Below are 71,531 nucleotides of genomic sequence, written 5' to 3'. Positions count from 1 at the left end.
TCGGAGCGCAGCCAACGCTACGGGCGGATGAAGCCACTGAAGCAGTGCCAAGAGCGCGAGGTCAAGCTGTTCGTTCTCTTTCTGTGCCTATGCGGTCGCGCTACTCTAAAACCACTAAATCAGCTACGCTTCGTACACATCTTGGTGCTTGAAATAATGGTTGTCAGTTATCTTATGCTTTTGAAATCACAGGAAACGCTTTTCCGTCCTCCACAAATGTTCAAACAGTTCACGACAAAGCAAAGCAGTATTAAGCAAGCTTGCTGACACCGAAACTAATGCTGAGGAAGTCGCACTTTTGAATCATGACGATCGGCAGTTGCGTTTGATTTGTTACTAACCACCAAGATGGCGGCGCCCACAATAATATCGCAGGAAAACGTGCCGATGCTCTAAGCGTAGCTCATTTGGTTTAGCTCACAGGCGGGGGATCGTTGCCAAGTGTGGCGGAGGATCGTTGGCCGAGCGTGTTGTGGCACCACAGATCAGAACACGTGGAGAAATGCTCGAGCGGGAGCTCCGTTCAAAGCACGGAGATTACGCTGCAAAACCTGTAGGGACTAAATCCCCTCGACGTGTTTTCGTTGATGTTTCAAATAACCTCAAAGGTGCCAGTGCACGAGGCCCGTGTCTCGAGTGGCCCTTGGAGGTAAATGGCGGCGCAGCACTAAAATGACTGGCCCTTGAAAGCGAATGGCGGCGGAGCACCCGCTCGTGGCACGTGTCTTGCGCGTTTCTACAACAATGATTGGCGTACTTGTAAAAAACGCATTTTTCAAGGGACTTTAGCAGGGACCCTCGGTTCAGTCGCCCACCTGCATCCTACCGTCGTGCGATCGCGTACCACCTGTACTGGGTAATGCACGTTAAAAACCCCGAGCTAACAGTTGTACTGCACTTTTTGTAACCTTCAACGGGTAACAATGTCGCCCTACGAAACTTCTGCTCTCCAAAAAACTAACGACTAATACCCCTGTCAGACGGACTAGTTTAGTGTCACTAAAAGCGAGTGCACTTCAACCCGTCAAAACACACTCCAAGTGTGTTGGTGCTACACGGGAAAACTTAGTGCCACTCCAAAATGATGGCAATGACGATGGGCAAGTAATGGGCACGCAAAATATTACAGCGCATACGCATTTTTTCATAAATAACTTCGTCGTCGTATTAGAAACACGTTACCACACATTGTTGCGCTAAGTCACGAGCTTTAATCCAAATTTAAATTCAACTTGATCATTACGATCAGCCATTACAAGCCAGTGATACACGTCCGCACGCCGGGACGACACCTTATGAGGTACCGCAGGAAGGGCTACAAGCGCGAGGTCCTTGCTCTAGGGCCCATCTCGGCGGCACAAGCTCTCGTGCGTTAAGAGTAGCTCCCGACGCTATGAGCTCGCGCTTCTAGCCTTGTCTGCGGTACAACATGAGGTGAAACGCAGTATAGATTGAAACGAGCAGCGGTAGGGATTGAACCCAGGATTCCTGGGTTCTGCAGCGCGAGCTTTCGCTTCGCGTGCTCCGAGCTGGTGTGCGCGAGCCCACTTGGCCACTCGCCACAACGAAACATCATGGATTGTGTGGAGGACGAGCTGGAGGGCGATATCCGCGATGTTGGACAGTGGAAGCGCGTGATTGGGGCAGTTTTCTCCGGGGAAGCCCAACGCCTTTCAGATGAGAGGCAGCTGGTCCTGGATGTCGACACACAGGCAAGAATTTCAAGTGACATCGATCAGCAGCTGCAGGCCAATGCCTTCACCATAGCCGCTCTCATGACCGACAACCTACCCGTGATCCGTCGAGAACGGTGGACTTTCCAGAGGAACGAACGGTGGTTCGAAGACTTGGGCGAGTTTCATTTCAAGCAAGCCTTTCGCGTCTCTCCTGCTACCTTCAGATTCCTGGTGGAGTCTTGCAGGTGCCTCCTGGCCATCGCTGGCCGTCGCGCAGGGGCCAAGGCTGGAAACTAGATTATCCGCTTGTTTTTCTACGATGCACTACTTTCCTGCCAACAGAAAACAAGTGCGCATCTAATAATACTCCTCTCAAAATAATACTAATTTTACGCAGTGTTAATTTCTTCTATTATTTTTACTCCTTGAACACTGCTATCGAGATTGCACGCTCGGTCTGCAGGAGCGAGCGTAGTGTGCTCCCCGAACTCACTTCATTGGAAGTGAGTTCTTCGGGCAGGGCTGGGGATTGAGCTCAAGATCACTGGGTTCTCCAGCGCAAGCTTTCTCTCCACGTACTCCAATCTGGTGGGCGCTAGCCCGCTCGGCCACGGATACCCCTTAATAAAGACACGTTAAAAAAATTAGACGTTTAGAATTCTCTGTAATGCCGAATTGGAGCGCAGCTCTTGAGAGGAGGGAGGAAGGGTACGAAGGGGAGGGTATGCCAGCTGCTCCCACTCCATACCCTCCCATCCTCTTCTCCTACTCCCATCCCACTTAGCGTAAAAATTTCGCTGAATTTCCCGCTAAATTTAGCCGGAAAATATTCTCGCCGAATTGACGTGTGACGTCACATGACACGTCATCAGACATTTTCAATGTGACGTCAAACGGATAAAATTTTCCCTCTAAATTTAGCGGAAAAATTTCCGCCAAACTTAGCAAAAACTTTTACCACAAAATTTAGCGGGAAGAGTTTACCTTCACGACGTCACACGTGACGACACACGTGACGTCCCGCATGACGTCATTTTGGGAAACAGCCCTTAATTCAACGCGCGGTTGCGCCGACTCCGCTTAACTCAGAAACGGGTGCCTAGGAGCTGTGCTCTAAAACAACGTTACATTAATGAACGATTTTTACGCCAATTGGATGATTCTGATCGATCATCGCAAGCCAATATAAAGAACGAAGCATATCGAACTTTGGCGTTCCGTTTCGTTCCACGAAAGTCTGCGAGGAGGCCCTGACAATGCCTAATCAGATCATACATATCGTGTTGTCTCGAATAATTACATGCTGAAACAAAAGTAGACTCTATCATTCTCTGCTACCAAGATAGTCATTAAGGCTGACTTTGTCGTCGTCTTCTATCAATTCACCGCTGCGCTAATCTTGATTCAGATAAGCCTAAACTCCAAGTCCACCCCACTACTTTTTTTGCAATGCCACTCTTCTACATGTCGTCTCTTTCACGAATTTCTTTTTCTTTATAAAATAAAACTTACGCAACGCTTTTGGTTTCTGTGTTGTTATGTTTTACTGTTGAAACACTCCTATTGATTCCACGCACTCGATCGAGCGAAGTAAGTTCGTCAAACCACGGTGGTCAAACCCCCTCCAAGCCAAGTGTGTTCCTCAGGAAGGAGCCGCGTGGCACACTACAGAAATGACACAAAGGGCGAAGTGCACTCGCTTGTAGTGACACTAAACTAGCCCGTCTGACAGGGGTATAATTTTGAATGTGCCGTTACATTGCATTTTCAATGTGTGTTCGCATGTTCGCGTTCTTTCTTTTTTTTTTTGTCTACATCTTTGATTATGCGGCTCTTACTTATGATGAAACAGACTATAGGTGTCGGACTTCTGGAAAAATATTATATAACTAAGAAAATGTCGCTTGTACGCAAAGACAAAAAAAAAAAAAAATAGGCGCACTTAATAAAAATAATTGAAATAATAGACTTGATTATAATTGTGTTTTCAAAGGTTTGAGCGTACCAAGAGCTGTAAAAACGAACTCGATGCTTTGGATGGTGCGCTTGTTCACTGGAAAAATAGCTCAGGGCAGTATGCTCGCACTTGTATGTTCCGCTTCGCTCGCAAGATAAAACCAAATACTTTACTGGTAATGTATTTAGTGAGACAAAGCTTACCTTCCGTATATGTGCAATGCCCTCAGATTTCGCGTGAATACGCGCTTGTTTATCATTATTGTTTTCGTTTCCCACTGCGATTCCGTTCGTGTTCTGTGGTGTGCTACATGCACTAGAGACCAAGGTAACCCAGGAGCATTCTATTTCGCGGATTGTAAAAGAAAAGACTATGCAACTTGCCACGTGTGTCACAATCATTAAAAAATATTCTAAGCTTCACATGTGACCACTTGCCTGAGCAAACATGTTTGTTTGTCAAGAACAATTACGATTGTATGAAGTCATGTGGGAAAAACTCGTTCTAAGCACGCGACCGTTGGCATGCAGTGGATACTCGTAATCGGCGCCGAGATGATTGGTAGCTGTCCGCAGGTGGAGTTTTTCTGTCAACCCAACGCTAGAATGCTTCCTTCTTTCTGTTGTAAGCAATCAGGAGAGAACTTACACTATATATTAGGGTAATAAAGTACTATGAGCATTCAAAATCGCCTGAGCAGTATATGTGTACATGCTTTAGCCTTTGATGGACCTTAACTACCAATACGCTCAACGCTAGTGTAAAATTTAGCGCTGTCTCAGTCTTAATCAGCGTACCATGTGCGTGCTTATACTATATGTTATGCAACGTCAAACTCCACCCGTTTGCACATTTTTCATTTTTGAACGCCACTACTTGCCCGCTTAAATCACCTAATTAAGAATAGTACAGAATGTCACAAAAAAAAAATTAAAGTTTTTTTTTTTTATCGCAAAAATAAACTACGCGCATAGTTTAACGCCCATTTTCCGCCAAAAGGTAGCGCTAGGTCACAACCACATGCCAAAGTTTCATTCAGAACGGACACCTTATTCAAAATTTATAAGTAATTTTCTGAAAATTTCGATGGGAAAATGAAGCCCATTTTTGCCCGTTTTCGGTTTCTGGTGCCATAGAGCCCCATGTATTCGAAAACTCCGTCGGCCGCCATTTTCCTACTAAACTTTTCAGAAAATCACTTATAACTTTTGAATAAGGTATCGTAGTGCCACTAAATAAGCTACGCTTCAGGGTAACAACACTTGGCCATATTGTGTCTTAAAATCAGGGTTGCCAATTATCTGAAGCTTTATCTGACATCACAGGAAACGCTTTTTCGCCCTCCATAAATGTTTAAACAGTTCGCGACAGAGCGAAGCAATAATACATGACCTTCCTAACACCAAATCTAACGCTGAGGAACTCGCACTTTTGAATCATGACGATTGGCAGTTGCGTCTGCTCTGCATACGAGCCAAAATGGCGGCACCCACAACAATGACGGGGAACGGAGTGCCGATACTCTAAGCGCAGCTCATTTAGTGGCTCTAAGGTATCGGATCGGGCTGAACTTTGACATCTGGTTGTGACCTCTAGCGCTGCCTTTGGGCGGAAAATTAGCGTTCGGCGAGGCCTAGTTTATTCTTGCCGTAGAAATTGACCCCGTATTTTTTTTTTATTTGGGGCGTCCTGTGCATTGCTTAAACTGTGGAAAAGCTATCCACAAACCAAGAATCGTTGCCTGACCAGTCATCGCATTTATCACTGAATTCGTATTAAAATTAATTATTATAATTTATTGCTGTGAGTTAATTTTTAACCTCGGCACTTTTTTAAATTATTATTATGACTCCCGCACCAGCCCTACTTTGGGTTTACCAAACTCAACATCTAAACCTGAGTGTCATATTTTCTGTTTTCCAGTCTTGTGGTTTTGGTCAAAATAAACACCCACCTACCTAAATGAGACAAATGACCGCCCAAAAAATAGTTTTTATTTATTTTTTTTTTTTTAGGTAGTTATTTCCTCCCTCAAGCTAGAATTTTGGAAACCCATGTCTATCCTGCCATCTCGTTTTCCTGGAAATCCACAAAGAGCCAATCACATGCATAACAAAAGGGCCAGCACGTCATATTGCCGAACGCAGAGCCGAGACAGACTTCTAGAAGATTCGCGTTTATTCTTGCACCAGACGTAACTTTCGCCCTGTTTTCTTGTTCTCGAAAGTGACAGTTCATCCTCGCCCCGAGCGCGTGACGCTCGAACCTTCTTTGCCGAACTTTCGAGATGGTGACGCATTGTAGATATGCAGCTGCCAGCGACCTTGTCGAGTTACTCTCGCTCTCGCTCTCTGTTATGCTGCCGAATCGCCGCCTGCTTTTCTGCTGCCTCGACGCTCTTTCCTTACTTTTTTTTTTTTGTTTGGCACAAGTTCGCCGATTAAACATTTATTTTTTAGTTCACTCTTCGTCCTCTCGTCACTTTCATTCGTGTCAATATAAATCTGATCACACTGAAATATGTGTAATTGGCCTCTGAAATCTCCGATAACGGCGTACATTCAATTTTATATTTTTCAACGCGTCGTTGGTTTGGTTGTGCATGTGTCTCGCCATTTGGCTCAGGACGATTTTCTCGTTTTGTTCTGACCACATTTGCTGGAGACGTGAGCTCAAAGCGCAGGCAACTGGCCCCCTTGCACGAGAGCTACGCAGCCGTGCGCGTTCCAAAGAAAGCTCGTGCAGAGAAAAACAAGCAAGGGACCAGGAATGTCAAATTCAGGATATAGAAAAATACCCCACTGTATCGAAGCGCCACCACATACGATTTTTCAGATTGATGTACAGGCCTGGAAGGCGATCCCACCGCCATCTGTTGGTTCAGAATCACACTAACCAAGGGTGGGGTTGCACCTTAAGCATAAATTCCTGTAGTCGGCGGTCACTATACTCTGTTTCACCTTGTGTTGTACCGCAGGAAAGGCTAAAAGCGCGAGCTCCTTGCTCTATGGCACATCTCAACGGCACAAGCTCTCGTGCACCAAAGGCAGCTGCCAACGCTATGAGCTCGCGCTCCTAGCCTTCGCTGCGGCACAACATAAGGTGAAACGGAGTATAGAATAACTAGAAAACAGTGTACGGCATATGCAAAGATGCGGAAAACAAAAATCAAGAATACAACGCCGAGTACGCGTTGGCTTCTTGATCTCTTAACGGAAGTAGACGCTGCTACTGAGCATGCGCACCACTACCTTCACCTGCAGAATTCCGGGAATCATTTCCGGTCGCCGCGAGCTAGCGGGATGGCGGGTGTGGTTGCAGCTTTCGCTGTTTTGGCAGCTTACAGGGGAACGAAGTGCACCGAAGTCCTTTCTATAAAGTACGATCTTTTATTTTTACAAGGATTACCGAAATGCGAGCGTACAAGGAATGGAAAGTAGGGCTGCACAACATTTTTGAAAACATCGAATTTGTTTCAATTGTTTTTTTCTATAAGTGCGGGAAAAGTACCGTGAAATTAATTGGTAACGTTACGAGCACAGTAATCCGTTACTTTTCAAAGAAAGTAATTTGTAGCGGTAATCAATTACATTTGAGGCTCGGTAATTTGTAATTGCAATCCATTACATCCTTTTCAAGTAACGGGCACAAGCCTGAGCGAGGGTAACTCAGCACAAGTTACCGTCGTTGCGGGTAACTCACAGGACCAACGAAGGTATGGCCGTACCCGGATGTAGACGTGCAGTGCGAGGTCGCACTTCATTGCTTCGGCGCTCGAAAGCGCATGGGCAGTGCCGGTGCGAAATAGCGGCTCGGCACACGCGCAGCGAACAGCTAGGTACTCCCGCTATCGCAATGGCTGCAGAGCGATCCATCGTACGGCCGTTCGTTATCCGGCCCGGAAGTGGAATGCTTGAAATGCTAAACATATTTGTTATGTGCAGCAGAAATTACACAGGCGAAGGTGGCACGAGCTAATTTTTTTTTGTCGGAGCTTTCACTTCTGCCATTATATACAATTAATCGACAGAAAAATAAGAAATGCTATACTTCGTTTCAACGTAAGTCCTTACGGAGGCGATGCTGCAAGCGCGAGCATGTGGCCCTGAGTTGTGCTGGCACTGCACGAGCGCGCGTGCTTGGCAGGGACGCTCAAAGCCCGGAGCTTGCGCTTGTGTCGTCAGCGACGTGTGGAGCCACAAAATGATTTTTTTTTGTTTTCATTAAATACTACTTAAAATCAGTGCTTTACGTTAATAACTGAATAAACTTGCCTAATTTTTTCTTTTCAAACAATAACAATCCCCCCCCCCAAAAAAAAAAAGAAAAAAGAAAAGAAATATGGGCATTATTTGTCCCATAAACCTGGAGACAGAACAAGCGGTCTGGTGTCATGGTGACTATCCCATGCCGCCAACGTTAATCATAGCCCGGCGCTAGGGTTGGCAAACTAGAAAACGCGTGCGTGCTGAACTCCAGGCATTGTTAGAGTTCGACTATTCTCATTACCGCAGTGGTTGGACACGAGTCACTACACGAGTGTCCACCGAGGCATTGATTGTTCCGAGCCGAAGTCGAGTTCTTACGCAGTTCTCGTGTCCAACCCACGAGCCACGCTCGACAGTTCTCAGGTGGGTGGTTTCGATCCCATGACTAAGTCATCAAGCATCGTAAAGGATAGACTAAAAGAAATAGTACCCTTTTATCCTCGCAATTTCACCGCGACACAGAAGCTTCTGAATCAGTGGCAGCCTGTGCGAGTATACTTGGGCCAGACTACGACCAGCACGCCTTTGCAAAGTCATGAACATTCCTAGCCGATATCGTTTTATGGCCCCTTTAAAAGGGTCATGAAACGATTTTTCAAATTTTTCATTGTTAGCTTTCCTCCTCAACTCACAAATCACGCATTGAAGCCAATAGTTCAGCAAGACGGAAAGGAGGGACTCCCCTCTTGCTCCGACCCTCGTTTATGTACCCGGGACACCGCCATTCTCCCCCTAGAAGATTAATTAGCCCGTCGCTCAAAACTCGGACAAAAGTTGCTTTCCCCAGCCCGTTTACCCCTAAGCTGACAGTGCTGTGGAATGAACGTGCTCGTTGGTCCAACCACACTTTTGCCGCGTGATCACGCTCACTCGCGCATACCCACGCGCAGGGTTGGGCAGGAATACTCAAAACTGTATGTGGAAATACAAATACTGTGATACATTAATATAGTAGCTAAAATACTGATACTAAAGTATACCTCTAAAAATGTATCGCGATATGTATTGACAACACATTTTAAATAGAGGCAAAAAGTCTTCGGAAATACAAATACAGGAGCAGATTTTAGAAAGGGCAGAAATACAAATACATAAATACTGATACTGCAATACAATTTTCAAATTTGTTTGAGACGCCAACTGAGATGAAGCTTGAAGTTTGAAGTGGCAGTTCTTGATCCCGAAATTACTTTCCCGTAGGCTTGGCACTTTGGCTTGAAGGTAGTGGTTTCGGACGACGAGGAGTCTTCAGTGGGCTCAAAACACTGTTCCATCAAGGACTGACCGTGGTCCTTTCCCTGACATCCTGTCTCTCTGACGAGAAATGCGAAAGACTTTCACCTTTAAATAAATGCTGTCACCCTAAATCCCATCAAAACGTCACCACGCCCCTGTCCAATAAGGACGCCCCTGTCAACATGATCATAACACGTCTCGGTGGAATGAACTGGTATTCTGTATTTATAGCTGTGGGCCTTGAACATGAAACTCTACCACGCTGTTGTATGAAAGGACAATACGTATTTTCGTAGTAGGTTACTTCGTTGAAGATGGTGCAGACAGTGTCATTTGGAATTTTTGAGAATAGTGGACCACCTGAAGCACCCTGAAACACATATCTGATCTTTTGTTGCGGTTGAAAAAACAATACGGTGGCATTCCTGTTATGAAGGTCCTTCCTGCCGACACGCCGCCACCGACGCATGAATTACGAAAATTGCGAAAATCCCAAAATCCCTTTGCGGAATCCCAAAAGCCCGCGCGCGCTGCGCGACGAAAAATTGGAGTCCTTGGTACGCCCCTCCTTCCGCTACCAGGTAGCATACGCGGGCAGGCGCAGGTTACCACGGCAACAACTTTTGAGCAGCCGAGTCGGGCGAGGGACGAGCCAACGGCTTCCCCTTCTCAATCCCCCTCCTTTGTACAGGCTCTGTCGTCTGCTGCTCCAACGCTTTGTCGAGCCTGGTCGAAACCTGCCACGGTTGCGGTGCAAACTAAATGGATTCGGTGAAAATTCAATACGTGAAGGTAAGTTACGATAAATAAGGTATTCAAATAAGTACAGCTGTCGCGATGCCTTTACACTGCCACAGATACGGTACGCCGCCAATGACGTACGACTCAGCGGATGGGCGGGATGGCGGATGGTTGCAACGGCTGCTGGCGGTTGCTGCCGGGACGAGCGCGCAGTCGCGGAGGCGCAACGAGAAAGCGGGTGATCTGTACCGAGGTTACCCAAAATTTCCTGCCGTCATGGCGCTGTACGTTTTGCAACAGGTCTATTGCAGTCCTCAAGTTTCGCCTAGCTAGCATCATCCAAACAGAGACCTCGTGGATTGCGACCTGATATTGCCGGTAAAGGTGCAAGTTCTCCGAGAAGCAGCGCGCTCGATACGAGTCGTAGATGTACAAAGTCTGGGTCGGCACAGCGAGGCCATGTCTGGCCTCCTTCCTTGGTTTCGGATCACTAGAGCAGCGGGTCACGTTCACGTCGGCTGATCACGTACCCTTGAGCCTTGCAATAATACGGGCGCAAGCGCAGACGCATTCGAATATGTGTTGAACTTCACTGCCTGAGTCATGCTACTATTTCAAGTCAACCACCACCATGCTCGTGCTGCAACGGACTGTGACTTAGCTTTGACGGCTGGGTATACTGTGTACGCTAAGGCAAGAGAGACGGTTAGCAGTGGGCATTGGATACCAGCAAACAATGACTCAAGAAATCCCCACCTAAGGACCCGCGGAAAAAGATGCTCCGGCTGCACTCCTGGCATGCCACCTGGTTCGAATCCCCGACTACGCAATACTTCTCAGAAGGGAAAAGAGGACTCATAGAAACACAGTTTGGAGAATAGGAAGGAACCTTGGTCAGCATAGTAACAATGCTCCAGAATCTCTGTGACCCTGCTGCCCTCAGAAGAAAAAAAAAAAGCATTTGGACATTCTTTTTTTTCTTTTTTTTCGGAGGGGGGGGGAGTATTTCTAAAGAAATGTGACGAAATACATTTCATATCCTGATTGCATCGCGATACAAAAAAATATTCCCAATGTATTTCAATACAAAAATACAGATACTGGTGGAGAGAGAGAGAATAAACTTTATAAAAGCTTCATAAGATCCAGAACGTGGGTTCCTTCTCCTACGGCCGGCGTGGTGCCTCCCCTGCAGAGTGGCCGGACGGACTGGGCCGGGCGGCGACTTGCTCGGCTCTTGTGACCGCAGCGAGTTGAATAACGCAGTCGGAGCTGAGCAGCAGGGTCGTCCACTGAGTGTCTGGTTGTGTCAAATGTCGTGTGAGGGAAGACGGTGGGGGATCGGCCGGGCAGGACCAGAATATATGTTCGATCGTGGCCTTGTTGTATTCGTCGGCGTCCTTTGTTGGATCATAGCACTTGGTGCATCGGGCCTTGTATAGATCCGGGAGGTAGTGTCTGAGTGTCGCAGGGTTAGGAAGAGTATTCTTCTGAAGTTGTCGCCATAATACTTGTTGGCGTCTGTTGAGTGACTTATGTGGTGGTGGGTATATCTGGCGCTGTAATCTGTAGTGTTGTGTAATGTCATGAAAACCACGAAGCGGTTCCTTATGCCATGGGATATCTCTCGGCTCGTTAGCAAAAATGTATAGCGATACAGAAATACAGATCCGAAATGTACTTCTGAAACACTATCGCGGATGCATTTCTATCGCGATACAGTCCAACCCTGCTCACGCGCAGAGAATGAGGGCAGGTACTGAAAGGGAGGCGGCTGATTGGTCTGGCAAGCGCGTAGCTTCCACCACAATGCCAGCTTAGGGGTAAAGGGAGTAAGTGAGGTCCGGTGTGGTGTGACGTGCGTTTGTGCCGGGTGACGTGCTTTGGGTACCGCGGATATATCACACTGAAAAGGCAGAAAGCTTTCGAAGGGAAGGAGGTACGAAATAGTCCGCTGTATTTTCAAATTTTCGCACCAAAAATCAGGCTCTTGACTTTTCACCTTCTTTCTTTTGGCCCACTAAAGGATGTGCTATTAATAAAAATCCAATCTAAATTTATTTATCCCAGCCCAAAGTTCATTTCATGACCCCTTTAAGCTAAAACAAAGGATAGCTAATCTTCGTTTTATACTTCTGCACAGGGGTGAGAGCAGCATCACGCGTGTCCTAAGCGTTTCTGTTGTTCCCAGATTTGAACCATGTGGTATTTGTCATAAACTCCATGAGCAGCCACAATGCCGACAAAGTCTTCGGGCAACTTGGGCTGGTTCTTGTCACGAAACTTGTCACTGTGCATTGGCCGCAGTCCAACCTTTCTTGCAACGATGCCCAGAAAGACGTCGTCTAGACGAAAATGTCGCGTGTACCGGGCCATATGGTAGAGCTCGGTAAGCGCAGGCATCGACATCACGATCGAACCACCTACCGGAAACGGAGGGTACCGGTTGAAGGGGTATTCGGACAAGGACACGTACCACTTGTTCAAGTAGGCCCTGTACGGCGCCGCTTCGTCGTAGACGTAGCCCACCAAGTGCCGATCTCTCGGGTTCATTGAGTCTTGGAGGAATTGGACGAGGTTCTTTGCGGACACATAATAGTCATCGTCAGCGAAAAATATCCACTGGACGTCAGTGCAGTGCTCCAGGACCCAGCGGAAGGAGAGCATCATCTTGATGGTGTTGTTGTAGTAGGTGTCGACGAAGTCCGCCTGTACGAGGTCACCGTGGTGGGCATGCTCGTCGTCCAAGGCGCTCTGTGCGGTTTCATCGTTGGCATTCACACCAACCATAAACACACGTCGGAGGTCTACGTCCTTGAAGCGGTACTCTTGTCCCCAGGTCTGGCGGATCGAGTCTCGAAGTGACTGGTGGGCTACGGCAGACTTGACGACGATCAGTATGGACGTCCGGTTTTGTGAAACGTGACACTTGAGTTCGTTGCTGATCTTGAAGACGTACCGCTCGTAGTGATTCTGAACTCTGTAGGCCGCGGGTTCTCTGCCCGTCTTGAGCGACCGCAGCAGGTATTTGAGATCGATTTCTGGAGGATAAGAGTAGTCAGAGTATGGCGTCTCTCGCAGACGTTCGAGGACACCTGATAAGCTCAAATAAAACAACAGGATGAAAGCTGCGAGCAGCAACAATGTCCTCGTCACCACCCGTCGGTGACGCCTGTAGGGCTTCAAGTAATGCAAGTGGAACAGCATGGGGCCAGGGATTCCGATGTTTTCACCCTGGATACTAAAAGAAGAAAAAGAAATAATAAGACTAAACATTTTTTAAAAAAATGTGCAGCATTCATTCGTGAACATTGTACAACTTGTGCCCTAGTCGCACTAGCACTACGGAACACTCAAATGCTCGTTTGGGTCACATAGCGACAACGTATGTTTCTTGGAAACCCTAGCAATATACCACAAGATAGTAATTTCACAAACATGCTCTTTCATAATCCGTCAGTTCTCATAGTCAGCAATAGGTTAAAGGTACCCTGAGGAAGTTTATGAGATCGCCTTACTATGGCGATAACTAACTGTGCTGGCTCTAAGTATCCTAGAGATCCTTGAATCACGACGATACGTGGCCCATTTCCATAATAAAAAAAGCAATCAAAAAGCGCAACACACCGAGTTCATCTCCGGCGATGCAAGGAGCATGTTCCAAAACCAGGACCCCTGTCAGCCAATAGCGAACGAAGTATCTTCGCTCCTCCGACCGGTGGAACCGCCGAGTGGCATTTCGAAGGCACGCGGCTCGTTGCTCATACAGCCCGGACTACGCTTAAACCCAGCGAGCGCGCACTCGAGAGCTGACAACCGGACACATCACTCCTGCTGGTAAAAGAAATCAGCAAAAACCATTGTGCGCTGTTTTTGACACGACTATTGCAGTATTATAAGTTCCCTCTCCGCAAAAAAAAAAGAAGAGATTTCTGAGCTACTGTTATTTGCTTTTTTTCATCAACGAAAGCGTACACAATTTGTAATAACAGCGTTTGCAATCTCAACGGAATGCCCCGTTTTCATTTGTCACGTGTCGTCCTGGCTGCCGGAACAATGCTCCTCCCAACACAGGAGATGACCTCGGTGGGTTCGATCTTTGATAGCTGTTTTAATAGAGATATCGGCCGCGCATCCTTATTATTTATGGATTTCTAGGATGCGTAGAGCCCGCAGATTGAGTATATTAAGGATATCTCAGAAACCTAATCAGGTGACACCTTTAAGAGTTCAGGGAAAGTTTAGTCCACCTCTTTCTACTTTGGCCGATCGTAGGTTGGAAAAGAGGCGACTTTCTTTCGAGCGTTCGCTTAGTTGAAAGAGTTGTGAGGGGCTTTCCTTGGACTACAACGAGCAGAGTAGCCAACCAAGACAATAACCTAGGTGAACATCTCTTGTTTTTCTTTTGGTTTTTCTTTTGTAATTACTGTTTTAGTCCTTTTCAGTTGGAGTCGCCTCAGGTATAAAAAAATCATACGCTTATTGCCCGGTTCTCCAAATGAGGGGGCGGCGGAAGCCGTGGCGTTTTCGAACGCATCATAAATTCGTATAAATTCGTGCTGTAAAACTCCTCACATCTGAAACACGGATAACTTAATTCTAGTACACTCAAGTAATTAGGGTGTCTGAAGTAACCAGGCTCGATCTAAAATGAACCGTAAAAATCGGCGCTTGCACGTAACAATTTAAAATTTTCGACTAATGCGTATTTCACAAGTCGTTTTCATCCTGTAAACTTAAAACGCGTAGCTGGAGTTTTCTAGAAAATAAGGCCAAAAAAATTGCCAGGGTCAATGGCGGATGGCGACGCAGACGACCGAGTCGAGTGGCGGGGCGGCGCGTTTGGCGCACCTGTTGATAGGTGGCGTCGGGAGTAACGTCAGAAGGTGGAGCCGACCAGCGAAAGAAAGCAGACGACACGCAGACGAAATCTGTCGGCAGCAAGAGCGCCGCCATTTCGCGACCGCGTTTTTTTACTAATTTTTTTTTTTTTACTTAAAATTTTGTTTTTGTTGTTCGCATTTATTTTTAAATTAAAGGTACAAGAAATACAAGAGTGTGCTCATTTTAATAGACCGCGGTCGTCGCGAGTAGTCTCATAAGAAGGCAGCGCCGCCTATCAATGCGTGCGTCAAACGCGCCCCGCCACTCGACTCGGTTGTCTCCGTCGCCGTCCGCCGGTGACCCAGGCAAGTCCTTTTGGTCCCCATTTTTAACAAAAAAAGGAGCTACGCTTTGCAATTTTACAGCATAAAACCGACCTGTGAATTCGGAACAAATTGTGAAAGAGCTGTGAGTGCCTGTTCCTCGTTCATTTCAGTTTTTTTTTTTAAATTCTTTTTGTGTGAGCTATAGTGACATACACGTTTGACGAAAAGTTTTGGTTGCAACATGCAGGCGCCGATTTTTAGCGGCCATTTTAGATTCTGCCTGATTCTTTCAGTCCTTCATAGGTTCCTCCTCTATATTTATCCACGCCGTCGATCGCGCAATATACGGTCGGCCAAGTAGGGCTGCCTTATTAAAAAAAAGAAAAAAAAAAGCTACTTGTGAACGAGGCACTTTCGAACGCGCGTCTGGTAACAGTGGTCGTTATCTTTTAGTTGATCGCTTTAACACACAAAAAAAACAGTATCGCCCAGGTTCGTATTTTAAGAGCTGCGTCAAGCGAGTCTAACAAGATATTGCCGTCGAGAAAAAAAAAAAAATACGACGCTTTGCGTAAGTTTTGTGTTTGATGAACTAACGAAAATATCTGATCCTAAGTACGCGAGCAATTATTTTGATTCACCCTTAAGAGGCGGGAATCAGTCACGTTGCGTAAAGGACCTTCCTTTTTGTTTATAGAGGTACTTTATGTTAAAACGTGCAAATATAAATATTAACATTAATTGAAAAAAAAAAACAAAAAAAAAACATAAACTCTTTTTCTGATTGGTCTTTCGGCGTCCTTGTTTTCTAATGCCTCAATCCCATTGACTGTCGAACGATGATGAGATGACAGTGAGATTCTCGCCACACCCCGCCTTCCTTAAGCTGTCCGCAGTCTTGTACGGTACTCATCACAAGTACTCAAATTACTCGCAATCTATTACTTTTTGGAGTAATTTTGTAATCGTTCGACCGCGTTTATTAGGATGTAATCGCGAGGGTAATCCGGTTACCTTCGTAAGTAATCATATTACTTAAAGAATAATTTTATTATTCTTTAATTGTTATCACTTACGTTGTAAGTGATAACAATAGATCGTAAGTATGTATTAAAATTGCTGATAAGTTTATTACATTTCTGGGCGGAAAACTGTATTTTGAAAATCTCAAGTAATCAGAATGGTAATTCTTGCATTTTCGAGTAACGCCCAATGCGAAGCACAAGTTCGTCTGCTTTTTTCACAGGAACTGCGACGATGTAAGAACGCCGAATTCTTATTGGCTGATAGAAAGAAAAAACATATAGTGGGTAGACCTCACGGCATCTATATAGCATCGAGGAATACCTGCTATCCTTTCAATCGAAACCAATCAGAGCTCGGCGTCATTGTGACGTCACTGCAACTCCTGCACAAGAAGCAGACGACTTGCTCTCTGCATTGCTTTCTGTCACGAGTAACCTAGTAATCTAAGTGAATACTTTTTGAGTGAGAGCAATGGTTATTGTAATTGATTACTTTCTTCGAGTAACGTGTACAAAAGTGCGATATAGAAATTCTGGCCTTCCGGTAATATGTGCGCTGGGCTGCTCGAGCCGATTTACTTGACTACATTTTTCCCCTGTAGACCTTGTTGCTGCCTTTCGGGGTCACGGTTGAAGAAGACCGAGGCCAGACAAGGCGGCAAAATTCCGTTCGGGCTTCGCGCGTCTTTCGATAGGGGCGCTCTGTTGGTTTGGCGGCCTTCGCGCAGGTGCGGCCGCGCGTCGCGCGACCTTTGATGATGTGACCGCGACAAAGGACGCTTCCTCGAGCCCCTTGTCATATTGTGCTCATCTCACGGTTCTCCACAAAGGAGAGCCAGCCTTCGACACGCATGTTTCGAGGCGATCGGGGCGGAGCCGTTCAGACACCTCTCTCGTCTTTCACCGTGGTCCGGGTATGGGAGTCACGGCACATTTGTTTGGTTTGTGTGTGTGGAAGGACGTCTTTTTTTATTGTGAACCTCGGGCAATGTTTGTTCCTTAAAGGAGCTGTGCAATGATTTCAGTGCTTTGCTTACATAATTTAGGAGTTGCTGTCTCGACTTTTTTAAAGTAAATAGCAAAACAAAAAAACACTTTTGCCTTCATGTCCTAGTTCTTATTTTAAAAATGGACAAAGATTGGGGTTTTTGGCACCTCTGATCTCCCTCACGATCTTCCGAGTCACGTGCGCTGTGATGTAAATGGGGGTCGCGCGGGGTCCTGGTGAAGCTATCTCTCTAGAGCCATCAGTGAGCAGCGAGAACTCATGCACTCGCGACCACGTGACCACGTGCTTGCGCAGCCCGATCAACATTGCGCCACTAAAACTCCGTATGATAAAAGTTTTGTCAATGATACCAGGTTTTTGACGCATTTATATTTATGTTGGAACGACAAGATTTATAAAAAAAAACTTACCTTTTATCGAGCAGGTATTCGCCCGAATTGCTATGTTTCTACAAGACTCCCATTGACGTCATGCCGCGTGGTTCTCATGGCCGCCGCTCGCGGCTGCGGGTCGGAAAATATTCTAATTTTTACCTCGCGATTACGCGGCGGAATCGCAAGATTTCGAAGAAAGGAGGCGTGTTTTCTGTCCTTTGTGACAAGATAAGCAACATGAAAAGTAGAAGATGCTAATTCTTTCAACGTTAAAATCGTTGCACATTTCCTTTGACGCATGTTGACAGGTTTGCATTTGCGGCTGTCCCCATTTTAATGATCTCATGACTTGTGGCGTGAGGTGCACCATGCAAGTCATCTATAGACAAGTATATTTCGGTGCGGGCAAGTAATAGCACATCAGCATAATTAAAATCACTCACATAGGTCCGGTCGACGAGCTATGGTTCAGAAAGCTGCTGCGTAGCTTTCTGAAATAATATCGCAATTGTAATTAATGACCTTCTGCGCGCTAGTAATTTAATTGTAATCAACTAACTTTGGTGATAAGTAGTGGCAATTGTAGCTAAATTACGTATCCCGAGTAATCTACCCAATCATGCTGCCGTCGAATAAACAAGAGGCATCTATGAGTACGCGCCTTCATTTTTCGGCATTTACACGAGCTTGTGCACGGATAAAATGCGGGCGAGCTGTCCATGTCACGTAACAGAGTGCACAAACTACAAAGCCTGATATTTGGAACCCGAGATAACACTAAAAAGTCACGGTATGTGCCCTCAAACCACGCCGAGTTTGGCTATTAGGGACGGGCGCGATGGAAGGCGTCGCTGTGGTCGACCTGCCACGATTGGCCGAATCATAGTAGGCAAAGGATTTTCCATTGACGGAAATAAGGGGAATGTAAGAACTTGAATTTTTGACGGTGTTGGCGGTGTCGCTTTGAGAGCGCGGTGATTTCAAACTTCCACCATGGTAATTACAAACACCATCAAACTTGTTGCTCGCAAGATAATGACGTCACGAGAGGGAGCCATAGAACGGCGCCACCAAAACATTTCGTCGCTAATAATTGTTCCCAAGTTTTGTGCATTGTTGTAGAACCCCAAAGGCTGCGCAAACAAAATGACGTGGCCGCGAGATTTCTACCTCTTGCTTCAAAATCGGCCAGCGAGAAGCAGAATCCGTATCGCGTTCGTGATGTCAAGGCCCTCCGCACGGCCAGGGGCATAGGGCTATTATAACGTACGCTAGAGGTTCAATTGGAGCTAGTGTCTATGCGACTTCCGGGGGGCAAATTGAAGCAGACAGCAACCAATCTACTTTTGTGGTGCTCCTGTGCATTCCTATGGGAAAACGCGCGTGGATTTTGTCTCTTCGCCGGAAAAAAAAAAAGAATAAATTTTGTTATTTCGGTTGTGCCGTATAGTATGTACCTTTATTAATATTGTGAAAGTCTAGTTGCTTTAGTTACAGCCTTATTCTTTACCACTGAACGACGTAAGACTTCGCTATATTTCAGGCCCAAACCTCTGTTTCATGGCGGGTATATAAAAACGAGCAACGATTTTAAGCAAACTAACGATCGAAAGGAAGGTCGAGTGTATTCAATATTCGCTGGCATTCCGGTGGCGCTTATATGCCCGTCCTGTAGCTGCATGCAAATGACTCCGTCGTGCATCTTTACGATCGGTTAAAAAAGATTCGAATGTTAAAAACAAAAGTACGTGGGCTACGAAAGGTGTGTCTTTTTTATTATTTCCTATTTCTTACAGTTTTTATCGGGCACCTGCTCTCTGACCGATCCCTATTTGCAAAGGTTTGGAGCGTGCGGGTGTTGATTTGAACCCACAACAAGCATCTCTGCACATATTCATGAAGAGAAATAATAAAACAGTACTTATTTATTGCAAATCTGACTATATTGCCTGACTTTCAATTTATTTTGATTGCCTTCATGCAAAAGGAGTTAGTTATCCCGTGTTACTGCGTAGTTTTCGCCGTTTCTTTTGGTTTTTCAGACGTACTTCGTTTGTATGGCACGTGTATCCCCATGCTGGAAAGCGCCGACGCCGTGTTCGCGCTAACAGTGTCCGAGAGTGCACATAAACACACGTACGAAGCGGTTTTAGCACTGTTGTTTATGCCACGAATTTCAAACTAAAAGGAAGTAACTGACCAATTATTTTATATGCGTGACTGAGAAATGTAGCAATGAGAAATACGGACGAATTACTCGTTATATTTGCTCTTAATAGTCGAGCGCAGAGAGAAAATAAACTCGCTTTTTCCCATAGAAATGCATTACCGGAAGTCAATTTCCGCTGGTTGCTGTCTGCTTCCATTTGCAGTAGCAAACTAGCGCCAGGTAAACCTCTGGCGTACATCCTAATAACTCTATGGCCAGGGGTACTGCAGTGGCGAGCGTTGCCGCTTTGTGGCGTCAACGCGTGACAGTCTCGCATAGTTGTAATATGCGAGGACTGTACGCCCGTTACGTCATTCTCGGCGCCATGCCCGTACTTTACGTGCCACGAGCGCTCGTTTCACCTCATTAATTTCACAACGTAGCTCGGGGAACGCTTGCGTAGAGTAGAGAGAACCGTGAGTACCCAGCAATTACGACACCTGCAGGCTATCACTGAGCGCCATACTTGTGGGTGCTGTTTAGAGCGCATGCTCAGGACGAGCCCACATTAATAGGCTGCTAAGACCGGCACTCTTGATGGTGCGGAATGCACGTTTCAAAAGAACTGTGGAAGCTCGCCATTAGCACGCGCTCAGCAGTCGCGCACACAGCTATGGCCGCCAGTGAATACTTCCTATACGGCATTCACTGTGTGCCGTTCTTGAGCGTGTGATTCACAGCTCATCCCGGGGAGGAGGGGGGAGTAGTGTGGTAGGCTTGGCAGAGGTTGCTTAAACCTGAGCAAAGCTTCTACCTATCGCCTGCTAAGAACAGCGATCTTGATGGTGTCGAATGAACGTTGCGGAATTACTGTGGAAGCTTTCACATATACAACTTAGTAAACGCGTTAGCGTTCCCTACCAAGTCGCATTCAGGACTAACCCCTCGAGCGAGTGATACCGCCACAAACCGGCACTGCTTCATAGAGGCCGATGACGTGGCGGCATTCTAACGGAGCTTCACAGACCACAATCAGGCGCAATCTTGAAATCTAGTCATTCGCTTTCAATTAGTTTTCTTTACTTTTTTTTTAATTTTGCCGGAAGCTCGGAAACACTAGTCTAGACTAGTGTTTTTGGGCTGCCGCCACAACGTAGACCACATCTAAGCAAAGAAATATTGCAAACATTTTTATTTCCGTACCCTTTTAAAAGGCATGGGCGTGAGCGCAGGGCTTTAAAAAAGTGCTTTTTTTGGTTAAGTGCTTGTGCCAACGCAGCTTCGCAATCGCACTTAAGCTTTTGAGCTCATTCCACACAACTTCTCGAGACAGAGTACAGTATTCCTCTGTCGTGTATGTTTTTATACTTGAACAAAAAAAATATTAGGTATTTCTTTTTTAGATTTTGCAAAAATAAATTAGGTAGGCTCACCTGTACAGGAAATTCCCTTGTATACACCTACCTAATAAGCCAGCTGGCACCTCATCTGCGGCGAAAACCGAGCTCAGGTGTTTGAATGATGTGGATGGTGTAGGTGCCACAGCCGGAGGGAGAGATGTGTTAGCTGTGCTCAAATTAGTCCTATTACCCGGTACAAATGTCAACAAGCACACCTGCGCTGATGGTGTCATATCCGGAAGGCTGGACCTGCTGTGTTGTCTACTCCAAGTCACAACGTGTCAAATGGCACTTGACCTTTTCAGCTATATCATTTTATAAAACTACGCAAATATAAACTAAATGTCACCGGTCAGAGGCGAATAAGCAGTCAAAATATTAAGAACGGCTAATCTGACGCAATATACAAATTGACTTAGGAAAACAACTAACCGTGAATGGTCTAAGAAATAGATGCATTGATATGTAGTGTTCAGTATAGCTTTGTACTTTTACGGAGATTTGTTTTCACAAATGCCACACGCAGAACAAACCCTATTTCAATTAATCCTTTTTCCAACCTTATTGACAAAAACGGCTTGCGAGGTTCTTATAATTCCTGCAATAATATGTCAGCACCTCTTTTGCACGTCCTTCTATACGCTCACGCGCGGTGAGATTATTTATCGACCCATTTTAACGCAGACTGTGTTTAAAGGGGGGGGGGGGTGCAATGATTTCCGGACTTCGGTCAAAAATTGTGGAAGTTGCCCTCTGACACTTCTGAACTAAAGAACAGAAAACTGAATTCGCCTGCGTGTCATAGTTGTCGTGTAAAAAAAAAAAAAAGATAAATATTGGCATTTCTGGCACCCCTCAACTCATTCCCAGTCTTCAGGGTCACACCTTGTCCCCCTTCTAGTGACGTCATTCGGAGTGTCGTGTAGCTTCCCGTGTGCTCTCTCGGAGGACGCTTCCTCTCCCTCTCTCTGCTGACATCAGCAGGTGTTATGCTGCAGCTTGGAGCCGAGCGAGGTCACGTAAGCTTCTCGCCGTAGTTCTTTCGGGTGCCACTTGCGGCCGGAGGTGGGGGAAAAGCTATACTTTTGTTTTGCGATTATGCAGCTTATTCGCGACATTTTTTTAATGAATGAGACGTTTTCTCTATCTTCGACACATGATAAATGACGTAAAGATGACGAGATGTAAATTCTCCCCCTCCTTTAAGAGTCGTATTTCCCACGAAAACCTTTAAGCTCCAGCGCAACGGAAAACTATTACAAGCAGGCCCACAAAACAACCATAGCCTATACACAGCAATACACGAGCTTATAGAAAGCATATTCCGTCATACCTTATTGAAAATTCGTCTGTGGTGCCGACCAGGATTTTTAAAAGGTCTTGACGTACCCTTAGAAAAATCTGAGAAGCTTCAGATGAGCATCAAAGTTTTATGAGGCCCTCTTCAGACAGGGCAATTTTCCCCAGCAACTTGACGTCGAAACACCAGCAACATGGGCCGCCCACGTTCAAGGCAGCAACTATTTGCTGCAATTTGCTGTCATCATCATTACGCTTTATTTTTCTTGCACTATTTAGACCCAGTTACGCGCTATAAATGTGTTTTTATACATTTAAACGGCGTTGAAAATACTAAGTCATCTTTCTAAAATTGAATTAAAAAAACGCTAAATTTTAAACCAGAATCAAGTCTTTTGTTGCCATGATCACCGGCACGGGGTATCACATGCAAATATCGCGTCCTGATTGGCTACTGCCGCTTCCATGGTTTTCGAATTGCTCCGAGTTACTCGCTTGTTTCGAGCCGGACCTGATCTCAGCAATTCATGTCCATCTAGAGAAAGCTAGGGAATTACCCGCCAGGGGGCAACCCCAAAATTGCTGAGGAAGTTGCTTTGTCTGAAGCGGGCCTAAGAGGTCTGACGTACCCTTCAAGAATTTCTTAAGGGTGCGAGGGGTCCGTGGTAGTTTTTGAAAGGCCTGTGGAGTCTTTGACAATCTTTTTCCGGGAAAGCACGCGACCCAACAAAATAGTTTTGAAGGCTCTGTGGGAGAGATCGCGTGACCCTTCAGGATATAGACCGACACACTATTTACAAACAAGCCCGCGTTTGCTCACACCAGGTGTGGGCACCGCGCAAGAGCAGAAACCACCTCTGCGGTAGCGCTGCGGTCGCCACGGCGCATGCGCCGTGGCGACCGCAGCGTTACCGCAGAGATGTGACGTCACAACCGCGTGTTGGTCTATATGCGACGGGGAAGCCGCTTGTTCATTCTGTATTGGGCGGCCGCAACGGACAGTAGCTCAGCGTCGGCTTCCCGTCTCACGCCTAAATTATCCCCTAAAGCAGTTCGCTGTACGGAAAAAGAGAAGATCTATCACTGCCCTGTTTCTTCCGCCCATCCGTCCGACCTGCTTCAAAAGCTCGTCCAGTGAACTAAGAAGACGCCGGGTATGCTACCGCGACGGCAAGCGACGGCACCTGCGACGGCACCGTAACCGTGCTCAGGATTTTGGCAATGATGGCGTATGTTGTTTTCGGCTTCGTAATTTTCGCTTAACGTGTGACTGACAGTGTATGCGCGTGTGTGTGTTGCGACCGCTCGGTTTTAAGTGTCGAACTACCATACATCTCAAGAATTTGCCCCGCGGTATTGTAAGTAGCTCGAAAGTTACCTTTGGCGACCAAGAGCTTGGTACTTTGACGCCGGAAAACCTATACCAGTTTTCACTTCAAGAAAAATGGCAGTTTTTCGCTCTGTTTATACTCGTCGCGAAGTAGTTCTTACTAGACTTCATTGTCAGAGGAAAAAAATCTATGTTTTTGGCGTTTGGAACGTGTACGTCTTGATAAGATAACATATATCGAATCTAAAATGCGCTTGCATATATCTTAATTCTCCACATAAAGCCGGAATTTAGCAATGCTCCGTAAGGAGACGGACTTTTTTTTACTTTGGTTCTTAAAGTGAAAACGGGTATAGTTCTTTAGATCAAAGCTTTAGACAGAAGCGACAAAGAAGGGGTCGCTTCTGTCTAAAGCTGCTTGCGCCAGGGTTTGAGTGCACGTTCTTTTTGGGATTGTCTTTCTGAGTGTCAACAAGCATATAAAACTAAATGTCTGAAATAAACCTCCAATGACGTTTGAAATAACAGAGTGTTTGATCTATAGTTCAGTCACTTGGGTATCTAAATAAAAAGTTGAAAGAAGAAGGGTGTCTAAAAGGCTGAAATGTCTGAAGGGTCTGAAGGGGTTTTTATGGGTGAGGGTCTTATAACACATCAGGGCTGAAGGCTCATTTTTTCGATAGCTTAACTAATCGTATTGAATTATAGCTGCCGTAATATTTCGAAAGATGCCCTACCCTCCAAACAATACCTACTCCTATTTTCGACATGATTTGCTATTCTTAGAACACAAAAAATAGTTCACTTCTATAAAAGAGACAGTGACACCCACAAAAAAAAAGTTCGTCTTTTTTTTTCGCCAGGCGATTGGTACAGTTGTCAGAAGACCACCAAATTAATATTTTGCTAGAGTCACGTATATTTTTAATAAAGCCAAAAAAACGCGACTGCTCAAAACCGAAACCAAAACCTGCGCATGGAGGTCAGAGAAAGATAAAGGGGAGAGTGCAAAAGTCACGTGGCTACACCTGACCGTGAGCCTTTTTTTCCGTTTTTGGCCGCGCGCAGCAGACGACTTGCGTTGCAGGGACCGTTTGCCGTACGATCGCTTTGCAGTTATGTTTGTTCCGCTCGCTGTTCTGCACTTCAAGATGAGTTGTTTTATACATTGAAGAGTTCGAAATGAGTAGTGAGTGCCCGTGCTGACTAGCCGTGACCAGCTCCGAAAATAATGTCCCCTGCATCCGAAAGTGGTATTGGGCGGCAGAGTCTGCACAAGTTTCCGAAAGATCAGCGGGATCGCGACCAATGGCTGGCTGAGATTCCCGCACACCAGTTACGGGCATCTCGGAAAGCGGACGCTATCCGATTTATATGCTTCTTGCATTTTGTGGAAAGTGACTACATTAAGTTCGCAGATGTCGAAGAGGGAATCCCATACCATTTAGTTCTGCGACGTTTCGTCCACAACATTTTTTTCAGCGCTAATTGTAAAAGAAGAAACGCGTAAATATCATAAAATGTTTGACAAAAAAAAACATCAGTATTGCTACACTCTGGATCAAACCTTTGTAAGCTGCGTGTGAAGCGGAGACCTTTCGACTGAGCTTCTGGGGAAAGAACTCTTCACTCGTAGTAATGCAGCCGGTGACAGTAAGTCGAAAAGTTTGGTGCCGAATTCCCTCCAGCAAAGGCACCATCCTGCTCGAAGTCGGGTAGCACCACCCATTAGCCACATTTCGCATCCAGTTAAGAAATCGGACGTGTACACATTCAACTCGAACTACGTACTTGTTTGGGTGAGCGATGTCTTCAGCCACGAAAAGGGGCGACAGTTCGGCGACGTCTTGGTGCAAAATCGGCTCGGTGGTACGGAGTGTCGTACGGAATGAATCCTAATTGTTTTGATCGCTTCAAAATTTCTCATTCGAAGGAAGACAGATTCGCCGGTACCGTGCCTGACAGTTCTGAAATAGGGGGCCCACGCCCGTAGCCGGCTGCCATCGCCGTCACCGCGAGTCCCACGATACTCGAAACGACGCCATGTTGAAAACTACGCAGTGACCCCACAAAACACTTCCGGTTCTCCGCGCAACTTTTTTTTTTTTTTTTTCAATCAACGTATTTGCAGCTTTCTAGAAACCACGAAAATGGGTTTCATACTTTTTTTCTATTTTTAATATTCAGTGTGTGCCTTGAATGACGCACGATTTCGATTAAATTTGGTGGTTGTGTCTAAACCTTAGAAAACGGCCCCTGACCACGGAAAAGAGAGTGAGCGAGACTCAAACCGGTCAGTTCTCGATCGGCGGTTTTTGGGACGAAAGGAATCGAAATTCGAGCCGCAAATTGTGTTCTCGGTAGTTCGGCTTTCGAATGTCATGTACAACTAAAAACCTCGGCAAGCATAAGTGTCCCTTTCATTGCAGTGCCCTTGCCGATGGTGACCTCGGCCGAAATGTATTGAGTTTGCTACGGCGGAAGGTAAGCAAACATTGCTGACCGGGTAGGTAAGTGGGCTATTCTCCTTTACCCCTGGGAACACAAGCTTGGCAGGTCACAGAATAAAAAAAAAAAGTATTTTCAAATTTGTTTTGTTTACGCAACGATTAGACCCACACCTCATTTTCACTCAATTTTCCCTCACTTTAGGGGGGCTATGTCTCGGCATATAACGGTCGACAAACGTTATCGCGATTAGCAAGATTCAAGCCGTAGTCACACAGCTCATACATTGCACAAAACACACGGGGTTTTTTCACAGACATGATGACATAAATATCCGCGGACACGCCTCACGCATGTTCGAAACATGTTTGCTTCGTGCATACGTATGCTTCGAACATGTTTGCAGACGGCTTTTTTTATGACCAGTGCGACAGAGGCGGCCTACCAGGCATTAAACCCATAAATTAAACTATACTGAGCCAGCGGGCTCTCTTGAACAATGCATTAGCACGTTGAACGCGTCGTTACCAAAAGGTGCAGCGGGAATCGAACCCGAGACCATGCGATCCGCAGCCCGACGTCTTTGTTCATGGCTACGAGGATTTTTTTTCTTTATTGCCACATATTGACACACATTTACAAACGTGACAGGTAAAAGAATAACGCCGGCCAGTCCCCAGCAGGCGTACGTGATCTAAAATTCTTTCATGACAACCAGCCTTTCCAGAACAGGCAGCCATTCAGGCTGTTCACTGAGCATTCCAAACAACTCTTTTAACTGAATGACACTTTCTATAAAATAGTCCCTGGCTTGGCGAGGGTTCACTTCAGCATTTCGTACATCCATTCTACTCCGCCATAGACTGTGGAGGCCCAACAGCATCAACATGTCGTAAGGCAGTCCCCCACACTGTCTATTGGAAGGAAGCGAATCCCGTACGCAGTTAATGACAGACCCTTTTTTAAAGTACGTTGTAGAATATCCCATAAAAAATAGCATCCCAACAGTCTAAGAACATATGTTTGACAGTTTCTGGTTGTCTGCACAATAGGCAGTGAACAGAACGATATACGAAAATGCCTTTCTCCTGAAGCCAGGGCTTTACTGGGAGCGTTCCGCTGTGTAGATGAAAAAAAAAAAAACGTTTTTACGGATGGCCGTACCGGCATTCTTTTAAATCTTTTAAGGGCATCCTTACCTGGACCCACACTATATAAGGAACGGTACAATGGTGTCGGCAACACCGTATCAACCAAATCTTTATAGACCAACTGAACTCTCTGACGTCACGCCGCTGCGGTGGCGCTGCTGTCGGCACTGGGCATGGGCAGCTGATTCCCCTAGGCCGAATCTGGTTTCTGCGCGCGCGCAGTGCCCTCGCCTGGTGGGCAGACGCGGGCTTGTTTGTAAACAATGTGTTGGTCGATACAGACGCTTCCCCGCGACAACGCTTAAATATTCCATAGAAAAACGCACTTTTAAAAAGTCAAATGCCTTAGCCACTTCATACAAAAACCCGCGTACTCTCCCACACTGCATGTTTCTAGTGGTAATGATAAATTCGGGTAAGGCATCACTCAGTCTGACTTGCAACACAGTCCGTAGGAAAACATTCTCCTGATTTCTAAGAAAAATAAATCGAGTAACAACCTGCCGAAGGAACAGATGAACCAGACCCAAATCACCACTTTGCACCGAACGAAATAAATTTGTGCGACTGGTGCGCTCCCATCCCGAACCCCACACAAAAACGGCAAACACCTTATGCAACTTCTGAACATTCACTCGCGACAGCACTTGAAGTAGGTATCATATTTTTGCCACCAAGAACAAATTACAAATTGTTGAACGTGCAAACATTGAAAATTCTCGGCCTCCCCATTTTGTAGTTTTAGCTCGCAATTGCTCTATTTCCCCCCTCCAATACTCGGTAGTGTCTCGGTATTGTTCAAGGGGCACGCCTAGATTCCTAGATACTTGGGCGGCGAAACATTGAACTGGATGTTTTGATAAAAGGTTTGTGTGGCTTCCCAGTTGCAGTGCCACAAGCCTACACATTTGCTCCAAATATAGCACTTCCCGCTAACTTACAAAACAAAGACGCATCACGGACAACCTCGTTAACACTTTCAGCGTCGTCGCAAAAAACAGCGATATCATCTGCGTACGAGAGAACCTTGACCTCACTTGTGGCCAGCCTAAAACCATGCACGTATTCTTTGACTATAAATAAGCTTTAAACAAAAGGGTTCGAGATAAATTGCAAACAACAAAGGGGATAATGGGCAACCTTGCCTGACCGAGGATTTTACTTCAAAACTTTCACTCACTTTCTTATTGATGATAAGGCTCGTGCAACAATTTGCGTACGACATTTTTACACCTTCAAAAATGACTGCACCAACATTCAAAGTGTTCCAAGGTAGAGAAAAGGATGTAGTGTTCCAAGGTAGAGAAAAGGATGTCATGAGCTACCCGATCAAATGCCTTTTCCAAATCGAGCTGTAGCATAGCCACATGACTTCCGAAAGCATCGCAGCACTCTAAAATACTTCTGGCCACGTGAATGTTGGTGAAGATTGTGCATCCTTTGATGCCGCATGTCTGGTGAGGCCAAACAATAGTTGTTATGACACTTTGCATTCTTCTTGCCAAAACTTTCATAAAATCTTGTAGTCTACATTGGCCAGGCTTATTGGGCGGTAAGACTTTACCGACAAAAGTTGTGCGGTATCGTCACTTTTAGGTATCAAAACGGTATGGGTTCTCCGAAAAGATAGCGGGGTTTCTTTTTACCTCGTACGCGGCCAATATCATTCGGTGCAGAGCTTCCGCCATACCGTCTTGGAAGGCCTTATAAAAAGCTGCTCCCAACCCGTCGGGTCCAGGAGACTTTCCTCAACTTAGGTCATCAATAGCTCTTTTAATTTCCTGCACAGTAATCGGTACTTCAAGGCTTGCCTTAACCTCGTCATCTAATTTAGGCATTAGTGTTAAAAACTCTGTATTAAAACCCTCCTCTACGCTTATCTTGCGTCCTAGAAGACCACGGTAATATTCAGTGAAGGCGCGTTCAATTATTTTTTCCTCTCGAGTAACTTCCTTGCCGTACTGGATGGCACTTATTTCATTTTGTGCAGCGTATCTTTTTTTCATCGTTAAGAGAACCCTTAGTCGGTGTTTCACCCGCCCACAATCGTTTGGCCCTTATCACCGCTCCACGGTAGTTATCTATGTCGATAAGTTCAAGTTGGCTCTTTACTTCGCGAATTTCTTTGGTATACTTTCCAGGCTGAGCGCTCTCTACAGCCAACAAAAGGTGAAGCTGACATTGTAAATCTTTTTCCTTTTGCCTTTTACGACTTTTCAAAATGCACTATCTTTCAATCGCACTGCTTTTAACTTCTTCCTTAAAACGGTCCCACCGTGAACCAATACTTCCGGATCCAGCCTCAAGCAGCCTACCTATTCTTTCTTTAACCCCATTCACGAATTAGAAGCTTGTCGTTAAATTTCCAAGTATCCCAGTTAAAGCGCGTTTTATTTTGTTTTCTTCCTAGCGTAAAATATACTATGCTGTGGTCGCTAAAAGATACATGCTGAACTTCAAAATTCTGACACAGTGGGACAAGCTCCCCTGAAACATAAACCCTATCTAACCTCGCGTGACTTCCTCGTTGGAAATGCGTAAACTGGGGCCCATTAGCGGTAGGCAGAAACCACCCTACATCCTCTAAATTACATTCTTGTACTAAATTATTCAAAAACAGCGCACTCTGGTCACGCACCGGCAGCTGGCTAACCCTGTCCTCTGCCGCGCACACACAATTGAAATCGCCCAACAAAATCACTAATTTCATTGAATTTAAATAGGACGCAACGCGCTCAAAGAACAGACGACGTTCGTTTTCCTTGTTTGGCGCGTAGACACAGATTACCCTCCATTCCCTTCCCGAAAAAGAAAAATCAGACACAATCAACCGGCCGGTCGTGCACACAACTACTGATTCTACTACAATTCCTAAGGAATTTCTCAAAAATAATACGCAGCCTCCGGATCTACCCGCAGAGCGGCATACGCCGACGTGATACCGGGCTCTGAAGGGCTGCACCATTCGGTCAGTTTGCTCTTCGCTTTCAACTTTTGTCTCTTGCACAGCCACTACGTCGAGGTCGTTCTGCTGAAAAAGGCGGCTAACCTGGTACTTTCTGCATCTGGCCGCCAGGCCCCGAACGTTCAGCGTAGCTACGCGTAGGGCTGTGTCAAGATTTACGACCCTCTCAGAGCAAGAGCAAGGGGGCCACACGGTGCTCACCTCGGATCTTCGAAAGACGCCACACGACCCACTGTCTCGAAACAACGCCGGACGGATTGACTGGCCGAGGTGTCCATATCGCCAGAGGTTGGCGCCATCTCGGCGGAGTCAGGTCGTGGTCCCTCTAAAACCCGCATGCCCTACAGAGCGCGGGCCTTCCCTACTGCGATGACGGCGTCGCCGGCGACCTCCAGTCTGGTGGAATGTTGGGCTTGGGTCTTACGCCACCCCTGCGCGACAGAGTCGCCTTTGGGGGCGGCTCGTCTGGAGGGGCGGCTCGTCTGGAGGGGCAGCTCCAGAGTCCTGGCCTTCGTTGTCGCTCGGTTGTCGGACTCGCTTGGGCACTAGAGGGGTGGTGCCTGCTATTTCCGCGGCCTTGGTGGTCGCCCCTCCAGCAGTCAGCGTCCCAAAAGGCGCTTCCTCGTCGACGGTCTTCGACTCCGGCTCGTCACCAGTTGGCGGCTCCTCAGGCAACGTGGCCTTGGCACCATCGCCGTGACCGCCGTCGCAGGCCCCCAATGGCTTGGGTATTGTTGCCTGAGTTGGTGGCTGGCTTTCTTCCCCGCTTGCGGCTTCCTCGGCGTCGACCACGTCCATGAGGTGCTCCAAGGTATCGTCGCCCCCCACGGGCCCTGCGACACTGGCGTACGTCCGGATACACTGACTCTCTCCGTGGCCGAACCGCTTGCAGAGCGTGCAGCGTGGCACTCTGCACTCTCTTCGGATGTGGCCTTTGCCCTTACACCGGAGGCACAGCGGCGCCATGCCGGGAACCACCGCTAGCACCGATTCGCCGGCGATGCGCAGCTGCTGAGGGAGGTCCTCCACTGTGACGTCGGGTCCGAGCTTAATGGAGACCGAACGCGTCGTCGAGCCCATGTCGGTGCAGCCCGGGACGCGCCACTCATCCCTGGTGACCCCCTTGACCCTCCCGTAGGGTGCCAAGGCCGCACGCACCTCATCGTCTTGGACGTGATGCAGCAGCCAGTGGAGCTTGAGCCGGGTCTCCTGGTTGCTGGGGTCCACCACAACGCAACGGCCGTCCTTGACTTTGAAGCCCTCCAGCTGCCTGCAACTTCCTCTTCCCCTCGGCGCTCTTGAAGGTCACGGCCCAGACGTGGTTATACTGGTATGCCCCCAAAGCGAGCACCTCGGGAAGAAGTGCCGCGAGGGCCAGGGCATCACGGAAATGCTCCAGACGATAGGGCCGGGTGCGCACGTCGGCGTGTAAAGAAAGTGTATTTTGGACAGAGGGGCCAGTAGGCAGCGTAGGCAAGATAACTTCGTACTCCTGCGATGCTGCGTCAGCATTCCTGTTCCCGCGGCCCTGCTGGGCCGCTGATACCGCTCCACCGGAACTCGACTTCCCTCGTCCGCTCACTTCGGTGGCCGGAAGTGGAATTCCATTGCTACGAGGTTGTCTTTTTTTTTATTGACTCATTGCCACGTGGAGGGGACGAACGAGTGCAAAAGCAGCTGAACTTTATAGTCGGTGAGAGGTCAAGAACAAAGCCACCTCTTTCCCCTTCAGCAGAGCGAACTTCGGGGAGGAATTGGCTTCCTCTCCAGCATTTGCTCCGCTAAATTAGCAAGAGGTGGGAGGAGCTTCCGCTTCGTTCTTGACCTCTCACCGACTATAGTTGCAAGTACCGCCAACCGTATATAGCTCTGGGAACGTGCGAGACACGTGTCGCGAGCGAATGCTCCACCGCCATTTGCTTCCAAGAGCCATTTATTTCAGTGCCTCACTACCATTTGTTTCCAAGGGCCGCACGAGGCACGGACCTTGCGCATTGGCGTAATTGACGCCACTTGCAAAACAAACAGGCACACATCAAGGGGCTTTAAAAATGAGGGGGCTTTAGGAGCCTCTAGTGACAATTCGAATCTGTCATGTGCCCACTGACTGAGGCTGACGAGCCTGAGGAGATGCCGCGAGGCCCACGACAAGAGCAGGTCAGGACCAGATAACGCCGCCGCACCTTGTGCACCTTCGATTGATGTGCAAATACCCTAGGAAACAAAACGACCTCTGTGTAGCGCTGCGAAATCATAGCGTGACGAAACGCAGCGGCCGAGGGCTGCATTACAAGGCGCGCGCTGGCACACTCTTCTGTGGGCAGGTCAGGATTATAGTAGGTCGTGGGCGAGGTGGAAGGAAGATCATGGGTAAGAGTACGCACGAATATTTTAGGAAAATGGAGTACAATCGATTTATAAACGTTATGTCAAACGCCGGGCATCGAACCCCGGACGGCCGCGTGGGAGCCGTGCGTTCCCTCTCGGCCACGCACGCGGAAATATTAAAAACGCTATAGTATATCTATAAAATATTTTTGACGTTGGGAGTGGTAGGTTTATATATACCGGGTGTTCCATTTTAATTCGAACAGATTTATTAGAAAACATTCGTAAATGATGCGCATATACGGTTTGTGCCGGTGAGTTACACGGCCAAGGGGACATTAAGTGGGTGGCTAATCTCTGCGGTAAGTCGGATGATAAATTAAACTTCCTTAATTAACTTCTTAATTACTAAAATTATCATATAGTTTCAATTAGACACAAGCTGAGCATAATCGAAAACCTTTTTATCCTTTTGAGAAAATGATAGCGCTTCAACACAGGGACGAGAGAAAGAACGAGACAACACAATGTGCTAACTTCAACTGTTTAATCGTCAGAAAAGCAATGGAATAAATATTGTACGTCATCGCGCAATTCAAACAATCCCATGCCACGCCAATGCTCTCAACAACTGTGTCTCCTTGTCGCCCAAATCGATCGACGCCACGCTGACACATCGATCCCTAGTTTTTTTTATCAGGTCTGCCTCTATGATTTCTCTTATCGTCTTATCTCTATGTTTCCTAATAACAGTGCACAACTTAAATTCAGGTTTGCACCCTCATTCATACCAGTGCATTGACAAATGACCGTCACGCTGTCCACTCACTTTTTAGTTGTGTTCGCGCAATCTATCATTTTGACATCTCCCCGTCTTTCCCACGTACTTTCTGACGCACGTCAGCGGGATCTGATGGACAACCCTTTCTGCACATTAAACAAACGGGCTGCTATGCTTTTTCATGCAGTCAACCGATGGTTTGCGGTAAGGCTCCGTCAGTTTGCACAACTTGGCACGTTTTTCCGGTGTAGAAAAAACCACATGAGCATTTACGCAGTTTGCCATCTTTTTGAGATTGTGTACGATTTCGTGCATGTAAGTCACTACCGCCACTCTCAGCTTCTTTTGGGCCATATCTCGATCTAAACTCGGTACTAATCGTAGCCTCTTTATATCCCTTTCTGCAACCGATACCAGGAGCGTCCCTGAAAAACCGGCAGCCGTCAAGCGTTCCGACTGCTTCTTCAGATCCGAAGGTATCTCATGATGACACGGCCTTCTGATGGCGTTCACAAAGCACAATTTTACAATTCCTCTCTTACCGCTCATTCACACTAGAAGCGAATCCGCGTTCGCAAAGCGGTTGCGAACGCGGTTGTATTCGCGACTCCAGCGACCTATAGGGGACGTCACTATAGGGAAAATATGGCGGTCGAATCCAGGTCGTCCCGTGCCATGTGCCAGCTCAACGCACAACGCTGAGGCACCAGCAAGTAAGCATTAGACTCGAAATAGTTCGCCCCGCTTTTCATCTTCCACGGTTCGAACCTGCGGCGATGTGTTGGGATAAACGAACTTCCAGAAGCTTGACTTTCTTCGAGGAAGCGATGAAGGGACTGTTGCCTGTCCTTCCACAGTGCTGATGAACGTTGAGAAACGCAGAATGTCTGGCTCACGCGGTTCCATAGGTTGCGTGCAGAGCCACTTGGGTCACAAGGCGATACTACGGTTACGACACAGTCACCGGTAGAACTGTTCTGTCACGCAAACCACCGACAACATGTAAACACGGGAGCCAGAAGAGACGAGCAGAAATCGCGAAGGGACCTGTTCCGGCCAGTTTAGTGTTTTCCCGCTAGGTACCGTTCGTTTCGCTGGAGAATAAAGATCCAGTACAATTGCACGCGCACTTGATGTCATCGAATGCGAGTGCAATTGTACTGGATCTTCATACAACCGCGTTCGCAACCACTTTGCGAACACGGGCCCGCTTCCAGTGTGAATGAGCGGTTAACGAGTTTCGAATGGGAGGAATTAAACGGCAACAGGGGCATATTTGCTCTCGGTTGGTATCTTGGAGGGAGTGGACATGCTACCCAAGAATAATACCAAACCCGCGAGGGGCCGAATTCCGGTTAAACGTGTAGTGTCTTTTTTGAAAGAGCGACGATTGTCTATCGTTCCCGCCGACAAGAAAGGAGGGTTTGTGGCGCTATCAGAAGTCGAATGGACCTCATGCAAAACTGACGCGCCCCATCGCGGCGCAATACCACGCAGTGCACTCTGGGAACTAGTTGGCCACTCAGTTTCGGTTTCGACTGAGCAGCTTCATCTCATGCTATCACGCCGCGACCGAACGCGCTGCTTGCGTTTTCAATTATCTGACTTTTCACGAACGTACAATACACTTATTCTCGAGCGATACAAAACGAAGACCGGGGCACTTTCCTTGGTTCCCGAAACACCGGATATTATGAGTGCGTGTGCAAACGTAGTAAGACGCGGCTTAGTCACCTCACCCCACGAGTGCATCTTTGAGTTCAATTTCAATGATCCTGTCTAGTACCAGTGAACTAGAACTGAAATTTGGTCATCTGGAGCCTTACACGTATTTTTTTTTGCCAAACGTCCACTTCTTGTTACTTCATTTAGCGAAAAGCAAGCCGCATCCTCACAGGAGAATCAAAGTTGAGCCCAGCGTTGACGCATGAACTTTTAAAGAAACGCAATAAATTCGACCTCACTACTCCACAAAAGTTACTTTGATGTCTTCCTCGTGTCATCATATATCTCCCACTCAAATTTTATGCTGATAGAAGATGAAGTTTTCGCAAACGCTGAGATCGGCTAGCTACGACGGAGGCCCTAACAAGCGTCCCCTACTCCTCGCTAAGCCTTTTTGGGCGAGCATTACTGACGCCCAAGATCTGTGCCTGAACGGTGTGTCCGAAATGATCTCGGCATACTCAGGTAGGAAGAAAGCAAACGCATAATAAATATTATGGCCATTAGCAACCGTCAACCGCGCTTTCAATAGTTTCGTCCGTTTGGTTCATGCCCGTCTGGCGCACTTCCGGCGAACGGTGCAACATTCTTCACACAAGTGCTCGACTTTTGCTTTCTTAAAACGGTCTGTATGTGCGAATGGGCCTATATGATTGCAGGCTAACTATATGCGCATACGCGATGTTGAATATTAGTGGAATGCAAGCGGGTGGGGACTTCACTTCGTGCAGTGCTGCGGGTCAGTATAGATAATAGATAAGAAGTTAGTTAAAATTGAGCTTTTCAATGGCGCCTCCGAGTTTTACCTCGCGTACTCGGGCGTATTAAGAAAAACTGTAATTGCAAAAAGTAATATTTCGTCTATGGACGCACGAAACAAACAAACTTCCTGAACAACAACACCAATGTAAAGGCGCGAGCTCGACGTATGCATACTTATTGGTTGCTACAGCTTGTTGATTCGTACACAAGCAAGATCCCCGAGCTTCGCAGCGTCGAAATTCCAAGCACTGGCTAGTCCACATACCTCGATTGGAACGCTAACGGAAAGGCTCAAGTACAAAAATACAACAAGCATGTGTTAAGACAAGCTATACGTCTCGGGCTTGTGCTAAAGCTTCGAGGTCTAGCCATTTAGGTTAGTTTAGAGGCCACAAATGACGCTCTCAAGACCAGAAAACATGAGATAACGACCGTTAATAGTCCACGCTCTGTGTATATAATCTCTTGTCGACGTGTCGATCGAAACCGAAACCATGCCACTCTCCTCCCTGGCCAACTAGTTCCCAGAGCGCAACGCGCGCCGTGTTGCATGCAGGGCTTTATATAAGTAGTCTATTCGGGAGTAAGGCCATTGAAGATATTTCGTCAGTTTTCAATCAGCGTCAGAAGGTGTCTTTAGCTAAGCTAAAGGCGGAAGGGAAAAATTGTACAAGAGGTGAATATTAGGGAGGTTGTCACAGAGTATTGACAAAAGCAAAGGAGAGTTCATACAGATGATGTTCAGCACTAAGACACGCAAAGTTGACTGTCTGCTCAGAGTGATAGTTTGGGAGAGTGGCTCAAAATTAACTGTTGGGCTAGTTGGCTACACATTGTATAAAAATTCAAAAGCGCAAACACCAAGGAAAAGAAGAGGGGACAGGACAGAGCGCTTACTCCAACTGGAAGTTTAATGCGTTCCCCGAGGAAGACATAAAAGAAGAATTAGGTATGTGAAGGTAAAAAAGAAGAAAAAAAACTATTGTTATGGTTAATAGACGCATTAAAAAAATTTTAAACTAAATCTTACCCCTTCACACTAGCGAAAAAATGTAATAAAAATTCAGAAAAATATAGGGCAAAGAGGTTAGAAAACACTAAAATGACCCGCGTTAAGGAAAAAGGTCGAGGTATCTCATCTCTTTCTCGGACAGCGCTATTGATGGTGCGCTTATGCAAGCTCCCCCGAGAGACAATATGGTTTTCGCTTCATAGAGTTCTCGGGATCTTTTCTATGGTAATGCTTGAGGATCTTAGTCTGTTGGAATATGGGTGTGCAGTGGCAGTCACGGACATGTATGGCGAGATGTCCCGATGGTGATGATTTCAGAGAAAGGTGATGCTCTCGAAGTCTCACGTTCACGCAGCGCCCAGATTGTCCGACGTAGACTTTTCCACATGTGAATGGAATTTCGTAGACTACGTTGATGTTGCAGTTGACGTACTTGTGCGTATGCTTGACGGTGCAGTTGTTGTTATTTTCGTTTTGCGAATTAATCTTAGGACACAATTTTTTTAGTTTGTTTGGAGCTGAAAGTACCACTGGTACTTCATACTTTGAGCCTGTCCGTTTGAAGTTGTGTGATATGTTGTGGAAGTAGGGTATCACTGCCGGTTGCGTTTTCTTGCAATTTCGTTGTCCTCTTCCCTTGGGAGTTGTCAGACATTCTGCCACATCAAACAATAATGAATTGGTGTATCCAGAATCCTGCAGCCTCTGCACTTGTGCTTCGAAACTGCGCTTAGCCGTGTGTTCACAGGACTTGTGCAGGGCCGCTTTGAAGCAGCTCTGCACTATTCCTCTTTTGATGATCCTGGAGTGGGCAGAATCAAAAGGTAGGAGTCTTTTTTTGGACCGTGGTGCATAAGTCCAGCAAGTGTGCGATTTTTCAAAGCACAGTTGTAAATCTAAAAATTGAAGCTTGCTATTATTAGGTAACTCATGTGTGAATTTGAGTCCTTGAGCTTGTGTCATGAAACTGTTGCTTATGATGTTGAATGTAGCACAATCATATTGGTCAGGTCCGATGGAAAGTAAAACGAGATAATCATCGACGTATCTAAAGATACGTGTTACAAGATTTGTGGGAAGGCTCTGGGCTATTGCCCTGTCACAGGTGGAAAGAAAAATGTCGCATAAGACAGGTGCTACACAGGAGCCAATGCAAATCCCTTTCTTTTGGATGTAAGTACTGCCGCTTAAAGTTACAAAGGTAGATGTGAGGTAGAACCTAAGGAGTTCCATGAAAGATTCGGATGGTACGCCACATTGATTTTGAAATGACACAGTTCCATTAGCCTCTATGCAATCGCTGACTGTTTCAAACATTCTTGCGTGAGGGACCGAGTAGACACAGTGTGATTCCACAAGACGTCTGTGCGTTGTTTGGCAATGCAAGACCATCACTGCAACACGCCAAGAGGATGTGCAGGATTTTGCGGTCTGAGATGTGGCTACAGGTCCGGTTTTATCGGTCCTGTCTCAGCGCCCTTGCCGGCATCGGCATCCCCAATGATGGACACGTCACCAGATACAGGTTCTTCCTGACTACAGCCAGGCAAAAGACTGAATTCCTTTGGGGCTCTTACATCCCTCATCTAAAATACCTACGTTCATCTAAGAAGCAGCGGAAAGGCGAGTCTGTTACGCTCTTAGGCTGCGAGCCCCTTCCGGATGATATACGAGGTGTTCTTGAAAAAGGACCGAAATTTTGTACTGATTTTGTACAGCAAGGAATACATATGGTGTCAAACGTCCATGATATCGCTTCTAAAGCTCAGGAAGAAAACCGACAGAGTTGCGTTTCTGACTGTATGGAAATACTACTAAAAGCTGGCCCTCAAAGCGACAGGAAGATACATTTCACTCGTATAGTCAATCACTTTCGAGAAAGCAATTTGAATCTTCTAATATCGGACAAGGAAGGGGGTTTTGTTGTGACGACCAGAGAGATTTACCTTGATAAAGCCCAGTTCTCCATAGACAAGAATTTTAATTGCTTGGAGAGGTTGAATCCAAAAAAAGTGAAGGCAAAAGCACTCCAGCTGTGCAGCAGGCTAGATCTAAGCCAATTGAGAAAACAGATAAACACTACTAAAAGTGATCAATTGGAAATGTTTTTCACCGCCAAAACTCACAAAGAGGGTTGCCCTTTTCGTGTAATAGTAACTGAACGAGGATCTTGGCAGGGAGCTATGTCCCAATTTCTTTTACGCCACCTGAACATCCTCAACATCTATGACCCTTTTCTAATTCCAAACTCAGAATCTCTGATAGACCACCTTAAATCAAGTGCTTCAACAGTAAAGTTTGGACTCTCCCTTGATGTGGAGAACTTGTTCTACTCGGTCCCTCACGCAAGAATGTTGGAAGCAGTCAGCGATTGCATAGAGGCTAATGGAACTGTGTCATTTCAAAATCAATGTGGCATACCATCCGAATCTTTCATGGAACTCCTTAGGTTCTACCTCACATCTACCTTTGTAACTTTTAGCGGCAGTACTTACATCCAAAAGAAAGGGATTTGCATTGGCTCCTGTGTAGCACCTGTCTTATGCGACATTTTTCTTTCCACCTGTGACAGGGCAATAGCCCAGAGCCTTCCCACAAACCTTGTAACACGTATCTTTAGATACGTCGATGACTATCTCGTTTTACTTTTCATCGGACCTGACCAATATGATTGTGCCACATTCAACATCATAAGCAACAGTTTCATGACACAAGCTCAAGGACTCAAATTCACACATGAGTTACCTACTAATAGCAAGCTTCAATTTTTAGATTTACAACTGTCCTTTGAAAAATCGCACACTTGCTGGACTTATGCACCACGGTCCAAAAAAAGACTCCTACCTTTTGATTCTGCCCACTCCAAGATCATCAAAAGAGGAATAGTGCAGAGCTGCTTCAAAGCGGCCCTGCACAAGTCCTGTGAACACACGGCTAAGCGCAGTTTCGAAGCACAAGTGCAGAGGCTGCAGGATTCTGGATACACCAATTCATTATTGTTTGATGTAGCAGAATGTCTGACAACTCCCAAGGGAAGAGGACAACGAAATTGCAAGAAAACGCGACCGGCAGTGATACCCTACTTCCACAACATATCACACAACTTCAAACGGATAGGCTCAAAGTATGAAGTTCCAGTGGTACTTTCAGCTCCAAACAAACTAAAAAAAATTGTGTCCTAAGATTAATTCGCAAAACGAAAATAACAACAACTGCACCGTCAAGCATACGCACAAGTACGTCAACTGCAACATCAACGTAGTCTACGAAATTCCATTCACATGTGGAAAAGTCTACGTCGGACAATCTGGGCGCTGTGTGAACGTGAGACGTCGAGAGCATCACCTTTCTCTGAAATCATCACCATCGGGACATCTCGCCATACATGTCCGTGACTGCCACTGCACACCCATATTCCAACAGACTAAGATCCTCAAGCATTACCATAGAAAAAGATCCCGAGAACTCTATGAAGCGAAAACCATATTGTCTCTCGGGGGAGCTTGCATAAGCGCACCATCTATAGCGCTGTCCGAGAAAGAGATGAGATACCTCGACCTTTTTCCTTAACGCGGGTCATTTTAGTGTTTTCTAACCTCTTTGCCCTACTGGTTCTGTTTATATTTCTGAATTTTTATTACATTTTTTCGCTAGTGTCAAGGGGTAAGATTTAGTTTAAAATTTTTTAATGCGTCTATAAACCATAACAATAGTTTTTTTCTTCTTTTTTACCTTCACATACCTAATTCTTCTTTTATGTCTTCCTCGGGGAATGCATTAAACTTCCAGTTGGAGTAAGCGCTCTGTCCTGTCCCCTCTTCTTTTCCTTGGTGTTTGCGCTTTTGAATTTTTATACAATGGGAGAGTGGCATATGGCAAAAATCAATAGCATTCTTTCTGCAAGATAAACTGGGAGCCATTTGTATTGACTATCTGTTTTCGGTCAAAAGATCAGATGAAGTCATAGATTTTTTAAATACAAACGCGAACAAAGGCTTCCTAGCCTGCTCACTAGATATTGTCACGAGTGACACTTGATGAGGCGACGAAACTTAAGCAAACTAGACGTTTAATGGGGCGAACTTGTGCCCGAAACAGAATAGAAAAAGGATAGCGTCGCAGGCGTCGATGGCGGCGAAACAGCAAGATCGAACGCCGGGGTGAGACTGACTCCGGCTTGCCACGCGGAGCCCCTTATGTTCACGCGTGGGCTTCTGGAACAATCGGCGTAGAAGGTTCGGCGTGTAGAACATTCTAACTTCGAATCAGCCAACACGGTTCTCGAATTTACCAAAATATCACCTCAGAGTCAAGAAAAATCCGTTCCCGCGGCCAGAAATCCAACCTTGGCTTTCAGCGTGGAAAGCATGCGCGTTAACCGTTAGCCCACGAGTGCACTGCCTACTTGGTGAGCTGGACGCACGGCAATATAATATATTTATACTATTCCGTACCGCATGGCAAACTACTGACCTGCGTAGAGGAAATCACGGAACACGGGGGGGTGGTTTTTCAGAATGCAGTGGGAATATATTTAGCCCATTGAGTCTTCTCGAGACGCCTGATTGACTCATGGTAGGAGGTTTTTTAGGATTGTTGACGATTATTTAGTTTTTCTTGACCATGACGTTTCTCACTCGCCCTCGGCGGTGGACAAACTTTTAACAGTTTTTAGTGACGTCCTAGATCCCCTCAAGCTTCCGCCCGGAGTACCTGCAGAAAACGTCATACAGTTTTTAAATATCAGGCTTACCCTTTCGGAGCAACATGTATGTTGGAGATATCAACCGAGAGCAAATAAGCCCCTGTTGCCGTTCAATTCCTTCCATTCGACACTCGGAGTGAAGGTTCGTTTTCTTCTTAGGATTACGTTAGGGACCCGATGACTGGGAACGCCGATGGTGTGCGGATATTGATGGTCTAAAAAAATGACGGAAAGGACTCCATAAGTGAGAGAGAAATAAAAAGAAAGGTCTATTTACAGTACAGATTGAAAGGTAGCCCGACCGACGTTCTTCCCGGCCCTCGCGCGACCCCTCTTCCTCTTCCTTCTCGCTCGAGCCACAGCCGCGTCGCTCACTTTAAATTCATCCTGAGCGAAAAGAAAGACGAAACCGAAACTACAGCCACTGTACCGAAACCCCGCGTATGTCGCGCCTCTGGATTTGTGGCTGTCGTCTACGTTGCCCTTCACACCTCCCCAACAAGTATAATTTTGGGGCCTCAATGTCACAAAATTATCACACACAAAAAAAAATGTCCGCCCGTCATACACTGGTCGCTCTGGTAAGGTGATTTTGAATGTGCCCGCCAAGGCTCTAAACACCCCGTTACTATCAAAAGTGCCTTAAGACTTACATCATATGGACTGAAACGTGCTTTTAAAAAAAATTAGCGAATGCGTATGCGTAACATATGCTCTCTCTAAACCAGGCTATTTTCCCAAAACCCGCAACTGCCAGTTCAGTCATACCAACAACCACAAAAAATCTCACCAACTTAAAGTATACAATCCATTTAAAAAGACACACCAAAACTTCGGTTCGCGCATGCGGCGAACCAAAAATCATCGCTTGACAAAGCAGTCGCTCCTTCTTTAAGCGGTCCGTGTGGACCATGTGGACCTCGCGCTCTACAAGCTGGTCCATCTCGAAGGCTCTCAGAGGCGGCACCCGGCCCCCAACCGGGAGCTCTGTGGCCTTGGCTTGCTTCTCTTTTGGGCTGGGCCAATCCTCCTTCTTGACAGGTTCGCCCTCGGCCACTTTGTTGGGGTCTCCACCCTGGGTCGGGGGTGCCCCTTCGCCAGTCGCCGCCCCCGCCACCGCTAGGTAGCCATCGTTTGCACACCCAGCACTTGCCTGTCGACCGTCGGGCTTGCGGTCCGAGGCGGGCACCACCGAGAAGATGTACCGCAGGTTGCGACGCACTTTCTCCTTGATCCTGAACGCCTCGCCCCCGGCCGCGGAGATAACCTTGTTCACCGTGAAGCTGCCCGGCTGCAGGTCCGCGTGGGTCACCGCCGCCTCCTGCAGGTACTTGGCCTCGAGGTTGAAGGGCTTGCTCCGGTAGGTGGTGAGCATCTTGCTAAAGGGCAGCTGGTACCAGCGGGGAAACATCTCTGCCCGGTTGTCCTATCCCTTGCCCGGGTCGTGGCACATCTCGATGGAGTAAAGCTGGGCGTCCACCGCCGCAAAGTCTCGCATCTTGAAGATGGGTGACAGCAAGACACACTGCAGGGCGCAGCCCCGGTCCATCACCTCGTACTGGTGCAGTGTCGTCGAGGGCTCCCGTTGAAACACCTTGCAAACCAGCTGCTTGACCGCCGGCACCCAGGTACCGCCCCCGACTAGCTCCACCGACTCCACGTTTGTCGGCCGCAGCCCGGCCACCATCAGCGCCCACGCCATGGTACGCTCGGCACGCGCTAGCAGCTCGGTGGACATGGTCTCGAGGGTTCCCCGTTTCAGCTTGCCCGCAGCGTCCCAGTCGATCTTGTAGCACTCGATGTTGAGCGCCAAGTCGTGAGGGTTGGCACTCATCTGCTCCGGAATCGATAATCGCCTGCACCATCCTCAGGCCGCATTTCACCTCCGCTCTCCGCAAATCAGCACGCGTACCATTCTGATTGACATTTATGTCCTGGGATATACTCTGTTGGGATGGTGTTAAATTTGTTGAGATGTAACCCACCACGGAGTTATTCTTCAAGTCTCGGTCCCGCGCTTGTTTACTAGGACAGTCACGGGAAAAATGTCCCATACCCTTGCAATTGAAACATTTCACCTTGTATTGGTTTGACATTGAGCCCAGCCCCACCTTTTCATGCTTTTTCCCGACAGGACTGGACCCGCTTTTCTTTTCAGACGCGCGGTTTTTCGAATATGCAGAATTTTTGCATTGTTTACATTGTTCTCCCTCTTCAAAACGGTCAGCCAGCGCAGCCACCTCTGCTGGTTTGAGCCATTTTCCAGTCTCATTTAGCGTTACATAGGTCTGCATGTCGACGGGCAAGGAATCTCTAATGCGATCAGAAACCATTAATGCTAGCAAGTCCTCAAGAGAGTCGATCGAGCGACTTCGAGCATAATACTCAAAGCAGCTCTCAACCCGTGTCGCAAACTGAGTCCAGGATTCTTTCCCCATTCTAGTGGCTTTGAGAAAAAGCCTCCTGTACTCAGCCGGCGACAGTTTGAGTTCCAAGAGAACTCGCTCCTTAACCGCACCGTAATCACTCGCTTCGCCGACAGGCAGCCTATTCACCAGCGCCCGCATGCGCTCCGTAAAATAAGGTCGCACGAGCGAACCCCTCAGGCGCCCAGGCACCTCATATGTCGCAAAGACATTTTCGACACCGTCGAACCAGCTTGGTACGAGCAGTTCGGACGACGGCATTTGTGTCAACACACCCTTCATGAGCCTGGAAAAGCTAAGCACCTCTTCCCTCAGGTTGCGTTCTGCGCCGCCTCCATCGGTTCTGGGTCTGTTTTCCGCACGAACTCGCTCTAGTTCAAGCTCTAGACGCACTAGCCGTTCTTTTTCTCTAACAAGCTCAATTTCTTTTTCAATAAGTGAGCTACTCGATCGGCCATCCCGGACCCCTTCCTCGTGCGTCCCCACGGTCGCCGCTGGTCTACTCTGAGGTGACGGTTCACCTCGCTCGTCGACATCGTTATCATTAGCTCCATCCCGATCCAACGAAGTAACCGGCCTAAGCCGTTCCCCACTGCGTAGCTCCATGGCGGGCACCAGTCAAAATAATCACCTTACCCTTGAAGGTTGACAAGTCCCAATGGCAAGCACCCGCAGTCTGTCGATCGGAACAGTCCGGCCCGATAACGGTGTCCGAGTCGTGTAGACACTTCGCAGGGCTGTGGGTCTGCAGCACTTCTCGAAGCCGCGTCGACGCGAAGTCTCGGCGATCCAAGGCTTCTTCGTTAAGCACGGCTGCCGAGGCCCAGGAACTTGCCGCCTCTCTTCTTGTTGAATGGAGTCGCTGCCCGCTGAATCTGCTGAGTCGTTCCAGCCGGCGGGGCCCGCTGACGCAATCCTGTCGACTGCGGCAGTGAAGGTTCGTTTTTTTATTTTTTTTTTTATTTATTCATACTGCTCGCCTTTTTCAAGGCTTTGGCAGGAGTGGTACAACATAAAGTCAAATCTTCTTAAGATTGCGTTAGGGACCCGATGACTGGGAACGCCGATGGTGTGCGGATGTTGATGGTCTAAAAAAATGACTGAAAGGACTCCATAAGTGAGAGAGAAATAAAAAGAAACGTCTATTTACAGTACAGATTGAAAGGTGGCCCGACCGACGTTCTTCCCGGCCCTCGCGCGTCCCCTCTTCCTCTTTCTTCTCGCTCGAGCCACAGCCGCGTCGCTCACTTTAAATTCCTCCTGAGCGAAAAGAAAGACGAAACCGAAACTACAGCCACTGTACCGAAACCCCGCGTATGTCGCGCCTCTGGATTTGTGGCTGTCGTCTACGTTGCCCTTCACACTCATTAAGAGAGAAATCGTAAAATTGTGCTTTGTGAACGCCATTAGAAGGTTGTGTCATAATGCAGTGCCTTCAGGTCTGAAGGAGCAGTCGGAACGCTTGGTGGATGCCGGTTTTCCGGGAACGCTCCTGGTGTCGGTTGCTGAAAGGGTTCTAAGGAAGCTACGAGTAGTAGCGAGTCCAGATCAAGATATGACCCAAAAGAAACAGGGAGGGGCGGTTGTGCCTTACATGCACAAAACCGCACACAATCCCAAAAAGATAGCAAACCGCGTAAATGCTCGTATGATTTTTTTTTCTGCACCGGAGAAACTTGCCAAGTTTTGCATACTGACGGACCCTTACCGCAAACTACCCTTTGACTGTAAGAAAAAGCATCCCAGCCCGATTGTTCAATGTGCAGAAAGAGTTGTCTGTCAGATCCCGTTGACGTGCGGTAAAAAGTACATGGGACAAACTGGTAGATGTCCAAATGATAGATTGCGAGAACACAACTAAGAAATGAGCGGACGGCAAGACGGTCATTTGTCAATGCACTGCCATGACTGAGGGTGCAAACCTGAATTTAAGTGGTGCACTGCAATTAGGAAAAAAAGATAAGACGGTAAGGGAAATCATAGAGGCAGACCTAATGTAAAAAAGCTACTGGGATCGATGTGTCAGCGAGGCGTCGATCGATGGATGACAAGGAGACACAGTTCTTTAAAGCATTGGCGTGTCATGAGATTGGTTGAATGGCGTGATGATGCAGAGTATTTATTCTCTTGCTTTTCTGAGAACTAAAGAGTTGAAGTTAGCGCATTGTGTTGTCTCGTTCTTACTCTCGTCCCTGTCTTGAAGCGCTATCATGTTCTCGAAGTTTCAGTACCAACTCGCCCAAGAATCCGCATTACGCAGTCAGAAGATTTTAGTACGACTTAAAGCTCGTCGGAAACTCGGGGGCGCACCAAAGTGACCACTCGCGCAGCAGGCGCAAAGCTAGAAGTGGCGGAACGCGATGATAATCTAATAATCCGCGTTTTGCCGCTGCTAGCTTTGCGCCTGCTGCACCAGTGGTAATTTTAGTTCGCCCTCGAGTTTCCCACGAGCTTCAAGTCGTTCTAAAATTGACTAATGTAGTGGTTTTCGATTATGCTCAGTATGTTTGTAGTTTAAATCATGTAAATATTTTTACTAATTAAAAATTTAATTTAGAAAGTTTAGTAAATTATCTGACTTATCGCAAAGATTAGCCACCTATATGATGTCCCCCTGGCCGTATAACTCAGCTGCCCAAACTGTATTAGTGCATCTTTTGCGAATTTATTGTAATAAATGCGTCCGAATTGAAATGAAACACCCGGCATATAATCATTACAATGAACAAACGAAACTACCGCCCGATGAGCAGAGGCCGATGTTGTCCCGTCGCCGCCATGGCCTCGAAAAGTACACCCGCCTCGGCTCGATGTTCAATCGTTTTCGTTTGGGCGTCCTTTCGCGTGTTTGTGAGATTCGAGTGTCTACAAAGAAGGTCGAGATGATACAGAAGAAGCGGAGATACATAAAAGCCACCAGCGAGCCCATGACGATGTCTTCGGTTATGCAACGTGAGGTCGGCTTCCGAAAATGGTTTAGGCTGTACGCAGCATATTCTGGCTTGCTTCTTCCGTTTATACATTTTAATTATAAAATACAACAAATTAAGAAATAAATGTCCTGTGTGCATGTTCATCTAAGATTGTTTTGTTTGTTTGTGCTACGACTTTTGTGTCCTATTATGTTTGTCCAGAGACTCTCGAGAGATGTTGAGAGGCATCACTTGACCGTTGTCGAGGTGGTTGTGACAAAATGTACCTATGGTAGTGGCTTGATATCACAGATACTTTGAAAAGCTAATACCTTTTTTACCTTTTATTTGCGGTATGGGATGACACGCGAGCAGAATGGTAGGATTAAAAGCATAGGTTTCGGAAGATAATCACTACCGCTTCTGTATCTTCGTCTTTATGGAGACCTCCGTTTTTCGACGGAATTGCACGGCTCGCGAGAAGGGTTTGCGGTTCTCCTGTCGATGTTTGTGTTGAGGTGGAAGATGGAAATTTGGCTCATAATTATTTGTAGGAAGGTAAATGACAAAAAAAAAAGCGTTTAAATGTGCGCGATGAGTAAAAGCGCGCAGGGAATTCGATTAACTGGAATAAAGAAGGTTGGTGAAGAGATATAAAAAATACATAGAAAACATTTTTCAACTTACATCCTTGGTCGTTTCTATTCTCTCAAATAAAGTAACTTTTACGTGATGTTAAATGAAAAATAAGACAGCATTGCTTGAATATATGTTATTGTTTTCGTACGCAATATCTTCCGTGAGCATTGGGTTTTGTATGCATTACATTGTTGCTATGAGCTGTCTTTCCACGTTGCCTCAGTGCCTTACTGTTTCAGGGGAATAGGCTGCTTGTAAAACATCCGTCTTTCCGAGTGATATACTCATTTAAACTACGAAAGGAATTTTCTGAAAACGAACATTTCTTTCTCGAGGCATCATTATACACACCATGTTTTCACTCTGCACCTCAATAATTGCATGCCCTAATAATTTACCACTATACACTTCCCTAGCGTAGTTTTTTGTCTATGGCTATCATTCTAGCTAATAAAACATGCTTGTGTTTAAAAAGACGACAAAAAATAACAACACTCGTAGCTGTATACGTAGGCAAGACGACTCGCGATACGTAGATTTTCGGCGTTGTTCCGTGGTTCCCGGCCGGTTCCTGTGTATCGAGATTTGTTTCCGAGCCCATTTTTTTTCATGACCTCCCAGATAAAAAAACTAGCCTGTGTCAATGAATGCTTCCATTTTACAACTGCATATTCAAGCTCATTCATCGCCTTCGCATCAGATACCGCAGTGCCCGGCCCTGACTCGATCACCTCTAACCGTAACGTCATGGGAGCGCGTTCCAGTCTTGACTCTAGCTGGTGCCGAGCGGGAAAGATAAACCTCACAATTCGCAATGAGGCATCGAGTGACATAGCTGAAGTAACCGCCCGCAGCGTGAGATGCCTTCCACATCCAGCGAAAAGACCGAAACCACCCAATGCTCCCCTACTTATCGCGGCTATAATCAATTTGTAAACAACCTGACACATATAAATAAGTTATTTATTTTCCCGGAAACACATCTGCTGCCTTATTACACTCGGCAGCAGAAGAACATCTTACATCAAGAACACGAGCCATATAATCAAAGAGCCGCACTCAACATAAAACGTGATATCTGATGCTTGCACCAAATAATGATCGCAATGTTGGTCCGTGCAAGGGAAACGCATAATACACAGTGTGTCCATGTATATCATATCGATCCGACAGAAAGAGGGAATTCTAGAAAGCCGATACTTAAATTGTCAGAGATGTTACATAAAAACAATCCCCGCTTATTAGTTCGTTCACGGACACTGAGCATAAATAGGGCAGCGCGGTTTGGTACAGGCCCGAAGGATTTGTCGCGGCAGCGAATTCAATCATTGGGGAAGACGATGGCTATTATTAGCGTATATTCTAGATTCATTCAAGGGCTTAGAGGCAGACACGAGTCAGCGTCAACATGCCCACTCCCATAAATATTTGTATTTATTTTAATGTAGTATCAGTTTTGAGGCAAAATCAAGTCGGTGGCATTTTAAGAGTAAAAGCACTCCTAAGTTTTCGATAAAAAATTATCAAGAAAACTACACACATTTTATCTATTTACAAGATTCGTGGATAGTGAGTTCCATTCGTAGGTACCTACATTTAACAAGGCGGGAAGGTAGTACCTAGCCACTCCTTGCGTTTTTTAAGACGTTGGCGACAATACGGAGTTGAAGTTCGTCTGCTTCTTTTGCAGGGGTTGTGGTGACATCAAAACGCCGATTTCTGATTGGCTCTGATGGAAGGATAGTGGGCAGACGTCAAGGCAGCTTGCCTTCAGGTATGCCCACTATCCTTCGACCAGAGCCAATCAAGGATCGGCGTTTTGACGTCACCACAGTCCGTGCAAAAGAAGCAGACGAACTTGAACTTCGCATTGAGTTCTGACGTTACGCGTTGTAGTAGCGCTGGCTGTCGAGTTACAAATGCACAGACGCTTCTCTTTACCAAAAATGGGTTTCTGCACTTTTTAAATGCCTACAGTTGTTGTGACAAAATTCGCTTGTGCATTGACAATGAGTGGGCGCATACCAGTGACCATAAACACGAAATGAGGGAAGGGGGATGTAGGGGAAAGGGGGGGTAGGTTCTTGGTGGCGCTAATTGCCGTCCGGATTGTTGATCCACGGGTAGTTGGTGGGACAGGTCGTTCCGCAGACGTTCATGTACCGTTCCATTCCACGCGTCGTCGTTGGGAAATGACAGTTTCTCGTCTTCGGACACGTGGACTCGGGCAGGTCTTTGGTGCAGCGGCGCTGGGCGTAGCTGCTCCTGGGCCTGGGGTCCCTCATGAAGTCGAGCACTTCGGAGACGGTGACCAGGTGCACGTCTTCTTTTTCCAGGAGCCAGTCCACGAATCTTAGGTAGCCTTTCTTTCGTTCCTCGTCCCTGAGCCACGCCTCGTGGAGGAAGACGGGAAGCGGCGCCCGATTCGTAGTGTAGAAGTTCTCGAAGTTGTCCCTGCGTCGACGGTGCACACACTGGCGAATCAGAAACTATACACACAAAACTTTTACTCTTAAGCTACAGTCGCACTGCTCAGACATCCTACAAAACGACACGATGTCGCTGCAGGCATGACGATGTATTTTCTCCGCTCCAAGCATGTTTACCTCATGCGTGTGCATGCTTCGAACGTGTCTGCTGACTGCCTTTTGTCTGCTGTATAAGCAGTGTGTCCGCGGCTTTAAGGGTGTAAAAAGGCTGCCCCCTAAACTTACATCAACGGTTACACCTTTTTAACACCTTTATTTTGAGTGATACACCCTTTCTATTCGTAGCATGGGTTGCGGTGGCATTAGCACCCTTCATTTTTTTAAAGAAAAGGTGTGCAAAACAAAAGAGGGGGGGGGGGGTATGGTGAAGTGTTACCCTTTTTTAAACGATGTTCGCCCTTTGAAAACAGTTCCTTCGACTCTCTCGACTCGTTCCTGTCTGTACCGATGCTTTTCACTTTTGATAAATTCATCAAGCTCACTGCGTCTAGATTTGCCTTTTCTGCACATGTGAGAACAGCACCTGGTTCTTGTTGCTTGGAAACTTGTTGCTCATAAAACAATATACCTCGGATGCTGGTAACATCGCATGCATCATGTTTGTAGGGTGCTCAGCAGCAGCCTAAGTGTGTCTCTGTACTAACCTTACGGTGTTCCACCAGGGAATAGCTAATTTACTCCGTTAAAGCGGTGCTCTTTTAGTGTGTGTAGACACGCACAACTGAGTGACAGTTTACGAAGTCTATGTAGAAAACGATTCGGAAGTGAACGAATTTTTTTTTTTTTGCGTGTTTGCACATTACTTGTTTTGGGCGTCTCGGGGAGGGCAAGGGGTAATAAAATGAACTTATTTCTATCACGTACCTTAGGTACTGGAAGGTGTCCTCCGAAGATTCCAGTATCGGTGTACAGGCGTCCGCCATCGCACAGTGCCCATATTTGTCGACTCCTTCCTCCTTATATTTTCTAAACAGATAGTTTAGGGGAACACTCCAGAGGCCGGGATAGCTGTCGTTGGGACACTCCTTCACCATGCAAGGCTTCTGGAAGCCGTAGTCGAGCGTGTATGGGAATACCGGGGCGTCTTCTGGGCCGTCCCGCTTGTGGATCAGCGTGCAGTCGTAGTCAAGGTGACGGTGTTGCATCCGGAACCCTGCGTCGCCCCCGGTGAAGAAGAAAGGGCCCCGGAGACCCCTGATGTCGTCTTCGGAAACGTTGGCGTACTTCGCTACCATCTTCCTCTCGTCGACGACCTCGCGCTCCCATTTCTCCGTGTCCAGCCCATTCCAGTAGCTTCCAGATGTATCTGTATTGTGGCTTAGGGCGAGAGGGAGAGGAAATGATTGTTATATTTTGCGGGATACGGTGCTCTCGCTTCATACAGTTATTGCAGCTTGGAGAAGGGAATTTAGTTCCACTGATTTCCAGGATCACGATAAAATTGTCTCAGATTTACATGACTGACAAACTCTGAGATTAGCAAAGACCGTACAATTTAAGCGGCGGAATTTTTTTCATGGTGGCTTCCCTTGTTTCTTGCCTATGACCTAACAAAAAAACTTCACCTTAGTAGTGATCCAGTTGACCTAGAATTAGTCGCAAACCACAAGTGCGATGATGGATGCGAAGAAACTGGAATGACCTCCCTAATTCCATTGTCACAGAATCTAACCCGAAACGCTTTCGAGGTCTTATTTCTAGTCATTTAGTTATTATGTGATTTGTGTTCGATCGTTTCTTGTTTAGGACTTCAGTGGCTTTGTGTGATTCGATTTGATTATTGCTTGATTTGTGTTTTTACTTCAATTGCATTGATTGCTCATGTTTCTTTTTTGCTCTGGCAAGTGTATTGTTTTAGTTTGTTTTTTACTTTCGAAATGTTTGCCCCCTCCCCCTCCTTCTTTATGTAGCATCCTTGTTTATGGGACCTTTAAGGTATTTCAATTAATAAATAAATAAATAAAAGCGTGTTATTCAACATCGTCAAAGTTTATGACCCGACAATACCCTCATACCCATCGACAAAAGAACAAATCCTGCTAAAGACGTCATAGCGAGCTCCTGGCCAATCACGGAAGGCCCACCAAAGCGACGCCTTTGGCAGAGGTGCGAATTTCTGAAAGCGTGTTTCTACCGCTCAAGCTACCAAACGCACTTTCTAGACCTCTATCTTGAGGCGTGCGCGACCGAAACCGTTATTGCAGTCGTTCTTTGAAAGTGTAAACTATTCAAAAATGCACGCGTCTTTCAGCAGCTGCTCTGAGGCCGCCGTGCTTTGGGCATGCACTCCAAGTATGTATTGGACATGACTGCTGGTCAACGTTCGGTGCGTAGTCGGTTATAAAGATATTTGGCATGAGTGCCGCGTCACCGTTCGACGTGAACTCGGATTCAGTCGCACGCTTTGCGCACAAAGCGATGCCTAAAATACGGCGGACGCGAGTATCGCTCGACGAAGATTTGAAAGGGTTCACTAGGGCGTCTTCGGTGGAATACATACTGCTTTAATCGACGAAAATAACCTGCTCGTTTTTCCCCGGCCTTTTCTCTCTTTTTAGGCTGCATGCCTGGTACCAAAGTCTCTATGTATGTATGTATTTATGCGGCGATTCCCTTTGACTCGGGCGTCTACTAAATAGACACGCAGAAAAAAAAGGGTAGAAAGCGGAGCGTATCCACTAGTTGAGCTTCAACAATGCACTGCCCACCAGGCCTCGAGTCTCCGCTTCGAGAACTGCACATACGTGTTCTCATTGGTAAACCCGAGGGCTTGGTCAATGCGAGCGCTGAGGTCTGCTGCCTGTGCAAGTACCGGACACTTAAGAACCAAGTGGTATATAGTTTCTTCTACTTCCCCACAAGCACTGCATAGGATGCAGGGGCGGAACCAGAACTCCATTTTTGGGCGGGGGGGGGGGGGGGGCGGCGGAAAATTTGTAAGGATACTATTCTTCCATTCTTTATTGTGCATCGGGGAGTCCACCAATGAAAAATTGGCCTCCTAGAAGGGGGGAAGGGAGGTCGACTTTGTTTGGGGGGGGGGGGGGGGGGGGGGCGGCCGCCCCCGTCGCCCCCCCCCCCCCCTTGGTTCCGCCACTGCACAGGTTGTCGGTCACGTTGCTGTCATACTTCCGTCGATACAGGCGGGTAAGCAGCTCGCCCCCTCGGGCCTCAGCGAGGAGCCTGCTGCCCAGCGTATTACCGCACCAGAGGATTGGAGCAATGGTGGTCTTGAAAAACGCGTAAAGGTGCACGCTTGAGTGTTCTCAAGTGTGGCTGTCAAAAGCGCCCCTGTAGATAACATCTTGTCACGAATTTTCTACTAAAATAGTGGGAGCTTGGTGAATACCGCCCGTTCACCGAAGCGCCCTGTACGTACACGCCCCACATATAAAACGACAGTGTCGCCGTGTATTGAGTCTACTTAAAAACATAACTAAAGACATGATTAAAATTAATTGAAAGATCGGAGCCCTTGAACATATCATGGAGGCGCATGTTTCTTAGCGCAGACCTATTTAGAGTCATGGAGACACAAACTCTCTACATCCTTCACTTCTTTTTGCTCTCTCTCTCTCTTTACTACTTTTTTTTTTTTCGTGAAAAAAAGAACTGCTCATTCTTTAAAATCGGCCCCACGATTAATACGCAGTGACAATTTCACCAAATGTTCACAGCGAACGAACCATATTTTAGACAAAGGTTGCCACTACGACGCGCCAAAGTTAGGGATGCAAAACGATTCAAATAAACTTGGGATATAAAGTGTGCTGGTAAGGATAATAGAATAATAATAATAGTAATAATAATAATAATAATAATAATAATAATAATATTATTATTATTATTATTATTATTATTTTTGTTTTCTGTGCCCACAAAAACTTTTCAGTCTCCACTGTGGTGCACTAAAAATCTATAATAGAAATACCACAAAAACTAAAATACTAGAATACAAATACCACGAAAAGTCTAATTAAGATATCTGGGCGAAATACCTCATGTTTTATCTTCTTCCCGTTATTTACATCACGAAACAACCAACTCATTAATAAAAATAATGCATTGGTCGCCGAAAAAAAAATTCCCTTAATTAATCGGTTACTTCCTTAACGAATTACTCGGCCGGTCAACGAATTTGCACGAGCATCATCTATTTCTGTCGACCAGGCTCAACAGGCAACCATTTATAATCACCGACGCGAGACTGATTCGGTCTCCTCGGGGCGGTATGTTTCCGAAGTACACGATCTATATTTGCTTCTCTATGGTCACGGAAAACTCAATAAACGAAGGACGGGGCCTTATTACTCATCTCCGCGCTTCTCAACTCGTGAACGGTTCATCGGCACTCTTATCGGCCAATGCCGCAATCCGATTGACAGTGGAGCTATAATGAGATGCTCGAGACGCCTTACGTTCCTTAGGGTGTCGGTGACTTTAATTAAAAATCAAAACATAAAGCATCCATTTTTCGTCTGTCGTCAAAATCACAAGTAGGATGCAAATTGCACCGCGCCGGTGCTTTCTTTTGTTCGAGTTAATTGTTCAGTCGTTGAATCAAATAAATACTTTCGAGGGAAGAACGTTCGTTTCCATCACTTAAATACCGCTCATTATGTTGGATGGATAGATTGATGTTAATGGCTGTACCTTTTTTTTTTTTTTAACGGGCGCTAGCTTGCGCCACCTAGAAACAGTCCGAACCCGGCTTTGACGATCGTCGCCGTCTACACGTACGGCGATTCAGACCGTTTCCACGCTTCTCAGGTCAGAATTCAGGTGACGAGAGCTCATCTGCCCAAGGTGAAGCTCTGTGAAGTACTTCCGGTTCAGAATCAGGGACCGCCAGAATGTAGCGGAAGCGTGGCGCCGCATAAGAGAAACAGAACGAAAGAAAGGCGACAACCGGAACCCCATCAATATTTTCATGCGATGCATCTCAACCTGAACAGCGTGCAAGCACTGTACGTTTTCCCACAAAAAAAAGACAACGACATATATTGGCTTTTTTTAGTTGCTAAGATCCCTTGCAAAAGAAAACCTGACCCCCAAAAAACCTTTAAGAGGAAAAAAAAAAATCACGACCGTGAAAGGTTGAAGCTCCGAGAAGCGTATCTAGCAAATTAGAACACCGTTGGAATGAAACACATCACGCAGCAAAAAGCGTAAACATAGTATAGGCGACGCTCTGCGATTCTCAAGTGTTCAGCGACCATTGCAGGAGCTACTACGTCAGTGAAAGGGCGCGTTACCTTCTGTTCCCTCCTCTACTTCTACCATCCGCTATGGTGTCTGATACATATGCCAAACAAAGCGACAACAAATAAATAAATTGAAATGATTAAAAAACAGTACACCTTTTCCACTACCACTAAAGCTATTCCAATTCCAAAAATTTCACTCCCGAAACGTAACGCAAGGTTTATCACTTAGCGATTTGAGAAATTTACGCGATCCTTCACGTTATTTAAACCAAATAAACTAACAAGTTAATCGATCTAAGCTCACCGATGAATGGGCAAAGGATTCCAGAACCCGAGCCATAAAGAAACACGTAATGAGCGTTATTTGCGCCAACGACAATCGACGTGGTTGTCGTTCACTTCTAAATAGTCCATGAAAACTCCAGAAAGGCGTGCTAGGCGAGTGCCGATGACAGTTTCGCAGCCAATAAGATTGAAGCATTGGCTGACAAGAACACCCAAGCACCAATCGCAAAGCAACAGAAGTGAGCATAAGATAACCACCCCCTGTGTTTCTTGAGCTGTAGCAACTACAGGGTCGCTAAACTCGTGGAACACAAAGATTCTTTGCGCTTTGACGAAACAGGAGAAGTGGCCGAAAGAACACCGCAAAGTTTTCTTTTCTCACAAACCCGCCGATCCGTTTATCTTCGTGACGTTTCTCATTGAAGGGCGAAACATTTCTACCACTCAATTTCTAAGCGCCAAACAAGAGCAGCACATTAAATTGTTGTCATTAACGGCGAAGGCGAAGAAGTTGAAGACTTCAGGAAGAAGAAATATAGACGCTTTGCAGCAGCTGTGCATGGACGCCGCCATAACTGACCTTCAGTTTTTGCTTCCTCTTATTTCGTTTATTTCACTTCATCATTACCATAGCAGGCCAGGTTATTGCCATATTAGATTCAGCTGTGTCCTTTTTTAAAGCGTCGGCCTTTGTAGAGGATCGTCAACTGCCGTTTCAGTTGCTCGGCATCTCGATGAGACAAGAGAAGGTCAGCAATGGCGGCTGTAATTTGGCGCGTGTGTAAAGCGTCTATAGGACTGAGTTGTAAGTCAGCGCTGCGAGTCTGTTTCTTTCTTGTGTGCCTGTGAGTGTGACTGTTCATCCGCGCTGTTCCATCCAAGCATGAATTACCAACTAGCCCAAGCATCCACATTATCAAGAGCAGCACGAGAGAGAGCGCGGAGACGACCATAACCATGGTTCATACGTGTGACGTCACAACAAAGATTATCAGCTCCGACCAACATGTTTGATGGGCTCTAAAAGGCACGGCGGAGGCTTGGGGTAATTCCATCTTAAAATCAACACCGTCAAAGTTGACAGCCTGATATCGTTCTTATTCCCGCCGATGAAGCAGAATTTACTGAAAAACGTCCATGTCGTTCTTTTCCTTTCTTTCGGAACCCGGCTAGGTCAGAACTACACCGTGGTCAGAACCAGCCGAGTAATACCCCATTCAGACGGTCAACAAAAAGGTAGATTGAACATAGGTCCCTTTGCTATCGCCGAATCAGCCAGCGCTCTTGGGTCGCGAGCACAGGCCGCGCGCGGAAGATAGTTAATTGATTGGCCACAGAGAATAAAGGCCCCTTAACTGAAGGTGCTTGTACGGTCGTGTGAATGGGGTAACACTGTCTGTCTACGGGCGGATTTCGGCACCGGGCAGCTGTCCCCCCATCGGCGTGATAAAATTATTTTGCACTGCTTTTTTTTGAGAAGGGACTATTGGGTGTCCACGTAGGCTACCAAAATGTCGGTGAGGTCGTCTGTCCAAGATTGGCCAAAGTGGCATTAATTATGCATACATCAACGGAAATAAGAGTAATGTTCGGTTGTCAATAGTGACGGTGTTGTTTTAACAACGCGATGACTCCAAGCATCTTTTGTAAACAATCAGACTATTCACCGTCGATTCCCGAACACGCACCATCCAATTTCTCGTTCAACAAGATCCTCAAGTCTGAGTGTTGGCGCCAAGTTCGATTCCTTAACGGCTGATTGAGAGTTAGCGCTTGTCCTGTGTTCTTTTTCGTCTTTTTGTTCCGTCTTTCTTGCGCTATTTTTAATATGAATTGCACCCTAAATATCACACAGACATTACAGAAATATATAAAACATTCGAGGGAAGGGGAAACCTCCTTTTTTCACTACCATAACCTTCCCCCCCCCCCCCCCTTTTCCTGTCTCTCTCCCGAAGATATATCCTACGGCGCTTTCTGACACTCAATTTTGTGTGTGTGTTTGTTGGTCGTAGCCCTTTTTATTTCCCTTTCCCCAATTTTTTCTCACCATCTCCCGTCGTCCCCTCATTTGTCAAACATTACCAACGTCACTACCCACACCGCCACTTGGCGACTCCGGCGGAAGATGAGCTCTAAAGCAGCGTACACCGCGCACGGCTCCAAAATGTCGCAAAATTCAATCTTCGCCTCAATCCCGAAGCAAATATCTTGGCCTGAAGTATCTCCGTCCCGAAGTTGTGAAACGTCACTTTGTTGTCAGCGATAACTTTCACAAACGACGATGTTGCGACGACATAGTCAAGCATATTTACTGCCCTCCTGGGGACAATCTAGACAGCATTGACTCTTACGTGGCGTAGGGATGTAGAGACACACGGGCGCGACATCATCAGTGTAGGCGTTCAAACGGCTTGCTCCACGGTGTTGTTCGCGCGCGCTCCGATGAAGCTCGCTACTACTAAAGTAACTGGATCGTATGAAAGAAACGCTAAGCTTCTCCTATGGTCGCCATTTTAGTCCTTGAAATGCACACTTTCTGTGTGACCACTGCATTCTTGGGGACCCGATCTGATATTCTAAAAAACAATTGTTTCGTTTTTCGTGCCCCCCCCCCCCCCCCGAAAAAAAAATAAATAAACAAAAAAAAAACACGCAATTAGTTTTTTTTTTAATTTTTTAGGTTGTAACGTATGTCGTTCCGCATGTTTTTTTCCCCGTATTTTTTTTTTTTTTTGCTGAAGAGTACGAACGGAAGAACCACCTTACCTGATGGAATGGAGAGCAATTTCGTTGCCACCCCTGTATAGCTCGTTCACGGACGGGTAGTCAAGATACTCGGCCGAGAGAAAAAAAGTTGCCGCGATGCCGCAACCACTGGCCTTGTTCTTGCGCTTGAGACCCCCGAGAAGCTCCCGGTAGAACTGCATGTTTTGCTTCGTGACAGCGTCGTCGAAGGTCAGCATCACGAACTGAGGCATGTCCCCTACGCTGAGTCCTCCCGGAGGTTTCTCGCTCATGCATGTGCACTTGGGAGGCTTGCAATTGTCGATGCTGCACGTCTTAGTGGGCGAACCGGAAGGTTGCGGCCGGAGTTCGGCGCCTTTTGCTGTCTGGGTTGTTGCCGATACCTCAGGCTTTGGAGTGGTAGTCGTAGGACGTGTGGTTTGAACTGCTGATGCCTGGGTTGTTGGCGAAGTTGGGGGTTTTGTAGCTGTGGTCATAGGACGTGTGGTTGGAGCTGTTGAAGCCTGGGTTGTTGATGAAGTTGAGGGCTCTGTAGTTGCGGTCGTAGGACGTGTGCTTGGAACTGTTGGCGCCTGGGTGGTTGATGAAGTTGAGGGCTCTGTACTTGCGGTCGTAGGACGTGTGCTTGGAACTGTTGGCGCCTGGGTGGTTGGTGAAGTTGAGGGCTCTGTAGTTGCGGTCGTAGGACGTGTGCTTGGAACTGTTGGCGCCTGGGTGGTTGATGAAGTTGAGGGCTCTGTACTTGCGGTCGTAGGACGTGTGCTTGGAACTGTTGGCGCCTGGGTGGTTGGTGAAGTTGAGGGCTCTGTAGTTGCGGTCGTAGGACGTGTGCTTGGAACTGTTGGCGCCTGGGTGGTTGGTGAAGTTGGGCGCGTTACAGTGGTGGCCGTAGGACGGTTAGTTTGAACTATTGGTGCCTTTGTTGTTGGTGAAGTTGGGGGCTCTGTAGTTGGGGTCGTAAAACGCGTGGATGGAACTGTTGGTGCCTGCGTTGTTGATAAAGTTGGTGTCTGAGGCGTCGTTGACGTGCCAGGTTTCGTAGCAGGCGGAGGTACTGTAACAGGAGCTTCCTCTTTTGCTCCACCGTCGGGGCAACCTTTACATTGTAGACTTACATCTTCGGGGCAGCAACACTTCTGGTCAGTGATGGTCTTCGTTTCTACGGTCTTTTGGATGGTGATCATGGTCGTTTCGTTGACTATTACCTTCGACATTCCACATTTCTGACTTCCCGACGAAGAAACGTTTTTACGTTCGACGGCTGATGCGTTAGGAACCTCCGCAGGAAGGTCATGTTGCACAGCGAAGGCACTGGGTGTCAATATACCACTTGAGGCGGACGAGGTCAGGTGTAAGGTCCCCAGCAACGCAACGGCAAGGGAGAGACCCAGTCGCATCTTGCGTGGAGTACGTGATCAATACTGCCCGGAGACCACAGCGTTCCCTTTTGTAGTTGCTGGATAATCTGTCTTCCACCTCCCGCTGGTATATCTCTATTTTTTCACAAGTAGCGTCAAGGAGGTCAACGTCTCATTAGGAGACTAGTATCTAAGTCAGCATAATTTTTCAATAGGTAAACGCTTTGGTGCCAGTGAGCCGATAAGATTGTCGATGAAACTCCGGGGGTGAGTGGTCATAAGCTCCTAAGCCCTTATTGGCTCACCGGGTTCGTAACTTCCACCGTTTCTAATGCTATCTAAAAATGAACTATAGGCTGTAGAGAGAAGTGCGGCTATGAGATAACCGACCGCTCGTTGCCCTAGTAGGGCGACAAAGACCTGACGCTGATCCGGTACAGATAAAATAATCCTTCCACGAGTTGGCGATATCGGAGCTCGCCGACCTAACAAGGGCCTCGGTACATTCCATCGCAATTTTACGCGGAGCTCTACAATATCTGTCTTTCTCGGGATTACCAGGCCAATGAAGTCACCGAGAGTTTAAAAAAAAACTGGGACGTTGTGTATTAGGTTCATGCTTCTGTCTTCGTGATTTAGAATGTTCCAGAAGGCATAAAAACAGGCACGGACAAAACGAGACATCTCTCAGTGCGTTGTTTTGTCACCGTTGTTATGTCGTCAGTACCGGCTGTTACTCCGAAGAGAGTGCGTCAGTTTCACGAACAAATTCCGCGTTGTTTCCACGTCCCCTATGCATCAGAGTGGTGCCTCGTAACTACAGCGATAGGCGTTTTTAGTAAAAACCGATAAACCTTCAAAATTAGCCCACACGGGTTTCATAAAATAAAAAAAATAAAAACGAAAAAAAAAACGAAAAGTTAAAACTGCTATTGAAAAAACAAAACAAAAAAAAAGCTTTAAAATGTGGGAAAAAAAAAAAAAAAAACGTTTTCCTCAAAGGGACAGAAACACGTTTTTTTTTCGTTGATTTAAGAGTCAGAACATAGACCCCACTAATTTGTACGCCATGTTGCTCTTTGTTTCTTCTTCGGAACAACGCCTCTTGTACCGTATTCAATTCTCTTATTTGTACCTGGTGGTCTTTGAACTATTGAGGTCACGGGTATGCTCCTTGAAAGTTAGGAAATCCCATGTCCATGAAACTTTTTATGCCGTATAAGTACCCGTAAACGTTCATCTGTTGTCCGACTCCGAAAAAAAAATAACGACAAACTTCGATTTTGTGTAAAATGAGACCTCCCACCCTAAGAAATGAACAAAACGAAACGTTAACACGGAGCCCATGTACATAATTAACAAAAACTATTACTACGCGAACATACTTTCGCCCACCCCTTTCATCAGAGCCTCCTTATGCTTCGCCTTTTCCGATTGGGTGCAGTGACATACGGAGGCGGAGACATTTACAAGAACTTAGAGGGCTGTAAAGTAAATTTTCAATAAGAGTTAACTCATTGGTGCCCAAAAATGTGCTTGAAATATCACAGACCTACAAACCCTGGCGAGATCTTAGAAAACACAAAATAACCAAAAGCTGTACTAAAGAAAGATGTGAAGTCGCTGTTGTTGCTACTCCGAGTCTCGACGAAGTTTGTTAGCATTTAGCGCAGGGGTTCAAATTCTGCGAGAAATAAAAATTCCAACCTCGCAGCGTTTTTTTTTTTTTTTTTTTTTGCTTTTTTGAGCAATACCAAAACCCCTCTTCTCCATCGCACAAGCACAACAAGTGAGCAAGCCAATCTTTTCCACTGGTGTTGGCGGTTATGCGCAAACGGCGTCGTCGCTGCGTCTCGGCTTTACATTTTCGCGTACGTTGTGCATACAGGGGAAAGGAACCTACGTGCCTTCGACCCCGTGCCATCGGAAAAGGAGTGCGCGTTAGCAGCGGCGGTTCACTGGAAGCGTGCGTGAAGACTCTTTTCCCCTTATGTAAGAGGGAAAGCGGACGCAACGAGCGAACCAACGAAGCGAAAGAGCGTCACGAGATCCGCGCCGCAGTTTCACAAAGCCAGTCCAATCGACGGTCCAGTCCAAGCCAGTTCAATGCAGAGGCGGCTGCATGCACCAACGCAATAAATGCCAACACATAAAAAATTTTCCGTTAAATTGAGCGGGAAAATTTTTCCGTTAAATTTAGCGTGGAAATTTCCCCACTAACTTTAGCGGAAACGTCCCATAATGCAACGCGCACGTTCTCGTTGAGAAACGTCCCATAATGCAACGCGCGCGTTGCCGTTGTGCTCCTTTGCAATTCCAAAGCTTTCGTCTTGAAAAGTTTCCATAATTCAGCCATAAAACATGAGTCAGCAAGCGTTTCAAAAAGAGCAAAATATGCATCTAGTCCAGCGTTTTTCAGGTAATATTAGCTTTCTAGTTATTAAATATGCGTCGACTGCTGTCATTATACATTTTTTTCCGCGATCCAAATCCAATTTCATTTCACAAAGGACAGCATTGTGATCGCTGATTCCCGGAATTACTAAAGTAGTTTGCACCAAATCCTGTTCGTTTGTGAGGAAAAGGTCTAGTATGTGGTCCCTTCGAGTGGGCTCTAGCACTGTGTGAGTCAACGAGAACAGTGTTGATAAAATTTCACATTACTGCAGTGAGCCCACGAGTTGCACCAGAGTATGTGCTTGGTTGATGCGAGTTAAGGTCGGGCAATTAGAAATCACCACCTATGGCAATGCTATCAGATTTAATTGTTTCAACCGCAACTGTGAGCTCAGCTAGTACAACAACTGGACTTGCTGGCGGCCGGTAAAAAAAAGGAAACTGATAAAGTTTGACCATCTCGAAGTCTCAACCGACATCCATACAGCTTCGCACAATCCTTGTTCAACCTCAATCTTGCTCAAAGAAATCCCCTGGTTCACTGAAATAAACACACCGGCACCATGACTATCTCTGTCTATTCTGTAGCAAGCAAAGTGATCAGGAAATACTTCGCGGTCTATTACGTCATTAATTAGCCATGGTTTTATGCCTATAACAACCGACGGTTTAACTATATCAACGAGGGAAGAAAAATCGTCAATTCATTTTTGTCGCTACGACAGTTAATAACACGGAACGAGACTGCAGTGGGCGAGTCAGCATACGCACTAACCGATTGATGTCATCGTCATAAATGTATTTGGTATCATTCAGATAAAGAACGTCGTGCCTGAGGTTAACCCGCGTATCGTCATCCTTGCAACTCTTGGCAAACTGACTCTCATAGATAATGTCTTTTTCTACGTACCTCTTCAAAAAAATTTTCTGATACATTGATACTGAAACCTTTAAACTTATCTGCGTTTCCCAGAATTGACTGTTTTTCTTTAAGCGACCAGAAGTTCGCAATGAAAGGTCTTGTTTCGTCTAGACTAAATTTCCCAATCCTATGAGCTCTTTCAACGGTTGTAGGCTTAATATTGAGCTTTGTTTCGCATAGTCCTTTAACTAGTTGTTCCGACACCGCCCATGATTCATTTGCTTTCTCATCTTTTATATCGTAAAACACAAGAGTACATCTTCTACTGCGATTTTCAAGATTACCAACCTTTTACAGAAGGGACTGCATTGCACGCTGTTGGCTGTCGCAGCTATTCCTACACTCTGTCACGGCCGCCTCCAACTTCGGAAGTCTTGCAACCTTCCTTTCTTAGGATACAATACGCGTTTTTAAACCTTGAAGGGTATACCCGTTGCGCTACTTGTTTTATTTCGATGTCATCTAATTGTGCATTAATCCCCAGTTGCCCGTCCAAAATCATATGAGGAGTCGGCTCGTTATCAGGACCTGGGTCTAATTGAACGTCGCCACACAGTAGAAGCAATAAAATAAATAAAACGCAAGCCGCAGAAACAAGGAAAAGTGATGACGTGCATGGTACTTCACAAGCGACTGAGACTTGACATTGTTATGCAGCACTTGGGGTAGAACCGGCAAGATAAAAACAGTAAACGTTTTACAAGTAAACAATTCACTAACCTGCGTAAGTAGCAGAAATTGCGTGAGCGACACTGACATCGTGGTGCCGGCTCCACGCCCAAGCTGGACACTTTCAGTCGCCGCCTTTTGCAGCTCGTGCTTCCCCAATATACCTTGGTTCCCCTCGATGGCGTCGATACTGTGCCAGTGTTCGTAGGCCAGTAAGGGACATCGGCCAAAATCAGCGGTGGCGCATATCGAAAACCGATGCTCGTGGTCGCACTTGGACACCCTGCCGCCTGGTGGACATACTTGGGATTCAGTGCTGTCATCTCCGACAAGCAACTTCGATGATGCAGCACCGCACAAAACCTGCGTGAGTAGCAAAAATATAAAAATATAAATATCTAAAAAAAAACCCAAATTTTCTGACAATATAGCTGAAGCGCTGGTGGTGCCTCACGCGTTATTATAGTTGAAAAAATGTGGTGGTATAATATCAGCCCTCGTGTTATCTCCTTGGTTTCCGAATGCCTACGCGCAAGATGTCAGTACGTGGTAGTAGTTGACACGAAATCGGGTAACTCTGATGTGGCATCCGGGGTTCCGCAAGGGTCGGTTTTGGGACCTTTATCCTTCTTACTTTATATCAACAATATCTCGGAGTTCGTCACATCACACGTGAGAATATTTGCAGATGGTTGCATATTATATAGGGAAGTTAATTGTGAATTTGATAATCTTATCCTTCAAAAAGAATTAGATACAATACAAACGTGTTTTGAAAAATGGCGGATGAATCTGAGTTTGGATAAAACGGTATGCATGATATTTTCCAGCAGAAAAATAGTAAGCGAATTTCGTTATAAAATAAACAATATCACTATAAAAGTGGTTTCTGAGTTTAGTTATTTAGGTGTTTTCTTTACATCTTCATTACATTAGAGTCGACATGTTGATTATACTGTGACAAAGGCTTCAATATCTTTGGGTTTTCTTCGCAGAAATACGCGTAACTTTTTTGAAGTCACCCGGGAGCTGTTGTATAAAACAAATGTGTTATCTATTTTAGAATATGCCTGCACTGTTTGAGGCCCGCCGACTATCACTGATAATGATAAATAGAAAGGGTGCAAACCTTGGCGGAGCGCAATGTATTGAGAAGGTTGTTGTTAGTAAAAGAGAGATTGCGTTGTGCCACGTGCAAAAACAGACTCTGCAGTGGGATACACTCGAACACCGTAGAGCAAAGCTTGGCTTGAAGTTTTTTTATAGTATAAATCATTCCCAAACCGAAACCCCACGTGACACCTATCTTTTTTCCCCACATTACCAATCCGCGCTAGTGAATCACGTTCATAAGGTTCGTGAGTACAGATGTACGACTGCAGTTTTTTAGTAGTGCTTTTTTCCCGAAAACGATTTGCCAATGGAACCGATTGCCTTCTGCTGTAGCATCAATTTTGTCAAACGACGCCTTTTATTCGGCTCTGGAATCGGTCAAGTTGCTAAAATAAAAGTTATGCAGTGTGTGTCACGGGTTCGAGATCTGCTTCGATGGACCATAAGCTATCCTGCTGTCATTTATTGATATAGAGTGATGCTGTGTGTTGCGAAGTTGTGCTTGTGTGTATTCAAGTAAGGAACTGCAATAAAATGCTTAGATGGGCCAGTTGGTACATCGTGGGAAAATAAGCGCCAAAAAAAAACACGGACAAAGAGTAGATTGACAACGACACAGGGCGCACTCTCAACTGAATTTATTAGGAAAAAAAAAACACACAAACTTGTATACCAATGGGAGCACACTATCAGACACCACACGTCACGTTAGTCTCCGCCCAGACCACGTTTCAAATATTCAAACTCATTCGTAGACAGAGCCAATGATGTGTCGCTAATGCATTTTTTACCCCTTCTCCTAATCTCAAATGCCTCGTGAAGCTCGCGTGACACTTTGTTTCTGTACCTCGCCAATATTTTAGTGCTGTCAAATGATGGGTCGCAAGTGCATCTTTTGCAATGTACAGCCAAATGCCCTGACGGTGTAGTTCTAGTTGAAGCGGCGTGCTCGCGGACCCGATCATTAATACACCGATCATTAATGATTGCGCAACCGCCGTCGTCTATGAAATACCAATGACGTGTGGTTTAAGCTATGTAGGGCAGTCTGGAAGGTGTATTAATGATCGGGTCCGCGAGCACGCCGCTTCAACTAGAACTACACCGTCAGGGCATTTGGCTGTACATTGCAAAAGATGCACTTGCAACCCATCATTTGACAGCACTAAAATATTGGCGAGGTACAGAAACAAAGTGTCACGCGAGCTTCACGAGGCATTTGAGATTAGGAGAAGGGGTAAAAAATGCATTAGCGACACATCATTGGCTCTGTCTACGAATGAGTTTGAATATTTGAAACGTGGTCTGGGCGGAGACTAACGTGACGTGTGGTGTCTGATAGTGTGCTCCCATTGGTATATAAGTTTGTGTTTTGTTTTCCTAATAAATTCAGTTGAGAGTGCGCCCTGTGTCGTTGTCAATCTACTCTTTGTCCGTGTTTTTTTTGGCGCTTATTTTCCCCATTCAAGTGATGTTTGGAGTATGTAACCCCCCTCCCCTCTTTCTCTCCCTGTAATGCCGAAAGGCGCTGCGGGTATTGGATAAACAAATAAATAAATAAGAGCTTCGCTCTAAAAACAAACAAAAAAAAACGTGCCGTAAACTTGTAAATAAATATCTTGACGAATATGTCTTCAAACCCCCAATGCCCCTTAAAGGGAAGCTGAAGCGGTTTTAAATATGAGAGAAAACACCTGAACCTAGTTAACGAGACCTCACCCATCATGAAAATCGTATTCGTTTGGTCATTTTCTGCGCGGATTAACCGGAAAAACGCCTTCAAAAGAGCGCCGAAGCCACGCCTCTCCGCAGCAAAGGGAAAGGGGAGAGAGGAGGAAGCCCGACAGCCGGCGTCACAAAAGGACCGGCTGGGGGACCCCGCCGCGGATGGCCGCGCTTTCCTCGTATGCTGCTAGTGTCTTTTCGAGCCGTCGTCGTTCTGCCGCTGCATAGCGCTTGCTTTTATCCCTTGAGTGGTCATGCTATTGACTCAATCGCCTGACATGTTGATTGTTTTCTTGTTTGTTCACGGGTTTGCGGAATTCTCGTGGCACCGAACCAAGTGACTCGTGCTGTGTTGCACGATGCCGTACTCCTGTGTAGCCGCCAACTTTCACGAACAGCGCTCGTCGCAGTTGTTCTTCCCGCTTACTGTCTTTTCCACTTCGTCACCGAGATTTTAAAGGGGTGGCGGGTTTGAGCACATACACCGTTTTTTGTTCGAAACGTGTTTCGGACGGCGCATATGAAAACTATGTACGGATGGGTTTGGGTCTGAAGAAGGCTCGCCTGAATCCGACGCTCTGCCGACCATCTTTGAAAGTACAAAGGCAATTCAGTGCATTAAAAGTCACAAGCCAAGAGGAAACGTAACTGGCTAGGAATTGTAGGTCGGCTGTTCTAGAAAAAAACTATTACGTTATTAGAATTGTGCAGTGTGCTAGAAAAGCCGCGATCATTTAGCCGAATAGCGGGTTTCTATTCGCTCTCTTGTGATAACCGCCTTATATTAGTGTTTTAGTGTTGATTTCTTTAATTGTTGAAGTGAACATATTTTCCGGACCGACTCTGGTCCGGGAAATCTGGGAAACAAAAGACAACAATCTTGGGTAGCCCAAGATTATTTTCTTTTGCTTTTAATCTACTCGGCTACCCAGTCACTTGGGAGAGGAGGGCTTGCTCTAGTAAGTAGTCATGCAATTCATAACGCGACTTTCACGGTGCAACTTGTTTTAGCATAAACTTTTTTTTTTTTACAGTTACTGACATTATTTGAGGTCACATTATTTTTAAACGTAAGCCTTAATTGTGTTAAATTTTCCTTCCAAAGGTTCATATTCTCTTCAGGAGAGCCTTGTGGAAATACAGAGCATGTGACCTTCTGTTCTGAATTGAGTTCTTTTTTTTTACAAGTTACGGAGTGTTTTCCGTATAAAGTTTGTGTAATGCAACAATTCTTTGTGGAGTAGAAATGCGATCGGACGATGATAATGCCTGGTGGCGGTGTGATGCAGTCAACGAATCTTGGTAAAAGTATGCGAATGTAGAGGCCCAGGAAGCTTTAACGAATTCGACATAAAATTAAGGGGTGCGGGCACACATCTCCGCTTTAGTTTGCGGCAAACAAACTAATCGCAACAGAGGGTACTGCTATGACAAGGATGGACCTTTTGCGCAGTTATACGCATAGTGCCCAAGGACATGGCGTTGGAAGAACGGCGACCCAATCTTATCACCCGTCTCATCTCAGGGGAAGCTCTCCCGTCGCCCGAAGCCGATTATACTAACCCTTCAAACAACTTCAGCCTTGGTGAACAATGCAGTCTGCACGCTCACGCATCCAGCAGCTGGCAAGCACGAAGGCCGATGTGTGCAGAATTCCTGTCCTCTGACGACCGTTTTGGGAAGGGTCACGCTGATCCGGCTTGAAGCGTCCCGTCAATAGCACTCCGTTTATTGTCAACGTTTTAGGTTACAATACATAAGCGTTGACAACGTTTTAGGTTAGGTCAGTACGTTCCTGAAGGTACAAAGCCGGCCATGTCGCTCGCGTCCGCGCAAGCGGTTCCTCGTCTCTGTGTTTATTACTGCGGGGTCATTTTCGTACCTCGCCAACGGCTGGAACGCGTACTTTGTCACGTCGAGGGTCGTCTGGACACATTCCTCTTTCGGATCCACCGAAAGGTTTCGAAAAATCAGAAGCCGAACCCGATTTACAAGAGCAGAAGACCCGGCGCCCGGCTACTTCCGCAAGCGACGGAGCAAACGGGAATCGAGATGGTCCTTTTATGACGTAGTGGCGCGTCACGCGTGGCTAGCCAATGGAGTGCCGCTGCGGCGATCGCTTCTGATTTCTTCGCTTTTTTCGCGTTCAGGGATTATTTTGGGTCAAATGGTCGTGATATTTGGACTCAGCAGGCACAAACGCGTCAGAATCAACCATTAACTCATTTTTTTCGAAAAGCTCTTCAGCTTCCCTTTAAAGAATTTGTCCGAAGAAGCTGCGTACACGTTAGTGCCATGATAATGAGGAGTGTCAGTCGGACGACAACCCGATTTCTGAGCTCCCGTGTGGTTGACCGTTCGCAGTCAGTTTTCTTTTGCCAATGGACAGCCCGTTACGCAGTACGTTGCCCTACCACTATAAAGGCCGGTTCAGACACTTGCGTTTGAGTGCCTTTAACTGCGTTGCGTCGAGAACCGAAAGCGAATCAACGGCACATCTGTGCTTAGTATCAAGCGTGGAATCCAATTCAAGGAATCATCTTGGCACGCGATATCATCAGCAGAGATGCCCTGGTTTCTCGCGGCCGCAACGCAGTCAAACGCAGTCAAACAAAACTCTCTGAACCAGGCTTAAGGTGCAACCCCACCGTGCATGACGTTTTGGTGTTTTTTTCCGACGGCTTATAACTTTTTTTCTATGTATTTTACAATTATAAAGTAAGTGTCAAATTAAAGAGCAGTTTCTCAACAATGTTTTAATGTCTTGATATCCCGATTGTTTTTAGTTGTTTGTCAATTATTTGGCTTTTAATAGACCACAGTCTCTAATATTGAAAAAATTATTTCTCGAGTTATAACGTCCCATCGTCCATGATATTTTACGTGAGCGTTCGGTTAGATGTAATAAAATAAAAAATGTAAGCAACGAACTTTACAATTAATGTATATTTTAAAATAAAAATAAAGTTTAAAATTCTAATATTTTAGGGCGTTATAAAAACGAAATCACGTCAACTAATCAATATAACGAGACATTAAATTATGAAGCATACTTTGATATTACATTTTCCAGAACTTCCATATCGATATATTACACGTTAAGAATGTTATAAGACCTCAAACTTTTCCCATTCAGTTACGGCGAATTGTAGTTTCTTAATATAAAGTACAGATGGCGACACGTGTTCAAGAACAGCTTGATGTGCATTTTCCGTCGTGTGCCGCTTGGAACGCCACGTGAAAGGCAGAAAAAGCGCCAGATGTCAGGGTGTCAGGTGCCTGGATGCCCGCAGTAGACCTGTGCGCCGCCGCGCCGCGCCGCCGCGCCGCGCCGCCGCCGCCGCCTGTTTTGCACTCGCCGCCCTGCGCCGCCGCCGGAATCCCCAGAGCCAGCACGCCGCCGCCGCCGCCGCCGCCGCACAATAAATCCGGCGCGCCGCCGGCGCCGCCATCTTTTTTTTTTTTTTTTTTTTTTGGGGGGGGGGGGGGATATTGGTGGGTTTTTTCTGCTTCTGTATGAGTTTTACCTACTATATTATGCATAAAAAATGAATAGATACACTGGTGTCTACGTGCTTTTTCCCTTTCATTTTTACTCCTGTAAATATATCAATAAACGTAGAAGTTCCATAAAAAAACGGAGACACGGAACGATAAAAAAACACGGACAAAACAAGTCTCAAACACCGTTTGTAGTTTATTTTAACAACGAACGTTGTTACATATACCGCAAACCCCTCACCGCCAAGAAAGAAACACCTCTTCACTAGGTCGCCGAGAGCCGGACCTTCAGACAGAACCCATATGATTCATGATTCAGCCCTATTGGAAAAACGTACAAGAAACAAACCTGCTGCTTGTACAGTCCTGGTATGACACCACCATAATTTATTGTTATTATACATGCAGCTAGTTTGGTTTTGCGTTTTCCATAACTGGAGATACCGGCACCGCTATGGCTCCGGGTCTGTCTATACTGGCAGCCGGTTTGCTCGCCGATATGACTATGTATGGCTGGTATGATTTTGCGTCCGATGACGTAGGCGACCGCCATCTTTCCAACGAAACGCCTATACCACAAGACCACCGGTATAACTAAACCATACATGCAGAAAGACGACCGCCATCTTCCAACTAAAACGTCCATCGTTTACCACCGGTACCGTTACATACATCATACATGTCGAAAAAAAACATAAGCCGCGTTTACATGAATGCGACTTAGTCGCATTGAATCCAGTTACCGCATTCAATATGCGGTCATGTAAACGGCATAATGCGCAAAGCGCATCGCATTAAAGTCGCTAGACAGAGGTGGATCGAGATGGCGAGTGCGCATTCATTCAGCCGGGTCCATATCACAAGAGCGAATGACATTTTAGCGAACGGCGACATTTGAGCGAATGGTCGTTTTAGCGAATAACGGGGGCGCGCGTTAACCCATCCGTCGCGCTGCGCTTTACGCCGCTTCGCGGCGACAGTCTGCGGCAACTCATTACAAAAATATGAACTCATTTGGCCCACCCGAAAACGCCGCTTCGCGGCGTCCGACTATTCGCTAAAGTGTCGTTCGATGAAACGTGGGCGTTCGCTAAAATGTCATTCGATCAAGTGAGTGCCTCCCCATTCAGCCCATGTAAACGAAGATCGCATCGCATTTTGGAACGGGGAGGATTATCGAAAGGCGCTCGCTGCGGGAGCGAGTGAACAGCTGAGAACATGGTGGCGGCCAACTTCGTCGGCGGCGCGGAGAGCGGTCCCGCAATTTTTTTCCCGAGAACAAACGCAAGCTTTTATTGCGATCATAAGTAAGCGGAATTTAGCGGAGCTGCTCGGTGAGGGCGGCCCCGTCCAAACCTTTGCGAAGTACGACTTGGGCGTCCGAAGGGGTCACAAAGGCTTCGGTGCAAGCACGCATGACACCGAGAGCTCCGATCACTGTAGAGCACTGCATGGTTGCGCAGAACGAGCAGCTCCAACCTCGCTGCCGTTCCTGGCTGCGCAAGAGCCTCTCGGACTCGGGGTCTGGTCGCGATCGGCGAGGTCTGGCGCGACGAAACGTGGAGGCTTCCTCAAAGCGTGCACACACACGTCGCCTCTCGTTCAGAGTGGACCGGCGGCCCGGACTGGAGTCCTAAACGCCTTGGTTT

The 71,531-nt window shown here is 46.5% G+C and overlaps 3 protein-coding genes across 3 annotated transcripts; all 3 read right to left on the bottom strand.

The window, feature by feature from the left end:
- Window positions 1-11,988: 11,988 nt before the first annotated feature.
- Window positions 11,989-42,866, bottom strand: LOC8042554 (beta-1,3-galactosyltransferase brn-like). The gene is made up of 3 exons (XM_029991602.2): window positions 42,347-42,866; window positions 41,540-41,588; window positions 11,989-13,119 (listed from the first exon to the last, which is right to left on the bottom strand). The coding sequence occupies exons 1-3, from the start codon at window positions 42,864-42,866 to the stop codon at window positions 12,036-12,038; spliced, it is 1,653 nt and encodes a 550-aa protein (XP_029847462.2). The 3' UTR covers window positions 11,989-12,035.
- A 51-nt stretch (window positions 42,867-42,917) lies between these two features.
- On the bottom strand, window positions 42,918-43,325 carry LOC120850714 (97 kDa heat shock protein-like). The gene has a single exon (XM_040223329.1). It carries the CDS (start codon window positions 43,323-43,325, stop codon window positions 42,918-42,920), a length of 408 nt encoding a protein of 135 aa, XP_040079263.1.
- A 5,088-nt stretch (window positions 43,326-48,413) lies between these two features.
- Window positions 48,414-59,645, bottom strand: LOC120850713 (chitin deacetylase 8). Its single transcript, XM_040223326.2, has 4 exons — window positions 59,036-59,645; window positions 58,219-58,966; window positions 50,822-51,274; window positions 48,414-49,922 (listed from the first exon to the last, which is right to left on the bottom strand). The coding sequence occupies exons 1-4, from the start codon at window positions 59,592-59,594 to the stop codon at window positions 49,562-49,564; spliced, it is 2,121 nt and encodes a 706-aa protein (XP_040079260.1). The 5' UTR covers window positions 59,595-59,645; the 3' UTR covers window positions 48,414-49,561.
- Between the last annotated feature and the right edge of the window lie 11,886 nt (window positions 59,646-71,531).

The sequence above is a fragment of the Ixodes scapularis genome, unplaced genomic scaffold (assembly GCF_016920785.2).
Source record: "Ixodes scapularis isolate PalLabHiFi unplaced genomic scaffold, ASM1692078v2 PGA_scaffold8__174_contigs__length_109621045, whole genome shotgun sequence".
Classification (NCBI taxonomy): Eukaryota; Metazoa; Arthropoda; class Arachnida; order Ixodida; family Ixodidae; genus Ixodes; species Ixodes scapularis.
The sequence above is the reverse complement of the archived record's forward strand: the minus strand, read 5'-3'. Positions and strand labels throughout refer to the sequence as shown.

Bases quoted from the DNA above. Each gene is read 5' to 3' on its own strand.
- LOC120850714 (XM_040223329.1), bottom strand. From the start codon at position 43,325: ATGAGTGCCAACCCTCACGACTTGGCGCTCAACATCGAGTGCTACAAG.
- LOC120850713 (XM_040223326.2), bottom strand. From the start codon at position 59,594: ATGCGACTGGGTCTCTCCCTTGCCGTTGCGTTGCTGGGGACCTTACAC. The intron at 51,275-58,218 runs GTAAGGTGGTTC...TCTCGCCCTAAG, and splicing joins ATTGCTCTCCATTCCATCAG to CCACAATACAGATACATCTG. The intron at 49,923-50,821 runs GTACGTGATAGA...CCGTCGACGCAG, and splicing joins GACACCTTCCAGTACCTAAG to GGACAACTTCGAGAACTTCT.
- LOC8042554 (XM_029991602.2), bottom strand. From the start codon at position 42,866: ATGCTCACCACCTACCGGAGCAAGCCCTTCAACCTCGAGGCCAAGTAC. The intron at 41,589-42,346 runs GTTCGCCGCATG...CGGCAACAGGGG, and splicing joins TTGTCAAGCGATGATTTTTG to CTTATTTGCTCTCGGTTGAT. The intron at 13,120-41,539 runs GTAAGCCTGATA...TTCTTCTTTTAG, and splicing joins ATACATGTTGCTCCGAAAGG to TATCCAGGGTGAAAACATCG.